This window comes from Rattus norvegicus, chromosome 8 (assembly GCF_021556685.1).
Source record: "Rattus norvegicus strain SHRSP/BbbUtx chromosome 8, alternate assembly SHRSP_T2T, whole genome shotgun sequence".
Lineage (NCBI taxonomy): Eukaryota > Metazoa > Chordata > Mammalia > Rodentia > Muridae > Rattus > Rattus norvegicus.
The window spans coordinates 123,959,985-124,032,073 of record NC_141541.1 but is presented as its reverse complement, the minus strand read 5'-3'; the positions used below and the strand labels follow the sequence as shown (position 1 = coordinate 124,032,073).

The 72,089-nt window shown below is 44.2% G+C and overlaps 1 protein-coding gene and 3 long non-coding RNA genes across 4 annotated transcripts in view; 2 read left to right on the top strand and 2 right to left on the bottom strand.

Annotated features, from left to right (window-relative positions):
* Positions 1 to 3,353, top strand: part of Rbms3 (RNA binding motif, single stranded interacting protein 3) — a 688,236-nt gene extending 684,883 nt beyond the window's left edge. The window contains 1 exon segment of the mRNA NM_001401889.1: positions 1 to 3,353. This exon segment is cut by the window's left edge and continues 2,701 nt beyond it. The gene's annotated coding sequence lies outside the window, so the exon portion shown is untranslated.
* A 2,143-nt stretch (positions 3,354 to 5,496) lies between these two features.
* LOC148004373 (uncharacterized) lies at positions 5,497 to 11,715 on the top strand. The gene is made up of 3 exons (XR_015628105.1): positions 5,497 to 5,872; positions 8,903 to 9,066; positions 9,812 to 11,715. It is a non-coding gene; the product is annotated as an uncharacterized LOC148004373 (long non-coding RNA).
* Positions 11,716 to 28,552: 16,837 nt separating this feature from the next.
* LOC148004371 (uncharacterized) lies at positions 28,553 to 48,142 on the bottom strand. Its single transcript, XR_015628104.1, has 2 exons — positions 47,662 to 48,142; positions 28,553 to 28,740 (listed from the first exon to the last, which is right to left on the bottom strand). It is a non-coding gene; the product is annotated as an uncharacterized LOC148004371 (long non-coding RNA).
* Positions 33,955 to 40,715, bottom strand: LOC148004372 (uncharacterized). The gene is made up of 2 exons (XR_015628106.1): positions 40,206 to 40,715; positions 33,955 to 34,355 (listed from the first exon to the last, which is right to left on the bottom strand). It is a non-coding gene; the product is annotated as an uncharacterized LOC148004372 (long non-coding RNA).
* Positions 48,143 to 72,089: the final 23,947 nt, after the last annotated feature.

The window sequence follows — 72,089 nt, the reverse complement described above, 5'->3', positions numbered from 1 at the left end:
CCTTCGGTCGCCCTGGTCAGCTCCTTGTGTGTTGGAAGGGTGGACTTGAATTTGTCTGTGGAAAGCAAACCCTCAAGTTCCAGGGGCTCTCCGAAAACTCACTGGTGACCCCACTTTCTCTTTCTCCCTCACCTCCTCTCGGTTCTCTGTGTATGTGAGGATTATCCTGGGCATCGTTCATTTGAATATGGAACCAACATACTTTCTTGTCCTTTCTGTAAAAGTACAAAAATACATGTATTCACGTGATACAAAGAGAGTCTCATTTGCATAACCAATAATGAGGCTTCAAGGTAGCTACCATGTGGCGGTTGAAGGTGCCTAGGGAACTTCATGCTCAAAACTCCTGTCTTACATATTCACTCTGAAACATTTCTTTCAACTTTGAAATTTTCCTCATCTCTTTTCTTTCAAGCCACCTCGGGCCAAAGGAAATCATTATGTCCTTTTATATGTTCCTGTGTGTTTTATGTTTGGGCTGTCTTGATAGTGCCATTCCATAAAATCTTTTGAGAAGAAAAAAAATGTGGGTATTCAAATCGGCTCCCTCTTATTCTGTCATTTTTTTTTTTACCTAAGAGCAGTTTTTCAATAGTCCGATGTAAAAGGGAAAGAAAAGACATCAATTACTAAGTTGTAATAAAAACAAGACACCACCACCACCCCCAAAAAGAAAATACACGCATGTGTGCAGTGCACATGCCTGAATCTCGACCACCACTACACATGCTGGTCCTCATGAGTTAGCACTATAGTCATTTTTAGATTTGAAGTAAAATTCTAGTTCTTGAGATTGTCAAAATATTTTGATTTTATTCCCTTTTATTACCCCATCCTGGATTTAGGAAACCAACTAGAGCCACAGTCCAAACAAGATAAATACCCTGTCATCTAAGTGCTACAAATTTCTGTCAGGACAGTGGATGTCTTCGAATAATGACAAAGGCATCAGGGGAGGCCAAGTGTGTGGTGACTGGTAGCTGTTTTCACTTAAGGACCCCAGGACAGAACCTGTGTGAGCTAGTGGTAATATCAGCAGGTGCTGAAGATTAAAAATAATTCCTTAGTTTTTATTTTTTTAAACCTTTTTTTAATGGTTGGAATATCTATTTAAAAAAAAAACAAAACCTACGTATCTTTTCTATTAATTTAAAAATCCCCTTCACTGAAGAGTGGGATTTGGTCTCAACAGGGTCCTTGCACTCTTCTTCATGATTGAGATGTTTGGATGGGACATCTGCATAGACTGTGATATTAATAGGCTAAAAAATACTTTTGACAATCCAGTCTCATCCGCCTGAGTGCAAAGAACTGCAGGTGATCTGAAGACTGAAGAGGAAGTCTTACGTGAGCCTCAGTGGAAAGCCGGTGATTTCAAACTAGTGAGACCATAGGATCAAAAGTCACCCGGAATGGCTTTCAGCATCATAAGCGATCACACATCAGAATATAATATAATATAATCATGTCACAGAACCTTGCTCTATTTTAGCTCGACCACAGTGTGGAGCAAAGAATACGGTTTTTTGTTTGTTTGTTTGTTTGTTTGCTTGTTTTTTGTTTTCGTTGTTTTGTCATTGAGACTGATATGCTGAACATTTATTTTGAGCCCACTGACCTTGACAGATTCTCTGGAACCCCAGAATTGGCAGGCACCTTGAGTCCATTTCCCTAACATGGGGTTTCTTTCATCCACGAATCAACTCATTTTACAGTTTCAGTGTTGTACGGTGGTTGGTCTGGTTTGAGATTAACATTTCTTACCCATACAAAAGTGGACCCTTCAACCACTCACCATCTGTCTCAGTCATCCTTTGTGATGACCTGGAGTTTAGCAAAGAAAAAAGCTGAGTAAGAAGTGGCTCCAAGTGGCTCCACGATTTAAGAAACTGGGTTCAGCGAAGATTTCTGATTTCTGATTTCTACTGTTTTTGAGGCAATACCCCAACTTGTAACATGCAGACATAGTCGCTGTCACAGAAAGGGCTGGATGTCTTCTAGGCAGTAAGAGCCATGAAGTTCTGGGCAGAAAATTAGCTAGCGTGCTGGGGGATTCATTTCAGAGCTGAACAGAGCTTGGGGTTTCAAAAAGAAAAGCAAAAAAGAAAGTAAGACCAGAGTCACCTGGGAGATTTTCTTAACACTGCTCCATTTCAAAGAAATATAATCACTGTCCATACCCAAAGGGCTAGCTAACTAGTTTGTGGGGGTGTTTTGTCTTTTCTTCTCAATGACTGGCCCTGTTAACCTTAGCATCTCACTGCGTGGGTGGACAGAAAAAAACCCTGAAAATAACAGCTCACACCAGTCTCTCTTGCTTCTCAAGTACTGATGTGTCTAGGGAGTTTTAATCATTACTGAAATCAGTCTCCACACAGAATACACTATGAATTTCAACAGTCCATAATGTCCTCTTCCTATCCACCACACACAATCTGGAGCTGGCTGCATGCTTGCAAAACACAAATGGAAAAATTATAAGAACAAACTTGGCTCCCCTTAAAAGAAAGCTACTTTGGCACCATTCTCTTGACTGAAACTCAAACCAGGAAAACAAAAAAAGATAAACACATTCTCTATCAGGAGAAAAATAAGGTCATTCTGGCTAAATACACAGTTTTAATCCCCTTCTTAAATCTTTTGACAACAAAAATATATCATTTTTATTTTTGTTGTTGTTGTTTCTATTTGAATCTGTTACTGTGTTAAGACTGAAAGTTACTCGTATCCTGAGGCATAATTTTATGGCCATTATGTACCTAAGTAAAAAGTGTAGCATTAGTGTTACTCTTTGGACTTTAAAACCTTTGGTCCAACATTGTTAATAAAGATGCTCTCTCCTCCTCTCCAAATGTGTTAGGTCCTCACAGGTAAAAAGAAGTGAGCTGTTCCATCCCTGTTAGGAATAGTAAAATTGTTTCAAAGAGTCATTGGGTATCCAAAATCACACTGTTCTCCACTCTGGAAACAATCTGTCCCCATTAACTTAAGAAAATCATTGGAATCTTAATTTTTAAGCTCTGGGTGAAAGTACTTCAGTTTCTAGGAAAGTGTGACAGGGCTTTCTCTTTAAAAGCCTTGGTTTATGTCGTCATCCTCAGCTTCGTGGACCTCCCAAAACACCCTTTCGAGATTTTATTTAAGGGCATCTTTGTATTGCTGTCTCTGATTGTCATGGAGAGTTCTGTAATCCTGTGGCGTTTGGTTTTATTTCTAAGTTCTTTCATGTGTATCATGGTCACGTTAGATACCATTTCCCCTGTTTCCTGGGCTCTCTGTAGATCAGTGGATATTAGGTTTCAATTTCTGTTTTCTTTGATGAAGCTTTCAATAAAAAATGGAAATAAAATCAACAAAGCAGGGCCATGGTGTTTGTTTGCACTTTTCTAGAAACTTGGTGTGGGAAACAGAGGAGCCGTGTCTGGGTTTAATTCTGTTTTTTAAATTGTTGTTATTTTCTGGACTCAATGGAAGAAAAGATCACTCAGGGCTGGAGAGATGGCACAATGGTTGGATCCTGTAGAGGGACTCAGGTTTGTTTGCTCTCATCTACCCCTGTTGGCTTACAACCACCTGTGACTCCAGCTCCAGGGAACACACACACACACACAAAACACACACACACAAAACACACACACACACAAAACACACACACACAAAACACACACACGGAGTTAGAGATAAAAATAGAAATATTATAATAAATAAAAAGTTAAAAAGTGGTTGGGGATTTAGCTCTGTGGTAGAGCACTTGCCTAGCAAGCGCAAGGCCCTGGGTTCGGTCCCCAGCTCAAAAAAAAAAAAAAAAAGTTAAAAAGTTATTCCAAGCAAGAAGAGCAGAGGGAATGACCATTCATGCCTGAGAGCCTGAGAAAGCTGCCCTGGGCGTCTTTAGAGAAGGCACAGCCTTCTGACGAGGTCTTTCCTTTACATCCCAACAACCCTTACATACTCAAAGGGGTTCAGCAGCTACCCATCCCCCATTTCCTTATATGCTCACTTGGCACTGTGAAGGCCAGAGTTTCTTTCTTCAGTACTGGTTTGTGTCCCTGCAAGAGTTAGGTGAACCAAGATCAGAAGTCTGCCTTCCTTCAGCTGTGGATGGTTATGGTAAGGAAATAAATTAAGGGTATTTCCCTGGTCCAGAATTGCTCAGCTCTCTTGGATCTTACATTCAAGAACAAAGAAATGATCCATCCTGCGTGTATTTGCTGTACAGTTCAAAAATACCATGACGTGAACGGTGAGAAAAATACCGGAAAAAAGCTCCTGCAGAAAACTTGGTGATATTTGAGACAGATAATCTAAGGAGAGAGAGAAAGTGAAAACACACATGTACATGCATGAACAAAGTTTATGTAGATAGAAAGCCCCTGTGAACCCTGTCTACGCATGATGTGCTAAGCACACATGGAAAAATTGGAGGTATTGGATATTCACAATTCCTGACTGGTTCCCCCAGTGCTGACATTAATTCTATCCCCTTCCCCTTCCACTGCCCACATGAAGAAGCATCTTTTGCTGATTTTCTGGGGCTGTTCTTGTTCAAATCTGAATTCTGTGACACTCAGCATCGGTGGGCACAGGGATGCAGCCAAGAGAAAAGGAGGGTGTGTGGACATGGTTGAACCTCCATCCCTATGGTCCTCCTGCTCTTTTGGTATCTTACCTTCAGTACGTTGGCCTATTCCCTGCAGTTCTCCCTTGCCTCTTGCCTTGCATTAAGCCTTGTGGTTGGATCCTGAGAGTCCAGACTTATAGACCAAGTCTTGTTGGAGTCGAGATAATTCCACAGACATCATCTTCATGTGTTAAAACACAGGTAACCAAGAAAGGATGTAGAGACAGGTAAGTGGTGGCCATGCTCTCAGACCATGTTGTGTGTATTCCATTGAGGTGTTTGGGCAGGCATGACTGAAGAGAAAGCTGGAAGAAAAGATTTATAAGAGATTATGAAAAAATGAGAGAAGTGGACATAAATGAACCTCTTATCATCCACGATTTAGGCCCCGTGCCTCATATGAGGTAACTTACAAAGAATATATTGTTCACAGAGCTGCAGTAGAGAAGTCCAAAGTCCCTGTGTCCAGCAAGGGCTTGTCTCCACAAAGCATGTATGTATGTGCACATATCTATATGTGCATATGTGTATATATGTGTGAGTATGTATGCTGAGAATGACAATCAAACTTGTAGGCTTCTTTCTGAAGGGCACCCCGCCTACTCCTAACAACTCCAGACTGACAAATTCCTCTGCTCCTGAAGCCCCAACCACATTTAATAATAGTAATTTAATATAACAATAATAATAACACATGAAATGTTGCATTGGGAAGTACACAGAGTTTTAAATATTTTACTTTGAGTGCAACTTTACCCCACCGTTATTGTACCAGGTGGATTTTAATCTTGGACGGTATTCCCGAATTTAGGAGAGATGTTTACGAGTTAGTAAAATAAAGTTCACAAAACTGTGTGGTGTGTTACCCATGAGCTGAGAAGAGGAAGTGAGGTGTGTGTGTTTGTGTGTAGGGCTTTCCTCTCCCGTCTGTATGCGCACACCCACATCTGCCATCTGCTCAGACCTTCTCTGGGAATAGCCACAAGAAAGCCATCTAGAAAGCTAGACACGCCGTCCGGGACTGCTCACTTCAGAGGCATTTTCTGTGTATGTGTTGCCTCTTCGAAAACGAGACAGCCAAACAATGCAGAACAAAAAGAAAACGCCAAGGATGATTTCCAGGAAGAGCTGGGTGCTTATTTTTCATTTGGTGATTCCTCCAGGGACTGAGGTCTACATCAGTCCTAAGCTACAGTGAAGCAACTGCCAAGTGGGGACATCCTTCAAGATTCTAAATTTCCCGGTGTTCAGGTAATCTCTTCAGCATTGAGGAGATCCTTCTCCCGCAGGATTTGTAAAGACAATGAAATACACATACATGGGATCAAAATAAGGTATTTATATTGACCAAAAGATCCTCCAGGAGTTTAACGTTTTTGAGGTAGTAATGTTTCTTTTGGGGGGAGTGGGTGTCGATGCATGGTTTACTTTTTGATACCTGGTAACAGGACCGGAAGGAAGGATGACTTGTTTTGGCTCAGTGTGTGAGGATGTGGTCCCTGCCATGAAGGAAACCACAGCAGCAAAACCTGAGACAGTTTATCTTAGTTAAGGTTCCCGTTGCTGTGAACAGTTGTTAAGGCAACTCTTAAAGGGAAAACATTTCATTGGCTCACAGGTTCAGAGGTTCAGTCCATCATCATCACGGCAGGAAGCATGGCAGCATCCAGACAGACAAGGTACAGGAGAATGATCTGAAGGCAACCAGGAGAGGGTCTGAATCTGACTGGCCAGACTTAAGCATATATATGAGACCTCAAAGCCCTGCCTCCACAGTGACACACTTCCTCTAACAAGGCTCTATCTCCTCCTATAAGGTCACATCTCCTAACAGTGCCCCTTCCCATGGGCCAAGCATAGTTAATCTACCACAGAGCAGCACAAGCATATTTAAACTACCATGGCACCACAGTCAGGATGCAGACGGGTGAGTGTGGCGCTCAGCCCGTGGAATGGTTCCATGCACAGTCAGAGTGGGTCTTCCTACCTCGTTTATCCTAATCCAGGACACACCTGACTGCCACGCCTAGTGGTTTGTGTCTGTGACAATAACAGCCATCACAACTGTGTAGCCCAGGCAGACTTTGAACTCAGAATCCCCCTGCCTCAGTCTCCTGAGTTCTCCTTTAGAGGCTTATGTCACCAAGTGTGGCCTATAAGAACTTCTTCGATGATAAAGGTTTAATAAATTTTGGAATTTTAAGTTGAATGGCATATCCACAGTATGATATAAAATGGTTGTTTCTATTGATGAGGGAGACGCTATATCACGCTGTGGTTTATTTTTTATAATTGTAAATAAAGGAAATAATGCAACTCGGTTGGTTGTTGGTAAAATTAAAATACTTATTTTTTTCATTTTTCCTTTGTACATATTCAGAGACATGTACAAAAAGACATGGTTTGCATCTATAGTTTCTCTCCCTCCCCCTCCCCCTCTCTCTCCCCCTCCCCCTCCCCCTCCCTTTCCCTCCCCTCCCTCTCACCCCCTCTGCATGTTCTATGTATCCATGTGGTACATGTGTTTACACATGCATGCGGCACATTCGTCTGTGCATGCCTGTGTGAGGTGTTACCCTCTATCACACTCTGTCTGATCTTTTTTTTTTTTTTTTTTGGTTCTTTTTTTTTTCGGAGCTGGGGACGGAACCCAGGGCCTTGCGCTTCCTAGGTAAGCGCTCTACCACTGAGCTAAATCCCCAGCCCCCTGTATGATCTTTTGAGACAGGATCTGTCCTGGAACCTGGAACTCACCGTTGTGGCTAGACTGGCTCTCTAGCGTCTCTCTGAGATACTGCTGTCTCCACAACACTGAAGCTACTAGTCTGTGGTGCCACACCCAGCTTGAGATCCTTCTCAGGTCCCCATAACTGGGTAGCAAGGACTTTCCAAAGCCTTCTCTTCAGCCCTTCCTTTGGCTTTTCCTAAAGTGAATGAGTGGCCGAGGGGAATCTACAGAAACTAGCCTTGTTGGGGTTTCCATCGCCATCAGTCTGATACCATTCAAGTATAATCCTTTGACCTGATCTTGCTTCTCCTCAGCCATCAACTGAGTGTCTGGCCCATAAGCATTCAGGTAGCTACGAATGGGGCCAAACAGACTTGTAGGTATATCTGGCAATGTCAAGACTTCCTGAACAATTGATACCCCACATAATTTGCCATGTTCCCTCATCAGCCTCTCTTTTGTTTTGGGGGCATCAGCAAAATCTTTTGAGATGAGAGAGCAAAATCTAGTTCTTTCTTGTCCAAACAGGCTTTGGCAGTCCTTAAAGGATGCCTTGGGGACATGTGTTCATGGTGAGCTTGGCTTTAAAACTTCCACACCAGTTGGTCCCATGCAAATAAGTTTCCCAGAAGCCTTCCTTCAATCAATATCCTATGGATAACTATCTGGGGCAAAGTTACTAGACCACGACACAACAGAATTGTCAATTAAATCTGCACATTTGCTGTGTGGTTCGTCCACATCTGCAGCCCTTATTTCTTTTGACCAGAAATAATTGGTTGCAAACAGAAAAGAAGGGGGAGGGTTCTTAGGGTGTTTTCAGTGAGAGTTTTTTCTCTCTCATACTTTAGCAGCATATCTACAGAGTTGTAATGGCTGCCTTTATGGCGTCTCCCAAATTGGTTTGGTTTTTGTAGCGTGGCTACATCATAAAGAAAAGCTTGCTCTCTGACTCACGATCCTGTACACAAAGGTTTGCAGGACTATGTCTGTTGGTAGGCTTCTTGCTGGGCTTTTGTGAGTCCCATCTCACCAGGACCCAACCAGGGAGATTTTAGTGCACTAATCTAATCTAGTCTAGTCTAGTCTAATCTAATCTAATCTAATCATCTATCTAATCCAATCTAATCACACCAGAAGCCCAGCATCTTCTGATCACCTCACCATCATGAGGCCAGGTTTCTACCCTCTTAAATCCCACTGTAGGAACTCCATTCAGCATGTGATATTCTAGAAGAAAAACTTAAAATCTACCCAAGTCATAGTTAATCATTTTGGTGCTATTACTTTGGGTAACGAACAGAGAGATGAATTTTATGGTTAATGTATCCATGTTTTCTAGACATTTTCAAAATGCTAATCTCCACATGGTTTTCTACTTTAAGGTTATTGTCTGTTTGCTTTATTTGTTTTTGGTTTTAGAGACAGGGTCTCATCATGTAGCCCAGGCTGGCCCTGAAATCTCAGTAGCCATCCCAGGTCAGCCTTTCAAATGCTGGGGTTATTGGCATCATCGACCAGATCTGCTTTAATTCTTAGCTTTTCTATTTCAGAAATGTGATCCCAGTCTTGCTGAGGCATTAGCCCATGAGTTCACACACTCCAGACATGACAGTTCAAGACAAACCCAAGACAATAAGGACAAATACCTGCTCAGAGCTGGAGAAAGAAGCCATTACCCAGTCAGTAAGACACTCAAGACATCTAATAGTTGGAAGTAAGGCCTTATTCTTTTTTCCTCCTCTTTGGAAGATTTCTGTTGGGCCTGACACTGCATCCTCCTCCCCAGGATCCCTCTTGAATAAACTTAGTCTGTAGTAACACTGTACACCAGCAAGGGTGGGATGCTAAGACACAGTGGCACCCTGAAACAATACTCCATGAGATCTGAGGACCTCTCTGCTCAGCTGAACTTCTCTCTGTAGTTGGGTTTATGCATCTACAATCCAGCTGCCTTCTAAACACAGCGGTTATCCATGTAAGTCTAAGCAAGGAATTGACGGGGCATCTCTGGTAATGATTGTGCTTCCCAAGCTTGAAGGTGTGTGTCAGTCGCAAAGGGAGCTTGAAGGTGCCCACCAGGCACCTAAGCTAGAGTAGAAAGGCGTGTTATGGGTATAAAGACTGAGTAAGAGCCTGGGATTCTGTCTCCAATACTGCCAGCTTCGAGAGTGCACTTCTAGTTACAAGAATGACAGGAGAGCTTCAAAAATAATTCTAATTATAATAAGTTTACATAATTTTCTCTGTATACAAACGTGTTCAAATGATTATCAATTTACTCAAATGAAATGAGCTTATGTTCATGCATAAAACACTTCAGCCTTTAAAATATTTTTATTCTTTGAAATTTTCATACATTATACAATGTATTTTTTTTATCGTATTTACCTCCCAAATATCTCCCTCCAGCAGCCCGCAGGATACCCTTCCAACATGTCCTCTTTCCTTTTTTTTTAAAGATTCAATTATTTTATGAATGACTCATTTGCCTCATGCATGCCTGCTGTCAGTAGAGGCCAGAAGAGGGCATCTGATCCCTTGGAACTAGAGATACCAACGGATGTGAGCCACCATGTGCATGCTGGGAAAACAAACCTGCGTCATCTGCAAGAGCAGCAAGGTCTCTTCACAGCTGAACCATCTCTCCAGTGCACTGGCTTCTGTTTTGTTTTTTAAATTAATAATCCACTGAGACCAATTAGTAACTCCCACAAGCAGACTGATATGAGGCCAACCACTGGAGCATGGGCAACCTACCGGGGGTCACACAGAGCTTCCAGTAGGTCTTAGCTAGAGTTAGGGGCTAGGTGCTTTCCATCCACATCTGTGCTGGAGCGCTGACCGGCTTGAGCCCATGTAGCTTTGGACAGGTAATTTCATTTTTTGTTACGGTCTTGTCGTGTCCAGACAGACTCTTATAATGCTCTTTCCATCCTCTGACTCCTACATTCTTTATGCTGCCCCTCCTTCGGCTTTTTACCAGATCACAATGGGCTGGCTGGTTTTCTGTGTCGACCTGACACACGTTGGAGTCATCAGAGAGATAGGAGCCTCAGTTGAGAGAATGCCTCCATGAGAAACAGCTGTGAGGCATTTTCTCCATTAGTGATTGATGGGGGGATAGGTGGTGTCATCTCTGCTCTGGTCCTTCTGGGTTCCATAAGGGAGCAGGCTGAGCAAGTCATGGGAAGGAAGCAAGCCAGTAAGCAGCACCCCTCCATGGCCTCTGAATCAGCTCCTGCCTCCAGGTTCCCCGGCCCAGCTTGACTGTTCCTGTCCTGACTTCCTCCAATGATGGATTATGATGGGGAAGTGGAAGCCTCCCCAACTTGCTTTTTGGTCATCATGTTTCACTGCAGTCGTAGACCCAGACTAAGACACACAAAGATTTGTAATATGAGAACTATCCCATTAAGATATATGAGTCAATGAGAAATTGGCAAAATTCTTGTATGTTCACTGACTATTTGACTTGATCATTTGAATTTACAGTTTGCCTGGCGAAGGCTATTAGACACTGAATTTGTGTCAGTAATTTCAGAAGCAGACAAGTTGAACAGGCAGAATTCATGCATGTGCATCTGTATGCAGACACACACAAACACAGAAATAGAGAGACTGAGAGACAGGGACATAGAGACAGAGACGGAAGCTAAATTGTTCAGTCACAATAGTAACCCCAAATGTGTGTGAAGAGATCATGCTAGATCTCTCTATCAGTGTCCTAGCCCTTTGCTGGGACCCAACTCTGTGACAAGAAAAAAACAGCGGTGTGTAATTAGGGAGATTCATGATTTATACACTAACGAGCAATGAAACGCAGCCCACAGAGTGAAGAAAAGACTGTGGCCAGCTAATAAGCGTCTCTATTTATTAAGCTAAATAATCGACCTACAGAACAGATCTCAACCCTTGGCAAACAGAGCCAGGCAGTTACAACTGGCATCAGTTCCATGGGGGAATAGGCAGGGAAGCATAAAGCACTGAGCCATGAGAAGAGGAGAGCCCAGGAAAGACAACAGTGAAACATTTCTCTGATTCATCCTGACTCGGGGGTAAGATAATGGTGAAGAGAAAGGAGATGCATGCGCCACGGGGAAAGGGGGAAAAGCGAAATGGTGCCTTTTCAACTCAGCCTTCATGTGGGAAGATGATGGGGAAATTTAAATTTCAAAGCCATGCATGAAAACTTGGTGAACAACCTTGATAGAAAGTCCCTAGCAAGAGGACAGGGACTTTAATGCCCCAAATCAGAAGAAACAGGCCAGCAGCCCCTGGAAGAATCCATCCTCTCCTGGTGGCAACTTCGTCAAATGCCAGTTCCTTTGCTAGAAGTGATGAAATAAATACTAGGTCTGCCTTTGAGGAGTTTCAGTGACGAAGTAAACCACACCCGTGTGCGTGCACAAACACACACACACACACACACACACACACACACACACAAAGAGACTTCATCTCTTTGAATTTCTGATGACTTACGCTTAATATCTAAACAATAGTTGGCAATGTAAGGCTGTTGGGGGTTTTAGTAGGAAGGTGCTTAGCTACTAAATAGGTTCCACTGGATTTTCTTTGCTTCTTATCTGAAGGAAAGCGTGCAGAACAGGTAGAGACTGAAGCTCACACAGACATCAGCCTGGGTAGTCACAGAGCTCTTCTTAGTCCCCAGGCTCCTTTGTTTTCATCCTCTCTACCCGCCCTCTCCTTGCTTTCAACTTTACGGAGAAAAAAAAAAATCACAATGGCGAATAGAGTCCTTGTGTGTAGAGAGCTTGTATTCAGGTAGACTTGTGCTCCGCTTCCTGGCGGGTGAGTCAGGTGATGGGGAAACGCAGGGACAATCCTCGTGCCTTCGGAAGCTAGGGAGAGCAGGACCAGTGAGTGACTAAGGCTTCATAGAGTAACAACATTCAAGTCAATTGTAGGGCCTCTATGAGGACTTCGTTCTCATTATCTTAACCCTGCTTTCTGTCTGGGACAGGCTAGCAGATCTATAGCGCTGGAAAGGGCAGGAGGCAAATATGTTCCAAGCAACATGACTGTCAGTTGTGGTCGAACACTGGAGCAGCCTGACGAGTTCCCAATGCCCTTCACTTAGATGATTCTTTTTAAAGTGCTACAAAGCCTTTCCTGTTCCCATGTAAGTCACTTCAATGGAGAATTGGGTCTCATGACCCCAATACACAGACCGCATGTCACAGACAGATCACTAAGAGCTTAGGTCATGGGAGGATGGCTCAGTGGGTACATATGCTTGTTGTACAAGCATGGCGACCTGCATTCAGATCCTAGCACCCATGTGAACATCCAAGTGTAGCTTACATTACCAGCAACAACACCACTGGGGGAAGATGGGACACACAAAGATGAGAGGGACTCGCCAGCTGCCAGCACAGCTCCAGATTCAGAGAGAGACCCTGTCTTAAGGGATTAGGGCAGAGGGTGATAGAGCAAGACACATGCCTTCCTTTGGTCCCTGTGTGCAAAGGTACAGATACTACACACATACACACCAGAGTGGAGTATAGCAGTGAGAAGAAATGAGAATGGGAAGGAGGGAAAGAATGTGGTTAAAAAAAAAACAAACAAACAAAAAATGTAACCTATGCACTTTGGGAAGGGCTAACCTCAGAACAACACAAAGTAAGTTCTTTTCTCTTGCTTTGAGGAAAAATAGGACTGCAGGACTTTGGGCTAGATGTCTGACCTGCTCTGACTCTGCTAAATCTATTGGGCAAATTCTTTAGCAAAGCAAGCCCACATTACAGCAGGTAGACCTAGGGGTGGATTTCCTCACTCTGAGCAGCGAGAGGACACCGTGAGCACCAGGGGCAGCACAAGTCCCCCCACAGTGGCTTTACTGAAGCCTTCAAACCAAGTCATCTTCCAGGAGTCATTGAATGTTTTATTCATAATTGATTCCTAGGAGTGTGGCTCGGAAGAGAAGATGCACAAAAGGAAGAGGCTGCTCCAACCACAAGCAGCTCTCTGTCCTGACCTTCTAAGGAGTGTGTGAGCAACTGAAATTGCTACCCCTCTCCATCCAAGGATCTCCGGAGAGAAATATGCATCGTCTCCGGGATGCCCTTTGAAGATTGCCCTGGGGTGTGTTCACTCTTCTGAACTGCACTTCTAGGCATGCAGCAGAAGGGAAGTCTGGGCAGCATCTGGGAGGCGCAATGTGTGTGGTTGGGGTGAATTGCTAGCAGAGCTGGGTGAGTTACCATTTAAATGGAAATGTGCTGGTGCAAGAAGAGAAACCACAGAGAGGCTGTGAGGGTGAGGTGGGGAGGGAGAGGCAGGTGTACAAGAGCATCTGACTCACCTGCCATCGACGTCTCTCCTACTGAGCTAGCACGACTCATTTCTGCTTATTGCAGCACACGCTAAGAACTGCGTTCTGCTCTCAGTAGATGAGACCCACAGTACAGCCGAGGGTCAGGGACCACAGTGGAAGAGAGTATGCAAAGAATGTGAAAGCTGGAGGGTGGCGAGGAGAGCTGTGACACACTGTCCTCTGGCCATAGCATGGCTGTTGCACTTATGAACTCAACTGTGTGTCTCCCTTCTCCCCTGTGTCATTGGCCACTGACCCACAAGGGGGAAGGGACCAGTTGACGAACAGAATTTTGGACTGCCCATGAGTACGAATGGAATTGGTGACAATCAGGGATCATTGGGGAGATAGATCAACTTTACTTGGGGTGAATCAAGGGTTATATAGTTTGGGGGAAGGGGGTAGGAGTATTCAGGGTGGGCAAAGATTATTGGCTGAAGGCTAAGCTGTTGAGAGCCCTCATTAGCAAGGGGAGGCATTCCAGGAATCTCTGCTGCTTCCTGAATGGGCTCTTACCAGGGGAAAGGCAGCTGAACCTGTAATCTAACCACGGCTACATGACATTTTGCAGGCAGAGGATAGAGGGGTTTAAGGCTCCCCAGACAAGGTTAGAGAAGGAAAAGCCATGCTGACAAAGGGAGCCTTCCATTTTGTACTGAGCTCAGGGCTTTTTGATAATGACAGATTTCAACCTTAGTTAGTAGAACAACACTCAATAGCTCTGGTTACTTTCACACACCCTGCACAAGACCAAGCTCCTTAAAATTGTCAGCACAAATAAGAGTGGCCTAACTAGGCTTCTGCTGCTAGCTGAACAGCTATTGGCAGTTGATGGTTGCAGGGGAAGAGAGAGTCACTTTGAGGTGTGGCCACTGGTCATCCAGGCCCCAGTGGATAATCAAACACCCACGCAAACATGCGCAGAACTGTTGGATTTTGTAAGTTAAAATAGCAAATAAATTGGGAGAGAGTTGTGTGACCCTCTTGGGAGGAATCTGAGGTGGATATGATCGTGACACATCATTATATCACAAATGTATGAAATTTTCAAAGAATAAAAACAAAATTTAAAAAATAATTGCCTTTCCTAAGCCAGATGCAGTTACTTCTTAATTTCTGGACACACGCCCAGAACTTGACAAGTAAAGGCAAGAAGATCTGCAGTTAAAGGGCAGCCAATCTGATTGGACTACATTAGATCTTGTCTCAAAAACAACAACAAACAGCACCCCCCCATAAAAGCAAAAAGATCTACCCTGTCCCATCAAAGTCCACCACTCACTGCTGTGTATAACCATGCTTTAGACTCTGTCGTGATCCAACTGTGTCTCAATCTGAGTTCAAGTAGCCAGTAGCATACAGAGCCAGGTACCATTGTCTAGTCTACAGTAGACAGTTTCCCCATAACAGCCTTGTAAAGATTTACTCATCGGGATTTTGGTGCATACTTTGGATGCCACACTGTAAAGTTGTTGCCCTTTCAGGCCTCTCGATAAGTAATGCAACGACCTCATGCTTTTTATAAGTCAAGACTATATGTCCCAGGACACCATGACCCAGTGACACTTAGGTGTCAGTACGCCTGTGGAAATCCACATGATGGGACACGCCACCTCCAAAGGCTGAGTCTTGCTCCATTTGAGCTCTTCCTTTACAACCCAGATAAACAGCTGTTGAAATTCAGTGTTTGAGTCCTGACTCAACCTTTGTCAGAATCAGGACTGTTGGATACAGACAAATGATTGAGCTTTACACAGATTAAAATCTCTCAGTGATTTGTCCAGCATCAGAGAAAGGCAACCTGGGCTCCAACCAGAGGTCTTCAGGGACTAGGAAGGCCATGTAAGTGTGTGAGATAGGAACCAGCATCTAACTACTGGGAACTGAGTATCAGTTCCTACTCAGGGACATTTAATATTTATTATTTCTAAACACTCTCTGACTGAACAAAACAACCTAAAATATAAGCTATTTACTGGAAATATATACTAGATTATAGAAATGAATACATCATCATTATTATTATTATTATTACTATTATTATTGTATGTCCTGCCATTGGACAACCATCAACACAAATTTATTTCTTTTCTTTTCTTTTTAGTTATGTCTTTGTTTTATCAGCTAACAGGACATTGATTTACTTTGCCTCTCTGCCCCATGTTTGTTGTTGACATGTGTAAATACATATGTGTACACACACACACACACACACACACACACACACACACACATATTTCAGTCACTTCTTGGTGCTTGTTGGGTGGTTTATTCAGGAAGGACTCATCATTTTGGTATTCCTCAGGCTCTTGAAATTTTGAATCTATCTTAAATACCTCTGATACTTCAAAAACAGTTTAGTTGGGTATAAAACCATGAGTCACACTTATAAGAAATGGGTTGTAGCCACAAGACAATGACCACAAAGTTGAAAGCACTTCAACAAGTCAAATGTTTTTATTTCTGAAGAAAGGTTCCTTTCTGGGCCAAATCACTGAGAAAGTGGGCAATCAAGAGAAAAGAGTGCCCAAAGAGGTCCTTCATTCATGCTTGAAATACATTATCTCCCTGGTTCTATTTAAGTAGATACTTTATTGGTAGTGTTGTTGTTGCTATTGTTGTTGTTTTTAAAACATTAACCAGTCCTAAAATTAAGCTGCAAACTTTACCTCTATAACTGTGGAACTTGGAGCTATAAGAATTTTCTTTATTGAGATTTTTCAAAAGTGGAATCTAAAGCCTCCATCTGCAGGAGTCTCAACTTCTGAACAATAGACACAGGGGTAAAAAAATAGAGCATTCCAAGTAAAGGGAGGTGCTCATCATTTGAAAACAAAATGACAGGTATGGCTACTGGTTTACACTCCTTGGTAATCTTCCAATCTCCAACTTGGTAATCTTTCCCAGGGCTGCCGGCCTTGAATATCAACTGCCCACCTTTGTAAATCAATATTTGGTTTTAAGAATTAGGAGACATAAACCGATGATTGGCTCCTGCAATTCTAGCACTCAGAAGGCTGAGGCAAGAGGATCAGCATATGTTTGAGACTAGCCTAGACTACACAGCGAATTATAGGCTAGCCTGGGCTAAGAAGGAGGGCCTATCTCAAAAAAAGACATATAATTAAAAGGCATAATCACTCCTAGCCACCAGAGGGCACCACAGACTCTAATCTCCTAGCCTTCATGGGTATGGACACATAAATAATGAGCTGAAGTTATAGCTTTTACATTTTTCCTATTTTTGCATCAATAAGAGGATCTTTTCAACACCCATAAGTGCGTGTTCTTGATTGCCTGGCAAGGTAAAATTTGTTTTAAAGACTTCAACACACCCCTCACTGGTCTGATACTTTTATTTTCCGGGTAGAGGGCAGAGATGAAAACAACTGTTGGTTCCCCATGCGTTTCTATATTTCCACCAAGTTATTTATTTAGAAGCCGGTTGGTGGAACACTACGTAGACACATAACCCAGTAGGGAAGTAGCCTACACTTGTGCCAGGTGGGATCCATCTGGGAACAAATATTAGAACTGTGGTTTCTGTCGACACATTAGGTTCTTATTTCCAAGGAAGCCACAGGAAGTAAAGCCTGTCCTTCCAGACGGGTCTCCAAGACTGGAAGCGGACTTTGGCCAGCTGTTTCCAGTCATGCATTCAGAAGCTTCTTCCTGCTTCACTCTCTGTCCACAATTGAGTCTTTGTCCTGAGTTTCTGGCGATCAAGTCCTCATGATCACTGTGCCTGCCACAAACACTGGGCCTCTAAACACAGATTTTCTTTCACTCCTTTGTGTTCTAAGAGCATGTTTTATGAACTGCAAACTCTTTGCCGTCCTCAGTGAATAATTAGTTAGGTACCTTGTTGGTGAAGTATGGCTCCGATGGCTGCTTCCAACTGGCTGATTAGGGATGAAAAAGTGCATTTGAAAATGGAATTGAAGTTCATGGCTGGGGGAGGACCACAGCTGACCATAATTCCTTCTGCAAAGAAAAATGATTCCCAAGGCTTCGGATACAGCCTGGTCTGCAAAGTGTTTGATTTGAATACATGACGACCTCATTTGGGGGCACCCAATGTCCAATTTTAAAAACTGGATGTTGTAGCATGCACTTGTCATCCCAGAACTGGGGAAGTGTAGACACTGGATCCCTAGGTTCATGGGCCAGCTAGTCTATCCAAAATGGGGAGGCCCAGATCCCAGAGAAAGATCCTATCTCAAAAAATAAGGCTGACAGCAATAGAAGAAGGGTACACAGGCTGACTTCTGACTTCCACATGCACTTACCTACACATGAACCATCCAGGAGGAAAGGAGAAAGCAAGGAAGCAAGAAGGGAAGGAAGGAAGCAAGAAAGCAAAGAACACACACACACACACACACACACACACACACACACACACACACCAGTTTCTTGTGGAAATGCTAGGGCCTATCGAATTTCTGTAGCCAGCCCATCCTACAAGTTGCCTTTTAGGAAGCAACAGAAGTAAAAGCAACAAAAGCATCAAGTTTTAGACTCTCTCGTAGGTTTGCTGATGAGGGCTTTCAAGTTCTCTAACTGATGAGTCCCACGTGTCGTTGATTAATGTTTCTGGACTTAAAGTTGAATCCCAGTTTGCTGCAGTATCCATACCCATCATCTCTCACTTGGGTAAGTAGCTTGAGTCAGTATCTGCCAAGTGTCTCTCGGAGGGGAAAAGCCAATGGCCACAGGGCAGGGGTGCAGCACCGTGCACTCTCTCCTGCAGCAGCCTGGGAGTTTTCTTAATTTTTTGTGGTTCTGCAATGAAAGCAACCCAGATTCTTGACCTACGTTCTCACTACGGAGAAGGATTCGGAAATGAGCCAGTGTGTAGAAGGGTTAATATAGACCTTTAAACCTGAGAGATACTACAAAGAGAGGCACTCAGAAGGAAGGGGAGGCATGCTTGAGGGAGTGTGGGGCTGGGCCTCTCAAGGAAGAGCAGTGCTTAAGTGTCCCAATGATGACCCTGTATAAGAGGTTTAGAAGTTTCCAGAATTTCATTGTCCAAGATATTTCTAGGGAGCCTGGCCTCCTCTCCATCTGTTTTCTTTTAGATAACAGAGATGATGGTGGGGCTCAGCGGTCCTTTGAATGTGGCCACAATCAAACGAGATAAACCAAGGGCCACTGAGGTTGAACACAGTACATTGCTGTTAAGAGGGGATGTGGTGCAATTCTTAGAAAATTTCAGCTTTATATCTGGAAAGAGAGGAAGGCCTTAAGCAGCTGCTGTCAACTGTGTTGGAACTCTTGATTCTCAGATGGTAAGAGGCTCCAGCAAGACTCTAGGAGGGTGGACCCTTTCCCACTACGTGTCCTCCAATTTCCCTGCATTTCTATCCTCTCTCCTTATGATAGCATTGATAAGGAGAGCACATTCAGGGTCTGAACCAACCTGCAAAATCTCTGTGACGCAAGACATTGCTTCTCTTGACACACATTGATCAGGACAATCGCCTACATTCTTATACCACACACATACATACACACACACACACACACACACACACACACACACACACACATACACACACGGGAAAAAAGAAAACACAGAAACCAATAAAGGCAACGGCTGTAAGAAAAATATTTTATCATAAAAAAGTTATTGAGTCATCTAAGTATGGCGACACACTGCACCCTGTGTGCTCAACACTCTTGACTTCCCTCCAGGCAACTCTACACATACCTCGTGATGTTTTCCTTATTCTCATCCCACCCAAAGCTAGACGGTTTTATGTCCCATCAGAGCCGAAGCCTTTCTAAAAAATTTAACTGTGAGGAATTGATCACCACCAGATGTGTGACTAATTTAATGGGAAATAGATTCTCAAGCCAGGATCCCCCTAGAGACATCATTCATTAAGATTGACAAGTTGTCACCAACAATTCAAGATTCTTGATACAGACTTCAGACCAAGGTAAGGCAGTGTGCCCTTCAGTGGGGAGGAAGCAGTATGTGCTGATACAGGAAGTGGAATGACTTCTTATGGGCACCTGTAACCAGGGAGATCTGGCCTGGAGCAGGATTGAGACATGCCCGAAACCCCCCAAATTTCACCCTGAGACTGGCAGGAGTTAGTATGGGTCTCTCCCTGCTCTGAACCTACAGGCTGTGGTGAATGACCTCTCCCTCCCCTACCCCTGAGGACAGGCACCTGCCCTGCAGGTTCTTGGAATGCCTCTTCATGTAAATGAAGCATTCCCTCAGCCCTAGCCAAAGATACACACCCACTCTCAAAACCCCTACCAACTCCCCCAGGTCTATATAGTCTTTGTTCAACTCAAATAAACTTGAGCTGCCTCACAGAAGCTGTACCTGGAAGTCACAATGTCCCACTCAGGGCTGTTCAAGCTCTGCCTCCAACTCCTTCTCCCTTACCCTCATGGGCCTGTGGCCGATGACCTCCAAGGAATGGGAGACTTACAACTGCTGTGCATGTCCATGTAGTGTAAGCACCTTCACGAGCTTGTCCCACACCTTATCTTCCCCTTCAAAGTACTTGAGTCATGACAGGGGTGGGGTTTTGTTTGGTCGTTGTCATTTTGTCTGGTTTTGCTCGATCTTCCCATTTCCCACTTCCTCCTCAGCACCCAATCATTTGCTAAAATTTACAGAGGTGAGGCTGCAGTGCCCTTCTAGTTTCAGAGGTCAGTGGAAGCCTGTTTGATACCATTCTCAATTTCTTTTTCAGTGTCTCAACGTTTTATCATGCAAGTTTCTCATGCGCTTGGTCAGTTACCCCAAGGCATTTTGTGGAGCGGTTTTTAAAGTCTTTGTTTCCTGCATTTCTCTCAGTTCGTTTGTCATTTGTGTATAGGAAAACCTTATATTTGTGGATTAAATTTGTCGCCCGCCACTTTGCTGAAGGTGTTTATCAGCTGTAGGAGTTTCCTGGTGAAATGTTTAGGGCCATTTAAGAATAGACCCCTATGCAAATGAGGATGCTGAGACTCCTCCCCTTCCTGTTTGTATCCTTCTGGTTTCCTCCGGTTGCCTCACTGCTCCAGCTAAAACGTCAATGAAGTACTATACTGCACAGATTTCCAGAGAGTAGACAGCCTTGTCTTGTTCCTGGTTTTAGTCGCAATGCTTTGAGTTTCTCTCCACTTAGGTTGATGTTAGCTGTGGGCTTCCTGTAAATCGCCTTTATTATGTGGAGGTTCGCCTTTTGTATCCCTGGTCTTTCCAGGACTTCTAAAGGTGTTAGATTTTGTCGAAGGATGTTTTCCCATCTGATGAAATGATCGTGCAGTTTTGGTCTTCCTGCGTGTTTATGAGGTGGATTACACGTGCGCGCACACACACAATGAACCATTCCTTCATTTGTAGGATGAAGTGTGGAGAATGACTTTTGGATGTGTTCTTAGATTCAGTTTGCAAATATTTTATTGAAAATATTTGTGGGGGTTGGGGATTTAGCTCAGTGGTAGAGCGGTTGTTGTTGTTGTTGTTGTTTGTTGTTTTTGCTGTTGTTGTTATCCAGGAATAACCCATGCTGGTCGGATGAGATGCAGGGTGTTATTTCCGTTTCCTTGGATCTGCTGAGACTTGCCTTATGTTGGAATATGTGTTCTATTTTGGAGAAAGTTCGGTGAGCTGCTGAGAAGAAGGATTCTTCTTCTGTGTCAGGGTACAGTGTTCTGTGAGTATCTGTTAGATCCATTTGGTTTGCAACATCTTTTAGCTTCAGCCACTTCTGTTTGGATGCTGTCTGGATGGCCCTGTCTATTGGTAAAGGGGAGGGGGGTATTGAATTTACCTACTTCCACTGTGTGAAGGTCAATGTGTGATTTAAGGTGAAGGGGTGTTTCTCTTGTGAACTTGGGTGACCTTGTATTGAGAGCACAGATGTTTAGAATTACACCATCTCCTTGGTGATTTTTCTCTTTTGATGAGTGTGTAGTGCCTTTCCCTCCCTCTTCAGATTAATTTTATTTTGAAGTCTATTTTGTCAGATATTCAAATGGCTACACTACCTTGTGTCTTGGGTTCATTTGCTTGGAATATCTTTTTCTACTCTTTTACCTTGAGGTGATACGTATCCTTCACGTTAGGGTGTCTTTCTTGGATGAGCAGAAAGGTGGATCTTGTTTTTTATTTTTTATTTTTTTTTTATCTAATCTGTTAAGTTAGTCTGCATCTTTTTATCGGGGAATTGAGATTTTTAACTATGTATATATGTTTGTGATGAATTTTTCCGTTTCAGAGAATATTGCACTGGTTACTACTTTAAGTGAGATTGTTTGATAGACATAAATGAAACGTGATCAATACACCAGAAGACTGTGCAGACTGCAAAGGCTATTGGTGCTGAGAAATGTTTGCATTTATCTACAACCAAGAGAAAGCCCTGCTGGTAAAAACAATGTCAGAGACTCAGTCCCTGAGCAAGATGTGTGCTCAGCCTCCTTCCCTTCAAACTGTGTAGGGAATAGTTTGAGTGCCTGTGTGTGTGTGTGTGTGTGTGTGTGTGTGTGTGTGTGTGTGTGTGTGTATGTGTGGTATTTTTGCATGCATGCTCTCTGAGGCTAGAGGTATGAGGTCCTGCTGGAGCTGGAGTTATAAGCCGGTGTGAGCCTTCTAACATGGTTGCCATGAGTGAACTTATGTCCTCTGCAAGAGCGGTGTACACTCTTAACTGCTGAGTCATCTCTCCAGCCCCCAACATTTGTTTTCCTCATAACAGCCATTCTGACTGCCTGAGATGGAATCTCGATGGAATTTAGATTTATGTTTCTTTGATGGGCAACACTATTTCATATGTTTATTGACTCTTCCTGCTTCCTCCTTTGAGAACTCTGTTGATTTCATTAGCACAGTCGTTGACTGATGGCTTGCCTTTCGGTAACACCTGCCTGGCATGTACACTTCCGACCCCCACTTTCATAAACTCCACCACCTCCATTTGACCTAACTCTCCTCTCTGTCTATTCCCCTTTGTCTCCTCCTCTTCCTCGATGCTTTCACATCCCTCTGGGACCCATTTTCCCCACTTTCTGTCACGCCTGTCTGACTCTCAGTGCCATTTAAACTTTACTTCAAAATGCTTTCTCCGGTCCATACTTCTAAAGTTCAGCCTCACCGATCTCTGTCCTCAGCCTCCTGGCAGCCAGGGTTACAGACACACACGTGTCTAAAGCAGAAGTTTGGGAAAGTTCTGGTAATGGCATTCATAGAAGACATGGGCATCTTCTGTTTCACCCCTTCCTGCTTTCAGCTATTCCCTAAGAAGAAACTGCTTAACGAGTTCACCAATTTATTATCTAGCTGTTTCCCTCATATTTCTAAGGATTCTCTGTTTATTTATCTCTGTTATTTATAGCTGTCTAGCGAGTTTCAGTTGTAGGAAATGAGGATTTAGCTTTGTTGGTGCCACACACCCACACAAATCTTCTAATCGGCAGTAAAATTATGCCGCTCTTTTTAGTTAAATCAACCTTTATATTTATATTTTATAGGCCTGTAAATATTATGCAAATATGAGCCTCGTTTGTACATTGACATTGTTCTCATTTATTTTTATTTTTATGCGCGTTTAATAATTGCATCCATTTGTCACCTTGGTTTTTTTTTTTATATATATCTATCACAAATTTATCTCTGTGTCTTCAAAAATAACACTGATGTTTCTCTGCTATTTGAAAACACATTAGCTATTCAGTGAAATTTATTTGGGGGTAATTTCCTTTCTAAAGCACTCTTCCTATCCACATTCTAATTGGGACTATATATTTTTAGTCTCTGAAATATATAAATAATTCTTAGAAAATAATAAAATGAAGACAAAAGTAGACAGATACATGGATGGGCTATTTATAAAAGCAGGTGCCTGTGGCCAATAAGTATATAAAGAGTTTTTCCTTTCCATTGGGGAGTGGCAAAATTGAAAACTTTAATGATGCTATGCTCATTAAAAGCTTAAGCTGGTCAATCTTTTGAATGAGAGCCTTGGGATCTAATAAGGGAGCAGTTATGCCTTAAGGAAACTTCCTCATGCATATGAGCAGACAGCTGAACGTAGGCATTTTGGTGTACTGCCTTTAGTAGATCCAGCTGGATCTAATCCACCCCCACCCCCATCGTGGCGTACTCACGCACTAAGGTACAACATTTGGTTGAAGTTATCAAGGAATTGCCACGCCGGAAGTTAGTCATCAACTCACAGCACACAGCCAAGGCTTGTGAAAAGGGAAAGCAGTATTCACCACAGCATAGACAGACAGACTCCTCATGAGGGCAGGATCCGGGATGTAACCTGTCCAGGCTCTGGGAAACCCTGAGCTTTTACATTCTATCAGGTAGGGCGTGGGGCAGGATTGGATTCCCTTTCTCTCTCTGATGTCACAGGGCAGGATCCATACTGCCCTTTGGTCTCTTAAGTGAAAGCAGGAACCTAGATGCTGTAAGGGTGAGAACTTCCTGGGGAAGTCTATCCACCGGCCTCCACAAAAGCTAGCTTTGAGCAAGAATTGGGAAATGGGCCATTTGGGATGGAAACAGAAGCCATTTACCCCCTGCAGCCTCCCCACCTTGATCTCCGTCCAATTCTGCTTAATTAGGATGAAGCGGTCATCCCCTAGTCTCCTTCAGAGTAAAAAACGGTGAGAGCTTTACAATGCACATGCCTTTCTCTGTGAACTGGCATGGTGTGTTACAAGATATTTGAACCCGTTTCTAGTTAGGGTATGCCTCAGCCCTTAGCACACTCCTTTATTCCCTTGGACTAGAATACAGACACGCTCCTTAGTATTCACCTTTAATCCAAAACAGTGAAGGCAAAGTTACTTTGTAGAAGGAAGCTACAAGCCCATGTTTGAAAGCGATGTCTAATTGAGTGGCAGAAAGAGTGATGAATCAGAGAAAGATTTGACAGAATAGTATGCCCAACTCTCATGAGAAGAGAGAGGAAAGGGAAGCTATTTAAGGGGGAGACAGACAGTACAGGAGGAAGAGAGTACAGCACAGGAATGCAGTAGAGTTCATGGAGAGAGCAGTGCAGTAAAGTGGACAGGGAGAGTGGAGCGGCCCAGAGAGGGAGAAGGAGGCAGTGTTACCGGGAGAGTTTTACAGAGACAGATCGAAGAGAGAACAAGCTAGACAAGTAAAACTCTGACCCACAGAATGAGTCTGAGAATGAGAAGGAGCTAGAAGATTAGAAAAGATTGCCAGAGTTAGTCTGAGGCCAAGCAGAGCAATTCAGAGGCCAAGAGAAAAGCTAGATTGAATAAGTCATCTGGGAAAAGAGTTTGAACCAGAACAGGTGAGTTGATCCAGCCAGAGAGAAGTCATAGAGAACTAGGAAGGGGCGAGCTTATTCAACGGTAAAATTCAGAGGTTGAAAACATTCTAGTCCTAGATAAAATTATATGGAGGCTCGAAGCTTCCAGGACTAAGACTAAGTTAGAAAATGGAGGAAGCGAGCCTCGGAGACAGTTACAACAGGAGAATATGTTACTTTTACAGCAATGAGCATGGTAGATTATTCCTTTCTCTATTAAATATTCCATTATGCAAGAAAAAGCTCATCATAGCTTTCCCATTACTGTGATCAAAAAAGCCCGACTTGAGGGGTGATATTCATTTTACCTCATAATGTCACAGCATTTCAGTGCATCTGGGCAGGGAAGGCTTGGCAGAAAGGCTCAACTCAGGGCAGAGAGAGTGTAGCAGAGTCTGGTCTGCTTACTACACAACGGGCCGCCCAGCAGAAAGCAAGTCTGGAACCAGGGGCTGGGCTACAACCTTTGGAAGCATGGCTCCTGTGACTAGGTCCTGCCAGCCAGCCCCTCACCATCAAGGTTCCACAGTGTCCCAGTAGGGCGACTACAGGGGACAAACAATGCCAAACACTAGCTCTGGGCAGTTGTTGCAAATTCAAACCTTACCAAAGCTGAGCTAAGTCAAAATATTGCAAGAAAACGTCACATATGTGGACTTAGGAGTGGACTGACAGCAGTGTTGGTAAGATAGCCTTTGGATGAGTCCCCAGAAACTTCCTCATAAACATTACATGGTTTGGCAGATGAGAAAGACAAAGGCTAGCTACTTTATTTTATTGTTTTATTTTATTTTCCTTCTCGCTAAACTGCTTTTTTAGAGGAGAAGGCTGCCTTTCTATGGGAATTGGGAAATAAGCTTCCAGGATGGGTCTGGGGCTACCGAGCAAATTCGGTTTTATTTAATGGGTCTTATATTTGAAAGTATGTTAAGAAAGCAATTAAATAAATATTAACTGGAAAAGTGAACATTAAATATGCCATAATTAGAAAGCACCTTCAAAATTTTTCAGGCTTCTGTAGCCTAAAATCTTGTAGACCTGTGTGGAGGTGTTGAAGATTTTCCAGAGTGCTTAATGTCACAGGAGTCTGCCAAGTCATTGAGAAAATGCATTGGCCAATGATGGCTGTGAACAGAAATGCAGTGGCCAATGATGGCTGTGAACAGACCTTTGAGTGCTGTCCTAATGCTCCTCCCTGTGCTTCAGCTCAGAATGAGCCCCTCTGCACTGGGTTGCCCAAAGTCTCTCTTAAATAACAAAAGAAACAAAAGAGATACACAGTGAATGACATCATACCAGGGCACAAAACGGCTTTCTGCTACTTTGTCTCCCTTTTAAGGCACTTCCAGGGGCTGGGCGGTGGCTCAGTGCAAAATCCTTGCTACACAAGCAGGAGGACCTGAGTTCAGATGCCAGCTTCCATGCAAAAAGCTCACATGGTGTCACACGCCTGTGACCTCAGCCGGGAGTGGAGACAGGCAGAGAATATGAGGTCTCTGGCACGAAACAGCCATTTCTGGCTTTCATTAGAGACTCTTCCTCAAACACTCGTGGGGACTTGATTTAGGAAAATATCTCAGTGCTGGCATCTGGCTTCCACACACACCCACAGGGCAAGCACACCTGTACACCCAAAGAAATGGGCCAATGCAATGGGTGGATTTTAATGAATGAATGAGGAATTCCACTGAGTTCTGTTATGAAAGCAATGGCTTTAAAATTAGTTATTACTCACTTCCTGCCTTACTGACCTGTTTTCTGGAGCTTATACGTGTCTTTACACAGATCAGCTTCCTGAAGTAAATTCCTGGCTTTACTGTGCTCACAAACGCACAGGAAATCTAGGTTGAGAAATTCCTAGTACTTAGCCTTTTCTCTTCCAATGGGTTCAAGCTCCTAAAGCCAGCTTTGTGCTATCTACTTGCTAAATGCTAGACCACACATCCTGTTGCTGAACCTTGAAACCCTGGGGAAGAGATCCTGAGCCACAATTACTGTTGGCTGTGGGCAGTGCAGATGTTGAAGAGCATGGAAAAAATTGACAACATGATTGGCTGTGTGATTTGCATCAGCCAATGGGACACCAGGAAGCAAGATTCCATGAAAGCTATAACAGGGCCTGACTCAGTTGCGTGTTCGTCATGGAAGGGGAATTCCTGTATATCAGCTGACCCTTAGTCTGGGCCTCCAGAGGAGGACATAGGGACCATCTTTCAAGTTCTATAACGAAGCTGTATCAAACATAAGGGAAGAATATTCCCCTGACGGAACGAGAGGCTGAGCACACAACCATCCTAAAGGACAAGCTAATTTTCATAAAGTTCATGGGTAATGACTGTGTGTGTGAGTGTGCGTGCACGTGTGTGTATGTGTGTGTGCGTGCACGTGTGTGTATGTGTGCGTGCGTGCATGTGCGTGCGTGCGTGTGCGTGCGTGTGTGTGTGTGTGTGTGTGTGTGTGTGTGTGTGCTTGTGCTATGGCATGCATGTGAAGGTCAGAGGACAATCTTTTGGGACCTAGTCCTCCGCTGGTCTGTGTTTCCGCCTTGCCGTTGGGATACCGCAGTGAGTGTAGCAGGCCAGCCACCCAGGAAAGGCAGCGAACAGTCAGTGCATCATTGGGCTCCACACCTGCCTAGCCACAGGGATGTCGGAATGCAGCACATGGGCTGCTCGGCGGGCAGGATGCAATCCAAAGATCCCTAGCCTGACCAGAACTAAAGGCTCCTCGGGGCTCTGGCCTGGCCTGTAAGTGTCACAGTTCCTAGAGGGAAAGGCAGGGCAGGGCAAGTGGCAAGTAGCTGCAGGCAGCCAGGAGCCACAGCAGGAGCCACTAGGTGATAGGGGAAGTGTTTGCCATCAACTGCAATCGGCACCAGTAGCCAGCAAACTCCTCCCAGGAGTAGTGATCCAGGCGCATAAGACAGCCACCTCAGATGACTCTTGGGGAAATAACTCACACACTTTATTCCTTGTGGACAGGGACCTTAAAAACACTTCAGAGGTGGGGTGGGACTCAGAGGAAGATGCTCCCCCTTGGCTCAGGCTGAGATGTTAGGGATGCTTTATTTGCAAGGGGAAGGACTTCAGGTGTTGTCCTTACATGACCAATTGTCATGGTGCTCCTAGTGGGGTGTCATAGTCACATGTTCTAGGACAGGTAGAGTCTGGCAGGGAGCTGATTCTAATGCCTACCATTCTCAATTATGAGATTTACCAGGGTTTTGAACCTGCATCAACCTTACTAGTTCTTCTGTCTGGTGGCATGGTCCACTTGCCCCATCGTCCCACCTCCCCCACAATCCTCCCCTTCCACCTTGTTGAAGCAGAGCTTTTCCTGTTATTTCAGCTGCCAAGACTCATACTCCAAGGAATGCTGGGATTGCAGAGGTGAACCACTATGTCTAACTTTTTAGCATGAGCTCTAGGGATAACAGGATGGCAGACTTCTGTAGCAAACGCATTCACTTGCTGTGTAACCCCTGTATTAGGGTTACTTCTGTATTAGTCAGGTTTTCTATTGCTGTGAAAAACCGCCATAGGCAGGGCAGCTTAGAGAAGGCAGGGTTTATTCTGGCTTTGCAGTGCCAGAGAGTTGCTAGTGCATGATGGGGGAACGGAGGTAGCTGGTAGCAGGCAACTGGAACAGCAGCTCACATCTTTAGCCTCAAACGGGAGCTGAAGAAGAATTATCATAGTGATGGTATCCCAGGGAGCAAAGTGGCTCACCTCATAGCGGCCTGAAAATGGAACGAGGGAAATAGGAAAACAAAAAACAAAAAACAAAAACAAAAGACAGCATAAGCAAAGAGTAAGGGGAGAGCCAACAAGTCTAACATCTAATTGCTCCAACTGGGCTCCATTTCCTGGTAATCCACAGAAGTATGAATTTATCAAATTTGGTCTGCACCTTCCTGACCAGTTGCCTCTCAATAGTGCTAACAATTGGAGATCAGGACCTCTGTACATCGCCAGTCAGGGATAATCATATGCAACCACAGTTAAGAGAGGAGGTGGCTTCCTAAACCTGCCTCTCAACACTTACTGTTACTTAAATAACACTTCTTGTTACTTTGTAACACATCTTCATTCCTAGACCCTCCCAAGTAACTAACCCTATGTCTGCATTGCCAAGACACAGCAATCCTTGCTCCTTTCTGTACTTTTGTTGCTGTTCTTTGGTTGTTTGATTGATTGATTGATTGGTTGGTTGGTTGGTTGGTTGGTTGGTTGGTTGGTTGGTTGGTTTTCAAGACAGGATGTCACTGTGTAGCTCTGTCTGCCCTGGATCTGATTATTGTAGACCAGGCTAGACTCAACCTCAGAGATCCACCAGCCTCTGCCCGTCAAGTGCTAGGATTAAAGGCGTGAGCCAGTATGCCCAGCAATCTAATGTTTCTAGAGAGGAATTTCAACACGTACTAAAGAACCATTTTAGATTTCGAACTAGGATCATGTTAAGCATATCTGGCAACATTTAGGAACAATGGCCCTTTAAAAACTAATGCTAATACAGAAGGTGCAAGAACATAATGTACTCTCTGCCTTCTGACATTTGATGTGCATTTAGAAGGGTTTACACTTTTTTCACACAAATGTAACAAGTGTCATGATTTCCTATGTTACACCCGTTGAAGATTTGAAAAGAATAATTTTTTGTTACACCTTTTACCAGGCTGTTTGAGGAAACTTTTCATGAATCTTTTTTTTTCTACCTCCATTGACTAGGTTTTACACATACTCAATATTGTAATTCAGAAACGTGGCATTTTTACTCATCTCTCTAGTATTACGGTTTTCAGTTTAGCCTCCCCACTGTTTTCCCATGAGTCTCTGGGCACATGAAAGGTATTGATTTTTATTTCCCACCTTTCCTCTGATTGTGGTTTTAGTAGAATCATCTCTAGTCCCTCATCATGAAGTATAACACTGCCTGCTGCGTTGTCAATATCTTTCGAAGGTTAGTCAATTCCCTTCCTTTCTCAGTTTATTAATTATTTTATGTGTTATTGGCATTGCATTTAAGCCACTGTCTTTACTATTAGCTCCTAAGACAAGTGAGTTCTGAAAAATGTATCCGTTGTTATTGCACACTCTATTATTAGGTTTTAAAAGTGGGTTTATTAAAACTGTTGTAAAGAACTTACAAATAAAAGGCGTCACAGAGAAAAACTAACCGGACCCAAAGGCTGCCCGTCACCCTGAACGTCTGTCTATCAGGACAGGTAGTCAGGAGCTGGGGAGCGCGTCAAGATGGATCCATAGGTTCACTACCTAATATATTTTTAGGCACTTACTCACCACTGAAAAGTTCAAGACAGTTAAAACCAGAGAAACGAATTAGCTCTCGCTCGTGTCCATTCCACGCACAGTTATTAGTTTATCCAACAGTGCTGTATCCATGCATTTCTGAGTTGTGGGGATAACTGTTATGCTGTTAATTCCCAACCAGGCATGTGGTACACACCTTTAATCTCAGCAGAGGCAGGTGGATGTCTGAGTTTGAGGTAGACCTGGTCTACCTAAAGAGTTCCAGGCCAGCCAGGGCTAAGACCATGTCTCAAAAGTAAGACAAAACAAATAAGACAAAACCAAAAAGCCCCTTCAAGATAGTTGTATGCTTGTTCATAAATCTTGCTACTGTTTCTTTATTAGCTTTAGATTTGGGTCAAAGCTGGGTAGCTAGATGTGTGGTCTGTCTTTTTCTCTCTTTCTGAGGTAGCCTCATTGGCCATGGAGAAGGCAATGTTTAAACCAAGATTAGAGAGGAGTAGAGTGAGGCATGCAAATGCTTGGGGATGTGAGGCACAGAGACAGACACTGATTGTCGCAGTAAATTGATACACTTGCGTGTGCACGCTTCTCACCACCCACTGAAATGTTTTGGATCCACGAATGAAAGGCACAAACACACACACACACACACACACACACACACACACACACACACACACAGGCTTATTTCTTAATATACCTTAACCAACTCAATGGCTGGGCCATTCCTGGAACTCCGTGTGATTAACACACTCCCCTCCAATATTCCTGAGTTAATACTTGCCAAATCTATATTTCATCTCTTCTACCCCAGACACAATTGTGGAGAGTGATTCCTGGGGCTGCTTTCCTCTACTCTTACATGTCGGTGGGCTCTCTCTCCTGCACCCTTCCCTGTGTGGTCTCTGTCCCACTCCCTTTCATGGCCGGACTCTTCTTCTCTCTGTGCTTCTTGCCTGGGAATCCTAAAAGTCTGTCTTCTGCCCAGTCATTGGCTGTTGGCAACTTTATTTCCCAGTCAGAGCCAACTTGGGGCAGGCTTCTTTCAGCTTGCATGCAGGACATTGCAAACAGGTTTTTGGGTAACATAATTAGCATGAGAACTTAAGCCACTACAACTGCTGATACTGGTCTCTAAACCGGTGGCTTCATTAGTATACCAGGCTTAGCCCTGCAGCCAAGGGGTTAAAGATCTGGAAGAAATGGTCACTTTTCCCCTTGAGTCTAGGAAAAAGACGGTATTGATTAGTCTGCTAGAAAGAAAACTATGGGAGAAAACACCACAACGTATTCAGAGGTGGTAAGGAAATGTTCTGTCTTCGTGTAGAGGACACCTATGGAGTCCCTGTTAAAGACATTGCTTCAAATGGGCAGTGAGAGTAGGGTTTCCCCAGGTAAAGGAAGATCTCTCTCTCTCTCTCTCTCTCTCTCTCTCTCTCTCCATTCACACACACACACACACACACACACACTCAGAGAGAGAGAGAGAGAGAGAGAGAGAGAGAGAGAGAGAGAGAGAGATCTGGATCAGTGACTAGCATACCTGGTATTGAATACCATAGAAGGGATGCACAAGGGAGTATGCCCCAAAAAGCTTGAAGGAGTCACATCGTATTCTGCAAACCCAGGCTGTTATTTAAGGGCTCACATAAGACAGGTGAACAATTTGATCACATTTTGGCTTAGAAAAGCATCTAGTACCCTGTGCCAAGCATATTGAGATAGATACAGACCTGAAGCCAGGAGGAGGGATGGGGTGTTCACTTGAAAAAGAACAGAAAGGAAGATGGTGGAGAAGCAAGCACAGGAGAGGAGGAGGAGGAGGAGGATGATGAGGATGATGATGATGACGATGATGACAAAGATGAGGAGGAAGAGAAGGAGGAGGAGGAAGAGGAAGAGGAGGAGGAAGAGGAGGAGGAAGAGGAGGAGGAGGAAGAGGAGGAAGAGGAGGAGGAGGAAGAGGAGGAGGAGGAAGAGGAGGAGGAGGAAGAGGAGGAGGAGGAAGAGGAGGAGGAGGAGGAGGAAGAGGAGGAGGAGGAAGAGGAGGAGGAGGAAGAGGAGGAGGAGGAAGAGGAGGAGGAAGAGAAGGAGGAGGAAGAGGAGGAGGAAAAGGAGGAGGAGGAAGAAGAGGAGGAAAAGGAAGAGGAGGAGGAAGAGGAAGAGGAGGAGGAGGAGGGGGGAGGAGGGGAAGCTGTTGTGAGGCTCTTAACAATGGGTGGGCTCTGATAACTCCCTGGAAGGAGAGAGAAGGCTCCCTCAGCACAGGGTGATCCCGCCTTTCTGGGCTGCGTGACATCCTGTGGAGTGGACTTTCTCTCACCTAAGGAGTAATGGACAAGGAAGGAGTGACAGAAAGGTGCCCTCCATCAAGACATTCAATGTCAAATAAAAGGCACAGGAATCAAACTCCCAGACGTGTATGGTCTAACTCCCTTTCTTCAAAAGCACTACAGCTTTCCCTAATATGTCAAGTCTACGGTCCTGCTTTATTTGGGGCTCAATTCTCCCAATGTTTGCTTTCATGATTCTAAAAGACCAACTGAACGCAGAGGCTGTGTGTTCGTCAGATTTCCAGAGGCCTTTCCAATCCCCAGGAGATGCTGATAATCTGGACATTCCCATCTTAGCTGTTGGAAGCATCCGTGCAAGCAGCCCAGGGTTTCGAAGACTTCAGAGCTCTTGTTCGGTTTTGGCTTTGCCTAGAACCCCACGTCTGTTATTGTTCCCCACCCAGGCACACAAGCCTCCGACTGTAGGAAGCCTTCAGTAATGATGTTTGCGCGGCCGTCACTTAAAGGACAAAGGATTACGTCTAAGAGTGCCCTTGTAATTGCATTGTTCCCATAGAGTGGAAACTTGGCTCTGCCCTTTCCAGTTTGCTTCGCCATGCATGCGTGTGCTGATGTGTCCCCCGTGTTTGGGAAATGTCACTGAAGCTAGAAGGCACCTGTGTTCCGTCTCCTCCAGTTCTCTTCCACCTTGCCCCTCATTCGTCCTACTGAGTGTATGCTGACGAGTTTTGTGCCAACTCGACAGGAGCTCCAGTTATCTGAGAAGAGGGAACCTCAGCTGAGAAAATGTCTCTGTAAGATTCAGCGGCAGGGCGTTTTCTTAATTAGTGATTGGTGGGGGAGGGCCCAGCCCTTTGTGGGTGGTGCCACCCCTGGGCTGCTGGTGCTGGTTTAACAAGAGAGCAGACTGAGCAGCCAATAACACCCCTCTATGGTCTTTGCATCAGCTCCTGCCGCCAGGTTCCTGCTCTGAGTTCCAGGCCTGAGTTGCATAAGTTAGATAAATCCTTTTCTTCCCAACTGACACTGGATTGTGGTGCTTTATCACAGTGGTAATAACTCTAACTAGAACAGACGTTGATACCAGGATAGTGGGATGATGCTAAGACAGAACTGACCATGTTGTTTGGGGGAGGATTGTGGGAAGACTTCGGAACGTTGGGTGAGAAAAGCCACTGAGTATTGGGAGCCTGGTGATCTCTTCTGTTTGACCTGAGGTCTTGGAAGATAAGAAGGTTGAGGGAAAGGCTGACAGTGGAGGCCTGGCTTTGTCAAGTTCCAGAGGGAAGTTTGAGTTTCACTTAAAGATGCTGTTGTGAGTTGAGAATCTGTGGCTCTGGTTTGCTGGGACTGAAGAATCAGCTGTGGCTAACAAGAGACTAGAAACACTGATGTAAAGCCTTTATTTTGTTAACACAATGCACACTGGTTGGCTGGGGCTGAAGAATCAGCTGTGATTAAGAGATTAGTGTCACTGAGGTAAAGCCTTCTGAGAAGGGTTTGCACTCAGTCAGTCTATGCAAGATGTGCTCTGGAGATTTGGCCAAGGTCATATCTCCTGCTGGTAGCCGACCTCGGTAGTGTAAGAGTCGCCCAGGTGGTACTGGTTTTGAAGGCGTGGTTGTGGATTTAGCTCAGTGGTAGAGCGCTTGCCTAGCAAGCGCAAGGCCCTGGGTTCGGTCCCCAGCTCCGAGAAAAAAAAAAAAAAAGAATATGAAGGCCTGAAGAGAGCAGCTGAGGCTGGGCGCTGTTACAGGGCTGGCGTCCTGAAGAGAGCCTTGCAGAGGCTGTTGGCGAAAGGGCAGCACACTCTATAAACAAGCAACTTTTCTTTTATTATTCTTGGAAACATAATGAAAGTGTGTATCTGTATAATGAATACTACACAAGTTCAAAGAAGTTCAACCCTAATAACTCCAAGGAGAAAATTCCAGTGTCCGACATGCAAATGACTACATAGATTCTGGAGTGCCCATCCCACTATTACAATAGTGGACCACTATTACACGATAAAAACCCAAACATGTTTGAAGAAAAATAAATCACATTATGTTAAATCACAATCTTAAATAATCATGGTGGATCCCAGGTTGGACTCCCAGCCTCTAGAATGGTGCAGTGCTCAATTCGTGTGTTCAGCCATAAAGCTTGTATTGATTTCTTCTGGTGAACTTGGAAAACTGGTACAGGAGGTAGCTTTAGATTCTGCGATGCTTCCCATGTGTATAGACCAGAAGAGGTTTATTTGAAAGAGAAAATGAAAATTTGTTTTAATATTTAATCTCTAATATGTGTGTGTGTGTGTGTGTGTGTGTGTGTGTGTGTGTGTTGTATAATCTGTAAATTGAAACTGACTCACTAAACACTTTGTTAAATAGACCTCATGGTCATCTTTCCCTAGGTCAAAGGCTCTCCTCTCTCCTCCCTTTCTCTTGTGTCTCAGATCAGAGTTCCCATTGTACATTGTTCTGTGGTTTTATTTTACTTCAGTTCTTTGTTTGACAGAGGGTCTACATTGTTCTGTGGCTCTATTTTATTTCAGTTCTTTGCTTGACAGAGGTTCCTCTCATAATTAACCTAGACTTTGTATCAATCGCATAGCTTCTTTATTCCTTGGCCTTTTTTCTCCTATATAAAATTGGTTGGTATATTAATATCACTGTGCTGTGTTGAAAGGTGAGTTGTGAGCACTGGAATGCCAGTGTCACTGAAACCCCCCTGCACCTCAGCATCACCGTCATTTCAGAATGACTCTGTTGCCTCTCTCTCCAGTCCATTCTTGCTCTATTTAACCACTAAATGTGTTGGTTCCGCTGCCATCATGAGATTTTCCCCCCATTCTAATTTCCAATTATTTGTTACGATTTTTGTTTAAATATTTACACCATGTCAGATAAACTTACCCACCTCTCTTGGTAATTTTATTGTATTTAGTTTACTGAGGTAGTTCAAGGATTTTAGGCTTGTCTTCAACTGAGGCAACGTGCTGTTTTCTTCTCACAGTGTTAATGTTTAGCTAAAGTCAACTCATCTTTGGCTTTCCCACCCATTGTTTGATATTCATGCGTCTATAATATATTTATTCAGCTTTTGGTCTTGATTTAAGTAATCTGGGTAGTTTTGTATTGGCTTAAATAGTGTTTATAAAGTATAAATCATTTTCTTCCTTGCCGCCTTTCCTTTTTGTTCTTTTAAAGACTTGATTATGTTGAAAGTATTTCAACATGTATTTATTGTATCCTATGACTCCTCTTTTTTGCTTGTTGATTTCTGCACTTATGGTTATTAGTTACTCTTATTTTTTCTCTTTGTATGTGTGTGGTAAGGTTGTATTTGTATGTGTAGTGTGCAGTATGTGGTGTTGGAGAGGAATTTTAATCCAGCAATATGGCTGCTTTGGCAAAGGATCACATCCTTTTCTAAGTCGACATGATCTGGCTGCATTGCAGACACACCCTTGGGACACACCGTTAATCCCAGATGATGAAAGTAAGAAGGTTAGTATGTAGAAGGAAGCATCCAAGTTTGAAAGTGACATTTAGGGCAGACAAAGTGATGACTCAAGAGAAAGACTCGACAGGCTGAGTTAGAGATAGGACATGCTCAATACTCATGAGAACAGCACAGGAAAGGGAGGCTACTTTAGAGCAGCCCAGGGAAAGAGACAGAGAGGAGGCAGTTTTACCAGGGCAGTTTTATGGAAACAGGTTGTGGGTGAAGACAAAAATGAGCCAGAGAATGAGAAAGGACCCAGAAGATTAGAACAGATTGACAGACTTAGTTTGAGGCCAAGCAGAACAATTCAGTCAAAAACAGAGAAAAGCTAGTTTGAAACAGTCAGCTTGGAGAGGAGTTTTGAGCCAAAAAATCTGAGGTGAACCAGGGAACCAGAGTTCAGAAAGAACTGAAAGATAAAAGTTTTAAAGTTGCCCCCCTAGACACAAAGTTTAGAGCAGAAAAAAAAAAAAACAAAACAGGTTAGGCCCCAGAATTGTATGTTCCAAAAAGCCTCTCCTAGGGCTATAGAATAGATAATTACATTGGCCAGCTCAACAGCTTTCTCCCAGAAACTAGCTGACCATAAATCTTAGAGAACAATCTTGAGAAGCAGGAAACAACTTCTCCTAGGAACTAGCAGACCATGAAGTTAAACAATCTGAGAAGTAGGAGACAGCTTCTCCTAGGAAACAGTCTTGGGGGACAGAGTTCTTCCTTGTGATTTTCCACTATTATTCTACACACTTTCCAATGACGCCATCCCTGCCCCCTCGAGCTGTGGTTTCTCCCTTTAAATACCTCTTCTCCCAGCCTCTCGGGGTCGAACTCCACTGCCCCTGCGTGGGATACGAGTCTCGCCCCCAGTGCACTGGTTGCTATCGATAAACCTCATGTGATTACAACAAGGACGGTCTTGTGTGAGTTCTTGGGGGGTTGCATCATCCCGAGACTTGAGTGAGGGTCTCCTCACTCAGGGGGTCTTTCAGAATGAGAAAGGGTGAGTTCATCCAGCAGTAAGCACTCAAGATAACAGTTACATCTGTGAATAAAAGTTACCATCACATGTGTGCAGGTATGTGTGCAGTGCATACGAGTGCAAGGCTGTTCAAGCCTGTGCATGTGCATGCAGAGGCCAGAGGAGGATGATAGTGGCCTTTGTCTACTCTTTTCCTCTTGTTCTTATGAACCTGGGTATTGATGAATGGGAAGATGACAGTTCTGGTAGGATGGAGGCCCAAAAACTCACAGGACCCACCTATTCTGCTCCCCAAAGAGAAATTACAAGCATATGCTGCTATGCCTACCTGTCACATGGGTACTAGGGATTTGAACTTGGGTCCTTATGCTTTCAGGCCAAATACTTTACCCACTGAGCTATACCCCTAGCACCTGGGAATCATTGTTGCCCCACTGTGATGAAACACTTTATAAAGATGATGTAATGAAACAAGGATATTAGCAAAGATCACAGTTTAAGAGGCCATCACCACTGGCTCTATGTTTCTGGGTCCATAGTGAGGCAGAACATCATGGGTAGAGGAAGACACAACATAGGGTACTCGCTTTTGGCCACTAGGAAGTAGAAAGGGAGGCAGGAACAAGCTGTGGACAGGATACCTCTTCCAAATGCCCCCCAGTGAACTAATTCATTACTTCAGGGTGGCCTGGCCTCCTAAGGATTCCAGAATCTCCCTAAACAGCCATCAGCTCTGGACCAGGCCTCTTGGAGGAGACTTTTTATATTCATAAATAAAAGTTACCTTTACAGGTGTGTGTGCATAACAGCATACCTCCTAAAATCCCTACATAGACTGTACTTTACATTTTGTGTTTCTGGACTTTGTTTAATAGTAAGTTATTTTTAAAGTCATTTGTTACAGTCTGAAGAGCAGTTCAGAGGTTAGGAGTGTGCACTGCCCTTGCAGAGAGCTCGAGGTCTGTTGGGAGAAGAACCACAGTTGCCTATAACTCCAGGCTCTTCTGGCCTCCTCAGGAGCTGCACACAACTTTGAAAAATATATTTGGAAAGAAATCTTGTATCAATTGGTGGAGTTATGTGAAATTGGTGATGTTCCATATACCCAATATAGATACATGTGTGTGTATGTCTGTATCTTCACAGAAATACTTTCTCAATGATTCTTGTCTTTTGGATGAGTGGGACACTAAAACTGATTTGAATCCACACGTATCTCTTTGTACAGTCAATAATGTAAATAGTAGAGCAATTATTTTGCTCTATTTTATATCTTCCTGCAGTTTTTAATTAGCAATGCACAGTTTGGAGTAGTAAAAAAATATACAAAATATGAAACATAAATGAAACCTTTTCACCTGCAATCATACCCTTTACCAATTTGTGTTTTTTTTTCTCCCCAAGGGCAGTCACATGAGCATGCATGCAAGGGAAAATGTACCTGCTGGTTTGTGTTTTCATTGTTATCTAAGTAACAATACATCTTACATATAGAATAGGTTGGCTCCTGTTCCTGGCTGAATAACATTTCAATACACAGCTATGCCAAAATTGATTCATCTAATATTGCTGTAATTTTATACTAAACCGATACTTCTAAAATGTAGTGTTTTTGGCAGCCCCCATGGCATGTTGTATATGCAATCCCCATGGCATGTTGCATATGCAACAAAGAATATTTGATGAAGAAAGGTTGAGAAGAAGTACTGGTTTGCCCAGGTAGGTGAGGTATTTAAATGTTCGGTGGCTAGTATTAAAAGCTCTGTGATAGAAGTCAGATGCTAAGGTTCCTTTAAAGTACCATTTCAGGCTGGAAAACCATTGTTGCCTGATAAAATAAGACTTATTCTTGGTCCCAAATAAAGATACTGAGATAAGGTTCCTCTTCTGATAAAGTCCTTCCTCTTGGTGTATGGTCACTAGGGAAGGTAGTCAAATGAGGCCTTGGAAGCCATTGAGAATGGGCCTCCATGTTTCCTTGGGTTGTTCTCCCGTTTAGAATGCCATATAAAATGAGGTCTCAGGAATTTGTCGAAAGCCACTACGGAAAAAATTACTGCCTTCTTTTTTCAAAATTAGATTTGAATTCTAACCCTAGGTAAAGATGTGGCCTTCTGATCTGCCTCAGATATTAAAATATTATACATCACTATCTCTCCCCTTAAACATTAATGTGCCTTGGTCTGTCCGTCCTATGGTTTAAAAGACCACTCTCAGGAAAGCGGATTCATCTGAAGAGATGCTAAGGAGATGGGAGGAATAATTGTCCCCTCAATGAGATCATGAGAATCCTGCCCTTGAGGCGGTCACTAGGAGAGCTTCGTTTCTCTTTCCTCCTGGAATTCCCAACTCTTCTGCCCTGTTCCTTCTTCCTCAGACTCTAATGAAGTGCTCCTCATGTTTCCTGTTGAATTCGTTTTCACTTTCTATTAATGCGACAGAGACCCATAAGAGATGCCAATTCCCCCAGCTTTGGCCCTCCATGTGTGTCAGTGAAACGAGGGCAAGGGTGTCGGTGCACTGTGAGCAATGGGATAAGGCTGAGGCTGCGGAAGAGAGAGCAGAGATGTGGTGTCTTTGGCTGTCAGTGCTCAGTGTCTTTCAGAAGGGGTGGGCATTCTGAACAAATGAATGGTTTGTGTCTACCTACCAATGAGCTTCCCTGCTTTTATAACCATATTGACAAGAATCAGCTTAAGGGAGGAAGGATTCATAGTTCAGAGGCTATGAGCCACCATGGTAGGGAAATTATGGTTGTATGGGGCAGAGAAATACAATGCCGGAGCTCAGACATTACTCAGGATTACTCATTTTCTTTCTTCTGTGTGTTCAGTCTAAATCCCCAGCCCACGGGATGGTGCCACCGACATCCAGAGTGGGTTGTCCCCTCTTTTAATCTTCTCCCCTGAAGCACCTCATCAATACTCCAATTAACCAACACAGTGACAACAGTGGAAGTTTCTAGAACATTCCTAGCAGAGTGAATGGATCATAAGAGCTTGAACCCATGCTTGGGGCTATCCCAGAATGAGAACTGTATCACTGAGGCAAAAATAATCCCAACCGTTATTTGGTTGGCTGACTGGTTGACTCTTTTTTTCCTAAACAGGATCTCAGTATATGATCCAGTTGACCTCAGACTCAGTGTGTAGCCCAAGCCCACCTTGAGCGCTCAGTCTGTCTTGCTTGCCTGTGAGTCCAGAGTGCACAGGTGTGTGTACACAACCAGGTTCCGGTGTTCTTCATTCATTGATTCTCTTGAGACACTCCTGAGAGTTCAGGTCTAAATAAGAGTGCTTGGTCAAGGTCCTGTCACAGAGCCTCTGTTCGTCTGTGTGCTTTCCTTCAAGGATGTTTTCTTCCCTGCCTAACCCCAAGCACAGGCAATGAGGGCCGTTTGTTAATTCAGTCTGGGTCCCTTCCACTGTCCCAGTGCCCTCTGCCAACATCCAGGTAAAGTTCCCTCTAAGTGTGGCTCCCAAGGAGACGGAATTCCGAAAAGAGAGAAAGCTTGACTGGACCCGGGAGGGTGTGGATGGTCTCGTCTGATCACCCTAAAACTGCTTCTTCCTTTCACGCTCATTTCTGTATCCTGAGTTATCACATCAGGACCACTGAATGATGCTCCACCAAGTGGGAGCTCCTAGCCCATGGTGGGATCTGCAGTGACCTCATAAACCTGTGGCACTGTGACATCATCAGCCTGTGGTGAGTATGTAGCCTTGCGTCTCCAGCTGTTTCAGCTAGAAGGAACTGGAGAACTAACTCTATGGGGACTCTGAGCATTTTACACCTCTAAACCAAACCCCAAAATAACTGTGTTAATTGTGTGTGTGTGTGTGTGTGAGAGAGAGAGAGAGAGAGAGAGAGAGAGAGAGAGAGAGAGAGAGAAGACAGACAAGACAGACATACATATGGAGAAAAAGTCTGTGTGAGAGTGAGAGAGAGAGGCAGACAGACAGAGACAGATGCACACACACACACACACACACACACACACACATGCACAGAGGGGGAGAGAGAGAGAAAGAGAGAGAGAGAAAGAGAGAGAGAGAGAGAATACTTGTGTATGTGGAGGACAAAGGACAACCTCAGTGCCGTTACTCAGATTTCTGTTTCTACCTTTTTCTTTTGGAGACAGGATCTCTTACTGATCTGGAAATAAGCAAGGCTCTCTGCAAACCCCAGGGTTCAGCCTGGTTCCACCCCTTGGGCACTGGAGTTAAAGATGCCAGCCGCCAGAGCAGGTCTGTGGGTGCAGCTCCTTGGACAGTGCCAGGCTGAGTTTACTGACTGAGCTGTCAGACTGCTTGGTTTCCTTCTTCAGAACCTGGCCTTCTCTCAGAGGTTGAATGGCTCTGGCTTGGCCTGCCTATACTTTCCAAGTCCATTTCCCTAACCTTCTTCCTGTGACTAACTCTTCTGGGAGCTGATAACACTAAATTCAGTCTGAGGGTGGGTGAACTTGAACAGTAGACAGAGTTAGAAGGAGAATGTAAATCCAGCTGGCAGTTCAGCTAGTCCACAGTTCAGCCATCCTCACCAACCACTGGCTGCAAAATATTCTTTTGCACTATAAGGCACATGGCTGTCTCGGAGCCAACCATGAATGAGAGGTGACTTTGAGGAGAGATGAGCCATACTTCTGCGCGAGGGCCACATAAACAGAAGAGCCAGGTTTGGGTCTCCTAGGCAGACTGTCACTGTGCCCTCTGGGAAAGTTCAGTGTCTGTCGCCAGGGAGGAGGCCTCTAGCAGCCTCCAGCTTACAATTGTGGGAAAGCCTAAAAGTAGGCATTTCAAGCTTCCCCTGGGCTCTTGTTCTCCATCAGATACAAGTAGAAACAGAACCTAGTTAACATGGCTGGCCTGCAGGACCCGGTTTCAAGACTTTCAATTCTCTTTTTGGTCCTCAGGCACTAGGCTGACCACTCCCCTCCTTGCAATTAGGGACAGATATATCAAGGTGCATCCTAAAGTTAGGTAAGGAACATCCTTCATCAGATGGCTCTCCCAACAGAGGGAGACCTGCTTCTAGTGTGAGGACACAGACTTCCTTTCTGTGCTTGCAATGATCTTCCCTGGTTTGTTAAAGGTCAATCAAGTACAGCCCCATGCAGCCAGACTTAAAGCATTAGGTATGGGGACAGCCTGGGGTAGGGGGAACTGAGTGAGACTTTGCCTCAAGAAACAAAGAAACAAAAAGCAAAAAACACCACCAACAGCAAAACAAACACACTGACAAAAGACAAACAGAAAGGATCATAGGAATCTTTGAAAGAAATAAAGAAAATGAGAAAGAAAAGAGAAAGAAAAAGAGAGAGAAAGAAAAAGAAAGAGAAAGAAAGGAAGGAAGAAAAAGCAAGCAAGCAAAGAAGAGAAAGAAAGAAAAGAAAAGAAAAAAAGAAGGAAGAAAAGAAAGAAGAAAAAGAAGAAAAGAAGGAAGGCAGAAAGGTGAGACCCTTCCAGGTAAAAATCGCTGTGACTCCTCCTATTTCCAGATCATCAGGCACCAGCAGGACACTGGCTCTGCCACAGATCTTAGTATTTCACCAATAAAGAAGCAACCCCCTTCTGACAGAGAACTGAGTTTTGCCAGGTGATTCAGGTAATAACGATCTTCATGAATGCCAAGAACACATGTGCAGTGACATTTCGACCAGTTGCTTCACAACTTTTTCAAGTCCTGGGAATAAAAGAGTTTTGGATCAACTGTAGATTTTTTTTTTTTTTTGGTTCTTTTTTTTTTTCGGAGCTGGGGAACTGTAGATTTTTGAAAACTCAGAAAGTATCCAAGGCAATGCATTAGTATAGAAAATCTATTGTTATTTCCTGTCCCGCGCTATCGTCTTGCCAGCAAGAATGCACGCGGACACCAGGATCCTTCTGCAGCAAAGCGTTTTTGCATCTTGAAGAGGAGAGATGCCGCGGCCCCAGAGAGTGTTAGCTTTATATCCCCCAAAGCAACGTGTTCCTTCCTGATTGGCCGCATAGCCGTGATCTCATTGGCACGCCCCGGGGTGGGCAAAGACTTGGCGCGAACACACCCTTGCGCATGCGCACTGCGTCCTTCGGGGGTGGACAATAGCTGTGCCCTGTACTAACAGACAACAGCTGGTACGGGTGGCTACCAACATCTTCCCCCCCCCCCCAAAAAAAAACAACCAAAGTAACCAAGCAACCAAATGAATTCCAACAGAATTCCAAGAAGCTGAATTGGGTTTTCTCCACTACCATGGCTGTGTCTTTTGAGTGTATGTAGACTTAAAGGAACTGATTGTTTCTCCCTCTTTTGCCTCCGTGAGGGCTGTTGACATTCCTCATAGAATGGTAACTGGATCCAGGAGCAGACTTTTCCAGTGAATGAGAAATGTTCTCTAAGGGAAATTAGGGCAAGGCTCCAGAAAGGAACTGAAGCTGAGACCACAGAGGAGTGCTGCTCACTGGCTTGCTCACCCTGATTGCTAAAACTTACTGCCTAGAGGTGATATTACTCACAATGATCTGGGCTCTCCCACATTAGTCATTCATCAAAAAAAAAAATCCTACACACCAATGTCTACAAACCAATCTGATGGAGGGATTTTCTCAACTGAGGTTCCCTCTTTGCAGATGACTCTAACTTGTGTCAAGTGGACAAACAACCAGAAAACAACAGCCTAACCAGTGTAAGGGGAGCACATATTTTTGTGCTAACCCTAGAAATCACAGAATTTACTCTATTGATTAAGGTTATCACAAATTTCCCTTGAAGTTTATAAGGAGATAATTTTCCAACTCGATGTGAGAAGAATATGGAGTTATGTTCATTGTAAGTAAAGCATGGAGGGGCTGGCAAGATGGATTGGCAGGTGGAGGAGCTTGCCAGAAAGCCTGAGGATCTGAGTTCAACATCCATAACCCACATGCTAGAAGATAAACTGGCTCCTGTTGTCCTCTAACCTCCACACAAATTATGGCATACACACACACACACACACACACACACACACACACACACACACACACACATATATATATATATATATATATATATATGGAGCAGGGGGCAGGGGTAGAGGGAGAGAGTAAATGGTAACTTTTTTTTAAAAAGTAATTTTAAAGAAGGCATGTAGGCTAAAGTATCTTGGTGAACCATCCTTGGAAAATTCAATCTGCTACAAGGAGATGTTGATATCTGGTTTATGAATCTTTTCTCTAAAGTGTCTTTCCTTTTCCCTGTGGGAAAATATCAGCCACTTCACTGGTTGGATTTTCCCACTAAAATTTCATCAGTTAGTGGCTGTAGGATATAGCGTCTTTTATTTATTTAATAGTGCATGGTATTCCTTGTAAACACCTTTCTTCTTATCCTCTTTGCCATTCTGAACTTTGTGAAGCTCAATTTTCTCTTGTATGCAATAGGATAACATCCTATGTTAAGCACAGTAGGCAAAGAGAAGACCTACACATGCAGTTAGTCCCACACAGGTCGTTGGAACAGGCTTCCCTGGATTCTTACTAGACAAAGCCATGGGGACATTGACCATAATAGACTCTGTGCCCTACTCACCCATTGTGGGAACAAGGTGATGCCCAAGAGAAGAGAACTCCTATGTGTCCAGAGAACATGGAGCTCCTCGAGCAAGAAGACAGACCTGTTGAGAAGGACGTCTACTCCCTTAGGTGCTGACTGTCATGGGATTTGAGGATCCAAAGTTCTCCGAGTTAGTTTATCAGATTGCCCCAATAGTTAAAATGCTTGAAAGGGCATTTGACATTGGTCAATGTCCCTATCACATTATCTGTTGTTGCCTCACTCTTGGGTCTAATCCCCTGAGCACCCTTCTTTTCAAGCACACTGAACGTGCTAACAGGGAAATAGGCTGCATAAGCACAAGTGTATATAAGAGAGTATCATGGCCATAGTTAGCAGTGATTGTTAATGAATAACTGTAACTTGTCCCCATGGGTCTGTGAACTATGGTGGGATCAGCTAAGGGTGGACAGATACAGCCTGGATTGGCTTAGCTTTCTACCAGATGTTCCAAACCAATTTTCTAAAAAGAGCAATGGAGCTTTGACTATGCCTCACACTGATGGCTGGGAGAGCAGAACAAGCAGAAACGTGCAAGAACCCTTGAGACCTTGGCCCGCAACAGACACACTGTCCACGGACATATTCTCTTCATACAGGTATATATGAATCCCAGAGGAGAAAAAGTGTACTTCACCTGCTGTGCTGCCTAACTTAAACTGTCAACTTGATATAATATAGCAACATCCCCCGAAAGGTAAGCCTAGTGAGAAATTCCCCAAATGCATTAGTATAGAAAATCTATTCTTATTTTCTCCCAAATAACTAAAGCACTAGACACTAGAAGGTGGGAGTGTCTGTAGAGGGCTGTCTTAATTATTAATTGACCCAGTCCATCTTGACTGTCTTTATTTTTAATAAATCCAGCCCATCATGAGTGGCGCCATTCCCTAGGCAGGAGGTCCTGAACTGTGTAAGAGCAGAGAAAGCTGGCTGAGTACTAAGGATTGAACATCCAAGCTAGGGTTCGCATATTTATTCTCCTTGTTCTTGATCATGAATGTGATGCTTGAAGAACTTTCCTTGACTGACACACAGCAATGGACTCGAACCTGAATCTGTGAGCCTAGCAAATGCTTTCTTTTCTCAGTTGCTTTTTTATCTGGGTGATTTCTATCAAAAATGAAACCGTAGCACCTCTTGAGGTGGGAAGACTAGACACACACAGTGGTGTCCACCATCTTGTTTCCTTTTCACATATACTTATTGGTAAAGACACCATGTTTTTTCCTCCTGAATGACATTTAAACTACCCGCCACTTTTACTGTCTCACTCTAAACTCTGATTTCTAACCAGTGATATCTGTTGGTTCATTTCTTTCTGAGGGACAATTACTGATAATTTAGGTGTAACTATAGGATTCGTTTATAGAGGTGGGGGAGGGGGGTTTTGAGAAGTCCAACTTTAAAGGATGACAAGTGGGACCCTGTTGTTTGAATGTGAAATGTCTCCTACAGATTTTCGTGTCTATGGTCTCCAGCTCATGGTGATGTTCGGGGAGGTGGTGATTCCTATATGGGGTAGAGGTGGGGGAGGAAAGAGTCAATGCAGGTGGGCCTTGAGGTTTTATACCTGGCCCTACTTCCTGCCTGCCCTCTGCTTCCTGACTGACTCATGTTTCTATCCTGGTGACTTTCCTAACATAGTATACCTTATCCCTCTTTAAACCAAGAGTCGTCATGAACCTTTTCTTCTGAAATTTGCTTTTGTAAGCTATTTTGTCACAAGGAGAAGAAACTAAAACACCACACCTTTGGGGTTGGGTGCATGTGGACAGGATCAGCTGAACCGGGATGGCTCTGCTCTGTTCCTCTCTGAACACCCGAAAGGATGACATAAACCCCATCTGTCTCCATTTGAGGACCAGGCCTGATTTCAAAAAGAGGGTCATAAGGCTCTAGCTCCAGAGACAGGCCATAAGTCCCAGAAACTAGGTCATAAAACTTCCTCCCAAGGAACAGCCTGGGGATAACCACAGAAATGGAGAACTCTCTTATCTCAGGATGGGCCATCTGTGTTGGTAAGCCCCATCTCACCCTATGGTTAACCTGGTTAACCGTTCATGACATAGGAATGCAGACCACTGACCGCCTGTGACCCCTAATACCCACCAATGAAATTTTAGATTACCTAATCCTTCTAGAGAGTTCCCTCTGGTTCCCTATAAGAAGGCCTGTGTGCCTTTGTCTGGTGTCACCATTTTGGAGAATGGCTGACCTCTGAGTGCTGGTTGCTTCTGCAGAGTAAAGGTTCTTTGTCTTTGGACACTTGAGTCTGGGGTCTTCCTTCAGCGGCTTTTGGACCCTTACCCTTTGTTCTCCTCTCCAGCCTTAATCCCAAAATAAGACACCAAAATTTCTATAAGTATAAGTAATGAGAGGTCCTCAATAAGGTCAATGCATGATGCACATCTATTTTGAAAGACCACACCTTCAACAACCACAAAGCAGAGGAAGCTGGCTGAAATGGAGCAAGGCTATAGACCTCAAAGTTTCTCTCCAGTCACGTAGTTCCTCCAGAAAAGCTCCACCTCCTAACAGCTCTATGACCTTACCAAACTACACTATCAACTGGGGACCATGTGTTCAAATATGTGAGCCAGTCGGAGACATCTCTCATTCAAACAACCACACAAGTTTCTCATAGTTCTCCCTTGCTACCCTCCTAGGTTTGCTGTAGAACATCTAGTGAAGGCTGAGTTTCGGATGTTCAGTGAATATGTATACATTTCATTATAATTGGCTCCAAGATATTGTATAGGACATCTATTTACACACAAAAAAATGTTCTTTACTGTTTACCAGACATCCACATTTACACGGTATCTTTACATGGTATCTTACACCTTCATTTGTTCAGTGGGACAACCCTAAAACCTACCCAAAGATTGATTCAACTTAACTGGAAAGTTCTTGCTGTCCTTGACAAATAGACTAGATTTGCATACTTATGATTTAAGTCACCATCACCGTAGTGCTCGCTCTTTTCCTTAGACGCAATACGCTTGAGCCATCTTTGATCTCAAAGACACTCATCCTCATACCTGTCTCAAGGACCACTGAGTTCAGCATGGCTTCCCATCTGTAGTGAATTGTAACCTTTCTCTCAAAATGCTTCCAAATGGTTTGGCCCGTGGTGGTTCTGGTTCAGAGTTTTAAAGTTCTGCTAATGTCCCCACTGCCACGTTTTAATTACTTCCAGTCAGGTCTCTTCCTCCTCTGTGGAGTCTGATATTATCCAGAAGAGAAGCATCTGCTTGATGCAAGACTGAACCCCATCTGCCGTCTCCCAGGGTTTCTGGTCTCTCTCATATTCTCCTGCCGTCGGTTAAAGTCTGATTTCCTCTCAGCAGAAAAAAGGCAATTGCTTCATCATTATTGTTAGACCCTGAAACCCTCTTCTCAATGTACTTTTTAAAAACGGGAGCACATACGGATAACTGCCAACGTTGATCCAGGTCAGATTTCCCTTGACCAAAGGAAGGTAAGAGATTTCCAGAACATTCTGCTCCACTGACAGAACACAACTTTTGACTCCATTGTGACAAAATAGAACAGAGAACTGAGAGTCACCTAGGAGTTGGTAAAGTGCTGGCTTAGAAAACGTGAGAACTGGAGTTTGAGTGACAGGACAACATGAGAAGCCAGGCATAGTGACATGCGGAGTGATATTGGTTCACTTTAGGTAGGAGGTGTGCTTAGAGTCCACTGGGGTCACAGATGAGGAGGAGCTAGGGCCCTCTTCCCCAGCTGATGTTAGCCACCTGCTTGTCTCAGATCTCTTACGTTGTGGGTGGTCATCTGGGATCAGAAATGAAAGCAGGCCAAACCCTACAACATTCACTGAGTATGGTTTTCTGTATTGAACTAATAGGAAGGGGGCTAAGCTAGAAGAATATGAAGACTGTTTCTAAAGCACCAGCCTATGGCAGGGATTGGAGGCAAGAATTTCTCACACTCAGGGACTTTACAAACCATTGTCTAGAGTCAAGTCAGCCATTTTTTAATTTTTCTCCACATTGAGTCCCTTTCTGCAGAACAGTATATTAAAAACTATCTTGTTTCACCTCTTCCCTTCATGTATTACAGAGTGAGGGTCTTGTAAGGAACAGTAACTCCAGATCCAGGAAGGCAGACACAGGAAGACCTGGGGACTCATCAACCAGGCAGCCTATTCAAATTGGTAAACTCCTGATGTCTGTCATATGGATATATACTCACTTGAATGTACACACACACACACACACACCACAAAGAATCACAAACATTAAACTGAAAAAACCTCTTGTAGCATTCACCATGGTATACAGCTGAGAGAAAATGTTAAATAATTCTAAGCAGGCAAGTAGAAAACAAGGTACGACCCAATCTGTAAGTGATGTTAAAATTGTTGTTGCTGAAAGGAAACTAGAGGAAGAAAGGTGGGCATGGGATGATGTCACTGAGCCCCACTGGAGCTCAGAGGGCTAAGATCTCAGAGCGCCAGAAGACAAGGATTAAGCCTCCCTATTAAGGTCCTCCCTACAAGGATAAGTGATGTAAACCCAGCTCTTTAGCAACCTTACACACCAAGGATGCTATCCTGGTCATTGCAATTGTTTTCGAAGACTAAGATGGCTTCCTAAATATCCCAGCACACAGCAGATCTGAGGACAGGCCACCCCTTCACTTGGGATTACTTTCACCTTGGTTGGAGGCTTTCTCCTGTTGCTTGACTTCCTTCATGCGAAAACCAGGGCACTTGGAAGCAATGCCTGTCTGAATAGGTGCAGAGTACTTGCTGGTGGACCAGCCCTTGGCTGAGAGATGCTCAAAAGTCAGTGTCTGCAGGTCTCTGCTCACAGCCCTCTTCTTCTATTTCTCTCCTCAAGTCTTTCTATCTCCATCACACCCTTTTCACCCCTGTGGACCCCACGTGTTCACCCCCACAGATGCACATGTGTAACAATTAGAAGAGGACCAGCATAAGAAAGAACAGGTGGTAATTATTTTCCTGAGTCTGGGTTAATAGAATAATCCCAAGATCCATCCATTTCCTTGAGGGTCTTGTTTCATTTTTAAGAGGTAAAATTTCATTCCCTTCCCCTCGAATAGGGCCTGGTGGATTGACAGGTTTCTGACAAACATGGAGAAACTGACTTACAGATTTTAGAGGTACAGCTCCCTCTCTCTTTGAGACACGCTCTTTAGGAGCGCAGGGCCATCCTGTAAAAATGTCAAAACAGCTGGAAGCCACCGTGATCCTAAGGAGAGACCTCTTAGAGATAGAAAGAGATGCCAAGCTCAGTCATTCTGGTATCCGTCTGTTGACATCTTCCCGGCTCAGTTGGGAGAAAAAAAGACTCCAAGGTGATGTTAGTGACGGCTACACTGTGGTGACAAACAGAGGAGACCCTCCTGAGTGACAGCATCCTGTCTGGGTCCAGTCAGCTCCTGGAACCGTGAGCAATGACACCCACCAGTCACCCCCCGCTGCTGTCTATCACTAAGCTCCTTTGGGGGATGGTCACAGGGACACAGTGTCAAACCACATCCTCTACTTGTAAATAATGGGGCTCTCAGTGGTGTCTCCCTCTGTTAATTTTGCAATCTTGGAGGACACAATCACAGTTTTCTTCTTTGAAAAATGTGGAAGATACCCCAGGAGCAGAGCTTCTGTGTGAAACAAGAAAACACAAGGGGAATGTCTAAAAGCTGTAAACCTCTACATTAACTTGGATGTTGTTATCAAACACTGCCATGAGAAGCACTTCCCAGTACCCAGGGCACTGGGTCATTTTCAAACCCTTGCTTATCGTCATGCATGTTTACTGGGTCCATTTTACAGGAAGGGAGGTTAAGTCTATAACCAAATTACTCTCTTCATGTTTAATTCTGTTTAGTAATTTAGAAAAAATATATCTATATACATGAGCCAGCATGCATTTCTGCGCACAGTATGTGAGCAGGAGCCAGTGGACACAGAAAGAGGGTGCTGGATCATTCAAACCTGAGCTTACAGGCAGCTGCGAGCCACCGCGTGGGTGCTGGGAACTGATCCCGGGTCGTCTGAAAGAGCTGCAAATGCTCTTAGCTGTTGAGCCATCTCTCCAGACCTGTAGTTAGCATTGCTAGTAATTACATTTGTGGGTGCAGTTGCTAGTGACCGGAATTGCATCTTTCTTATCGGTGTAGTGTAGGAGAAATGTATATCTGTCTGTCTATCCACCTGCCTATCTGTCTGTACATGTCAGTGCACCCACAGATGTCAGAAAACACACTTGGGTGCTGGACCTGTTTGAGACTTCGCTTTCTCTGCTGTGTACCTCAGGCTAGCTGGCCCTTCAGCTTTCATGGATTCTCCTGTCTCCCCCCAGCTTGCTGTAGGAGCACTGGCGTTACAAGCAGGCATTGCTGCTTTGCGTGAGTTCTTGGCAATCAGAACTCACGCCTTGTCCAACTACTTTGCCCGCTGAGCCATCCCCCCAGGCCTGTACCCTTTATCCATAGTACGACATCACTTGTATCTCAGAGTGGGATGGCAAGGGCGCTGTGCTTGTATGCCAACTTGAGACCGATACAGGTTAATAGTTGAGTTTGGATGCGTTTTCCAAGAAATGCCAAGGTTCCTATTACCATTCACCAAGCATTCCGTACTCCGAGCCTTGTCAGTCACCACCGGGTTTATATATTGTTTTATTTTTATTTTGTTGTTTTTATTTACTCTGTGTGTATGTCACACACACACACACACATACACACACACACACACATACACACACACACACACACACACACACACGGATGCACACACAGACATACACACCCCTAGAGTACCTGCAGAGGTCAGAACAGAAGAGGGCATCAGATCCCCAGGAGCTGGAGTTACAGGCTGCTATGAACCCCCCAATTTGCATGCTGGGAACCAGTCTCGAGTCCTGTATAAAGGCAGGTTCGTGCCCGAGAAGCAACAAGTGATGTGAGATTCTTTCATTTCATTTCGTTTTTATTTTGAGCTAGGTTTCACACACACACATCCTTCCCTCCTTGTCCCTCCTATCTCTCTCTCTCTCTTAGTAGCAGAGTATCTTTCTGACACTCCCCTCCCCCCGCATTCCCATCTTCCTTCCTGGTAAGGTCACCAGTGGACTCTGTTAACTTCACACTGGGCTGTGAACAGTTGTAAAATGGCAGTTCCTCCAGGTTCTCCCTTCTGGATGCAACTGAAGCAAAGGACATGACATAGAAACTTGACGATGCGACTGGCAGAGCCTCCGTAGAAGTACATGTTTCAACTTACACACTGATCAGATGCAGACTCGATAAACATAAATACTCATGTACACCCAGAAACGCAATACAGTTGTTCATATGCAAAACACTCACAGTCACATCTCCACACACCCATAAATCCACTCACACTTACACACTCAAAATTTCACAATATGCATACTCATGTGCACACCCATATTCATGCACACTTACACTCCTGTAGACATCGTATGCCTACACTCACACACATGTTCACACTCCCACATGCTTGTACACACCAATACTGAGAGTATTGGTGTATAACATATATTCACAATGGTACACACACTAATACACACCCACGTACACCTGTCCACATAATCACATTGTATATTCACAGACTCAGAGTTCCTTACACTCAAAATCTGAAAATCTCACACTCCCACACAAATGCAACCTCCACATACTCACATGCAAATCCACACACTCTAAACCACATAAGACACTCTCATACATTCTTACACTCATGTAGACTCACAGACTCACACACAGTCCCATTCATACACATTTTCACCTCAAACTGACTTCCATACTAAAACATGTATGAAACCGCACACATTCACATGCTGATCTGCATACCCACGTTAGGATCATCACTCGTGAACTCATACATTCTCACACCTATGCATGCCCTTTCCCTACGCACTCTCAGATACCCAGACACACAAACATGCAACTTCATACAAGGATATAATACTCAATAAATCACACTCATATGCATATATTCACACTCACAGTTTTACACTCATATCAAGAAGCTCACACTGGGGGTTGGGGATTTAGCTCAGTGGTAGAGCGCTTGCCTAGCAAGCACAAGGCCCTGGGTTCGGTCCCCAGCTCCGGAAAAAAAAAAAAAGAAAAAGAAAAAGAAAGAAGCTCACACTGAAACATCTGGACATATTCAACCACACACTCAAACTTATTGTTGTGCACACACACAGAGACACACACACACACACACACACACAGAGAGAGAGAGAGAGAGAGAGAGAGAGAGAGAGAGAGAGAGAGAGAGAGAAGTTAGTCTTTCCTACCGCTCAATCCCAGATCCTCTTATTTTGGTCCTATCTCTAAACTGAGGGACTGATATTTGTCATGACTTTACTTCAAGATAATCACAGAATCCCTGCCGTCCTGAGTTCTGGAAGCAAGTGCAATAGAGGAGACTGCCTGTTGTGCCCGTGTGAACTTGGGCAAGTCACTTGAATCCTCCTGCTTCAGTAGGGTCAGGAAGCATTCCCACTGTCTGAGGAGTGGGGACTGATGGCGGAGGTGAAGGGTCTGGTACAGAGTCAGCAGGAGCAGGAGCAGTCAGCTAATCCCAGAAGCATCCCACTGTGGCTCCTCTGCTTGGTTACCTTTTACTTCCCTCTCCTCTCACTGGGTTCATTCTTGGCCACTAGGTGGAGAAAGCAAGCCTCTTACAGTGATTGAATTAAAAGCAAGACCCAACTGGCCTGACACACATACCACAGACACGAGGAAGACAAGGGAAACATTTCCCTTCCTCCGAACTTTAGAGAAGGTGGGAGCAAGCTTCCCAAAGGGGTGTTTGGGGAATTCTTCAGCAGTTCACAATGAAAGTGTTAGGGTTTAAGTGTGGTCATGCCTGGAGGCCCAAGATCTCACTGAGGGATGGTGCCAGGCAAATTATACACTTCAAAAACTCAGCTTCTGGCACCTTCTCCCCTTCTGAGCACCAATCTCTTCTCACTTGCATTTCAAGCAGACAACTGCCCCATGTTATTTCTTCCAGAGGAACGCACTTCCCTAATTCCTCGGGACATTTGAAAGATGAAGCCTTTGATAAGTTGCCTTCCTTAAACCTGAGAGGTGAAAGCAAAGGGAATTCATTAAGACTCACTTCACAGAGCAGCAGAGAACACGCTGGCTAAAGCGTGCGCAGCCCCTTTGTGAACTCTCAAGCGCTCCTCAAACAAAAAGTCCATATCTGTGGAAGAGCCTAAATCTTAAGGAAACTTGCATTGATAGCAAAGAAAGAGACCTTGGTGGCAGTGATGTCTTGGTCTTGTCACCTCACATACCAGTGTCACCAAAGGCAGTGACTGTGCTACCCTCATGCCACACTTTCCAAAGGCTGTGATTTTAAAAACATGTTACTGGGCTAGAGAGATGGCTCAGTGGTTAGGAGCGATTGCTTCTCCTCCAGAGGAACTAAGTTCAGTTGCAAATACCCACAGGGGTGACTCACAACCTGTAGCCAACTTCAGAAGATCCAATGTCTTCTTCTGGCCTTTGTGGGCTCCCAGACTCATGTACTACAAACACACACACATATACACATCCACACGTCCACAAATGCGTACATGTACATACATGTGCCAGACCACACACACACATACATGTCTACATATGCATGCACATACATATATGTGCCAGCACACACACATGTGTAGACACCTGTGCCGATAAAAGAATTGTAATGGTATTAAGAAATTTCATATTCAAGTTGTCAATATCTGTTTGCGTATGGCTATGTGTATGATGTGCTTCTCTATGATGTGTGTGCATTTTTTCACCAGCGTGGGCACATGTGAGTGTGTGTAAGTACACCAGAAGTCTTCTTCAATCACTCTCCAAAGTATTCATCAAGGCAGGTTCTCTCAGTTGAGCATTCCTAATACTGCTAGTTTAGCTACCCCCAGGGATATTTTGACTCTGCTTCTGCATCTGAAACTACAGGCCACCCCAGTGCTGGGGACCTAAGCTCTTGTTCTTACATTGCACAGCAAGTCCTTCATCCACTGGGCTGTCTCTGTAGCCCCGTATTCCAACCTTTTCCCCACTACACTACAAAATCCCTTTGTATTTATTTTTAATCTTTTCGAAAATGTCATACTTGAGGACTGTGTTTTTATCATCCCCCCCTCTACTCCAGTGCCTGCCAACAACTGTCACCTTTAGAATCTTTTCCTTTAGTTACTGTATGTGTATTTACGCAAACACACAGGCACGTGTATACATGAATCCAATCTGCTGGTTCTGGTTGGTGGCTCTCCTACATGTATTTGTTCAGATATGACTGCTTGGGATTAGGTAATCCATCTGGGGATCGTTCCTGGAGAAGACCGATTCCTCATCTCCCAACAGTGAGTTCTCCATCGAAGGGTGGTCCCTGTGAGATTTCTCCCGTCCACACCAGCACTGTGAAGTAGCACTGTTGTTTAGGCCACAATATTTTTTGAGAGAGACCTGGTGGGTGCAGCTACGTTCCAGGCTTTAAAAATGGGCAAGAATCCCTTTCTGGCATTTTCTATACATTTTCTACCATTAAAGAAACAGGGAATACAAAAAGAGTGTAGAGAGCAGACGTGATCGTGAGAGGCCTGGTCAGGGTCATGGCAGCACAAGGCTGTGGTCCTGGCTGCTTTGGAAGCTGAAACAGGGGATCCTCACAATCAAGGCCAGCCTGAGCAGCTTAGTAAGATCCTGCCTCCAAACTAAAAGAAATTGAAAGGAAAGGAGAGAGGGGAGGGGGTAACAAGGGAAAGGGGAGAGGGGAAGGGGGAGAGAGGGGGAAGAGTGGAGGAGGGAAGGGGAGGGGGAGAAGGGGGAGAGAGGGGGGAAAGAGGAGGGGGAAAGGGGAGGGGAAGAGGGGAGAGAGGAGAGGGGGAAAAGGGGAGGGAGAAAAGGGAGGAGAGAGGGGAGAGGGGGAGGGGGAAGAGTGGGGGAGAGAAGGAAAGAGAAGGGGGAGAAAGGAGATGGGGGAGAGGAGAGAGAGGGGAGAGGGAGGATGAGGAAGGGGGAGAGGAAAGGAGAGGAGAGAGGGGAGAGAGGAGAGAGGAGAGGGGGGAGAGAGAGGGGAGAGGGGGGGAAGGGAGAAGAGGGGAAAAAGGAAAAAGAGGCCCAGAGTGTAGCCCAGCAATAGAGTACTTGCTTAGCAGGTTCCACGGCCCAGCTTTGCCTGCCATGTTCGCTGTAGCTGGTACTTGGGTGTTAGACAGCTGCAGAGCTCAACATGGCAACGGATTCTGCTTCCTGTCACTGCAAATGCCTCTGAGCAGAGCCAGGAACTGAGTCTTTAAGCTGTTTTTCCTTCAGAGAACCAGGGATCAGAGCAGGCAAGGTCGAAAGGCCTTTCATCTCTAGACCCCAACTTTTTAAGGGACACAGAGACACAAAGGCAGCAGCCAATCATTACGGAGCTCAGACTGCCCCTGTGGTCAGGTGCTTAGGCACAGTTTCCAGACTTGTGATGTCTGTGCCTCCGTGTTCCGTCCTTCATACTCTGAGTCTCTGGGTGTCTAGGCTCAGGCACTTCTCTGAAGGCTGAGACTAGTTAGTGCCTGCTGGCCTCAACCCCAGACTCCTCCAAACACCAACTGGGCTGGAAATCAAGCTCAGAATGGACAAGCCATCGACAGAGCATGTGCTTAAGTCACTAAAACACATGTGTGCAAGTTCCTCTCTTCAAAATGGAGTGCAAAACTCTCCATCCATGAGGCTTGAGAGATGGCTCCATGACGTGATTAAAAACACTGGCTGATCTTGGAGGGACCCAGATTTGGTTCCTAACATCTATACAGTGGGTCACAGCCATCTGTAACTCCCGTTCCAGGGTCCCAGAAGCACTCCCTTCTGGCTTCCACAGGCACTGATTGCACAAAGTGCCCATATACATGCAGACAAACACGTGTAGCACAAAATAAAATAAATATTAGACAAATTAGAAGTTCCCCTATCCATCTCCCTATCCACTGTTAGATCCAAGTAGTAAGAGGAAGAGAGCCTGTATTCTTACCACTTTACACGGACATCAAAGACAATGTTCCGGAAGTCACCTGTAGTCACTACTACTCTATCAACACCCAGGGCTTGATGTGTGGACATTGTGAGCAAAGCCAGCTGCGCTCCTACTCTAGGCACCATCTTTCCTTGCTTTTCTCCCTCCTCTTTCCTCTCAACAGTGCGCCAATGATGTCACTCATCTGCGCATGCGCATGCCCATGCTTACCCGCTCAGCATGACTTCTGCAGTTGTGCGGCTATTGGAATGAATGTTAGCCTGCTCCATTAATTAGCCTGTCCCTAACATGATCCATAAACTTAAATGTCACAGCATCCACTCTCCTGATACAAGTACATAATCTCAGACTATTTCAGGACTGTTTCACACAACCCCTCATCAACGAAATGCTCAAACTGAAACAAACCCAGTATTTTTCTAAATGTGTTTTAAAATATTGTCTGTTTAAATTAGTGTTGCACATGCATGTGTGCATGCCTCTGCATGAGTACACGAGTACTCCATGTATGTGTGCGTGCGTGCCCATGGATGGGTGCACGGGTACTGCATGGGAGCATGTGTACTTCAGTCCCAATGAGTTACCTTTCAATTTGACTCACAAAACAATTTTTAATGAAGAAATGTTCAAATTATCACAGGAAATATTTGCTTTGAGCTTGATAGAATTTAACTGCAAAAATTGTAACTACTATTTCCTACTTTTAAATTTGAAGTTCTGCTTTCCTCTCCCTCATAGCTATCCCAGGAACGTTTTCTTTGTTTTGGTTTTCTTACGTTATGCCATGAGAGAAAAGGCTAAGGAGAAGTTTTGGTTCATGTCCAGTGTGTTTCCACTCTAAGACTTGGACAGATTCCCATAGGCAGCCAAAGCAACGTGCTGGGAGACTTGTAAGGTAGTTCTATGTAAACGTGTTTTGGAGCATACCACATTTCTTCCCATTAAACCTGCTTGGAATGTGTCCCACACTGTGATCATGTGTGCGCATGCGTACAAGAAGCGCCTGGGGTCTAATGGAAGAGCGGCGTGTAGAAGCCGTTTTTTTTCTCTGTACAGTGTTTTCTGAATCCTAATGCACAGTGCACAGTTTTAAACATTGTTCCATACACACAAAGCATTCATATATGATATTAAATGTCTGATATGACTTCTCGGGACACACACTCTGAAACAATACTTCGTTGCAAGTAGATGAGTGGGGAATACCAAACGTGTGTGGAAATGAAAAATAGAAAGACAGACGGGAAAGAAACCAGCAACACGGAACTAGAAAGAGGATTCCTATGAAGGGTATCGGGAGTCTATCCACATGCATACGTGTGTTTGTACACACGCATGCATGTATGTACCAGTTCTCTCTCTCTCTCTCTCTCTCTCTCTCTCTCTCTCTCTCTCTCTCTCTCTCTCTCTCTCTCTCTCTCTCTCTCCTTTTAAAACAGGGTCTACCACTGAACTTGTAGCTCATCGATTCAGCCTGATTCCCAGAAGTCCTTGGGTCCTACTGTCAGCTTCCTTAGCACTGTGATTGCAAGGCTCTCATTTCCTGCTCAGCTTTCTTTTCATACATGAGTGCTGGGAGTTCAAATTTGGGTCCTCGTGCTCAAGTTGCCTACTGAGCGTCTTAACCAGTCCAGAAGCTTCTTTCTTTCTTTCCTCAGGACATGACTGGAAATGAACTCCCTGGCGTTGCCAGGGCCAAGGACAGGGGAACTGATGTTGATATGTAATGTTCCTCAGGTATTTTCTGCATTCCTTCCTTTAGTATCTGTAACTTGCAGCCAACCACAGTCTGTAAAGAGTAAGTAGAAAATTCCAGGAATGAGAAATTTATACATTTTAAAGAAATAGTATCATGCTATATAGTCCTTCTATATTTATTGCCAGCTGCTCTTGCTCTCCTACTGTGAGCTATGGTTCAAATATGAAATGCTGCCCATAAGCTCATGCTTTGAGCACTTGGTTCTCAACTTGGGAGGCTATTTCAGTGACTGGAGTCCCATGCAGAGCTGGGGCTTGGCTTGGCTTGGCTGGCGGACTCAGGTTACTAGAGTTGAGCCTGTGAAAGCCATGCCCACCCCTGCAGATTGCAGTCCATCCTCCTGTTCTCTTAACAGAGATGCTCATGTTCTACAGGTGGAAACTTTAGGTCCCAGCATGCCTTCCTGCCACTAAGGACCGGGACCTCCTGAACACAAGAACCGAAACAAACCTTACGTTGTCTCTGTCCCATATTTTGTCCACAGTGACAAGAGCTATAACTAATACACTATGCCTTATTCATAAATGTTGTCACTGCCCATGGGAAACAATATGAATTGGGCTTGCATCTTGTCTGATATAAGGTATCAGCCGTGTGTCCTAGAAGACATCTTTAGGGATAAGGACAAACATCAGCGTCTGAGTCTCTGTAGTTGTCAGTGTGGTAAGGGCTTCCAGGAGAGGGGGAATTAATGTTCAGTCCTTACTATGAGCTCTACATATAAGAGTAGTGGACATGGAGAGCCCACAGGCAGCCTCCCAACCATGGTGCAGGTACTGGGCAGTAGAAGGCACAATGCTACATAAATTTATTTTTCAAAAGAAAAGATCCAAAGGAAAGAAGTGGGCCACCAGCCCATTTGCTCCCCAGTAGAAGTGTTACTGAAAAGGACAGGAGAGAGGGCTCAGGGGTTAAGAATGCTTACTGTCCTTCCAGAGAGCGCGAATTTGGTACCCAATGCTCAAGTCAGGCAGTTCAGCACTGCCTGTAACTCTAGCTCTAAAGGATTCAATGTCCTCTTCTGGCTTGCATTCACGTGTGCATACTCATGTGCATGCACACACACTAGAAACAAATCCTAAAATTGCTACTCACAGATTCATAACTAGACCTAGATTTAAGTCAATGAAGAATGCTACAGAACTTTTAAAATAATAATTAGCAATACATTTATGTACTGCTCTACACATAGAAAAATAGTGTTCACACAATGCAAAACTGGACAAAATGGTGGAAAGGAAAAAAAAACAACCTATGCCTCTCCAGAACCTAATTTAAAATTTAAAAAAAAACAACAGAAGAAAGAAAGTTTCCAGGACCAAGGGCAGGGGAGCTGATATTGGGCTGATATTGATATCTAATATTGAGCTGATATTGATATCTAATATTCCTCATTTACTTTCAGCTTTTTCTCCTTTAGTATCTGTAGTTCACATTCAACCAAAGTCTGCAAAATGTAAATAGAAAATTCCAGGAATAAGAAATGTATAAGTTTAAAAGACATTTTATTAAGAAAGAGAAAAGAAATGCAAACTGTCCTAGGCGACTCAATGCCCTAATGAATGGAACAAGCTACTCCCCATCTCCGGGTGAACCTTATTCCAGATGTGCAGAGCTGTCTCCCCACTTGAAATTAATCAGTGTGATCAATCATGTCAATTAGCTAAGCAGAAAATCATATAACCACATCAACTGATGCAGAAAACGCATTTGGCAAAATGCAAGTTCCCTCCATGATAGCATTCTCGGGAAATGTAGAATCGAAGATAATTACTTCACTTGATACAGAACAGCTATTAACCAGCCCCCCCCCAGCAAGCTGCATAGTTAGTAGTGAAAAGTTACTTTCTCCTGATGCCAGGAGCAAGACATCCTGGTCTTACCACATACTTAAAATAGCCCTGTAGTTATAACCCTGAAGTGAGGAAGGACATTTCAAAGTCACGAGGAATATAAGGAAATAAAGACAAAAATCTGCTCCTACTTTCACAGAACACAGTTGTCCATATAGAAAACTAGAAGATTCCTGGCAAATGAACCCAGTAATTGGCCAAATAGAAGGCCAACAAGAAACAAGACACCTTCCATTACATGAATCAGGAGTGTGTAGAAACTGAAATTGAAGAGCACCAAGCCATTTAGTTGGAGAGAGGATTCAACAATTAAGAGTAGAGTTGCTCTTACAGAGGACCCAGGTTCAATTCCCAGCACCCACATGGCAACTAACTGTGTGTAACGCCAGTCTAATGTGAGCCCACACCCTCTACTGCCCTCCATGAGGTCTACAAACACAAGATGCACAGCTATGTGTGCAGGCAAAACAAGCATAACATAAAATAAACAACCTTTATAAATGTTAAAAAAGATGTCCCACACTGCCCCCCACAAAAAGTCATAAAACACTGAAGTAAAGACTCTTACTAATGCCAGGGTTCTTTCCAAAGAGCATAGGAACAGCTGGAAACCAGAAAAACAGTAATCACAAAAGCCATGAATTTCAACACAAAACTAAGCCTACCCGGAGTTGAAAAATAAAAATGTTACTGTGTTCAGGGTGATCACTTTCCATGTCTCCTCCTATCATTTTCCTTTTAGTTCATTCTCTTAAGAGCTAACATAGAGCCCAGTGAGATGGCTCAGTAGGTTGAGGAGCTTGCCGCCAAGCTTGATGATCTGAGTTCAATCCCTGGAACCCACACAGTAGGAGAAGAGAGCCGAATCCTGACAGTTGTGCTCTAGACTCCTCCACAAGCATGCTTGCCCACCCATAACATTAAAAAGTAATCTTAGAAATAATTTTAGGAAAAGGCAATGTAACAGCCATGAGGGATGTGAGGGCTGGCAGTGGTACTGAATGCTTCAACGTGCATCTGATGGTTGGGCCTGACTCCAGAACCCAGGAACCATGGCTTTCCCACAACAAGCCCTGACGTTGAGCAGGAGTCCTGCATCTCAAACGTCCTAATCTGTGAAGGAGAAACATCAACAGATTGTGTCTCAGAGGTAGCTTAGCTGGGTTAACTAGTCAACTCGGAAGTTGGTGAAACAGTCAAAATGTAGCAAAAACTTCAACTGGCAAGTTGTTTTCCAACATTTAAGGGTGACCGTTTTCTCAGTTTTCCTGAGAGGGACCTTCCCATCACCTGTCTGTTGAAGACGAGCTTGCACAAAGTAGCAAGAACTGGAAGATCTGAGCTCTTGCACTTCCAAGCAGATACTTTCAAGTTGGATGTGGGGGGTTTGTCCTTGTTTTGTTTCCCCAAGTAAAACTATTTTTTCTGTGAAAGAACATATCAGGCTGTTAGAAGATCATGTCTACACATCTGAGATCTCAGCCTGGCCTAGAGTGCACTTTTGTAATAGAAGTGAAGTGGACAAAAGAGTGAGTAAAAATCCTATAAGTGGACATAACTACAAATGGGATATTTTAAATACTGTGTTAGGGCTGTGTCAGCAGTTAAGAGTGTGAGCTCCTCTTCCAGAACACTTTTGTACAGTTCCTAAAATCCACATTCATGGTAGCCTCTGACTACAGCTGCAGGGAGATGCCCTTAGAGTGTCTGCATGCGTGTGTGCGTGCGCGCGCGCGCGCACACACACACACACACACACACACACACACACACACACACCCCTACAGATATAATCAGGAAAAAGCTAAGAGAACATATAATTTATTCTGAACCCATGCATCTATTGCAAATGACTCTTCACCCAATGCATTCGAAGGTTTTATTTTACAATTTCTTGACACCTGTCTTGCCCCAAATATTCCTCACCTTTATGTGCTTCTGTAAGTGAAAGTGAATCTGTTCCTTGCATTTTGCCTATGCAACAAACTCCTCTCTGGTCCTCAGTTATCTTCGGGGCACTTGACTATATTCTTCCCAACTAGAGTCTTGGTTTCTAAATGAGCTGTGTTTTAGGCGGTTCTCATTCTTCACTGTCCAGCCTCAGATGTCATGATTGTTAGTTAAGAACAAGACAGTTTTGTTCTTTCTTTGTTCCAGGTTGCTCTGTGTGTGTGTGGACCACCTTTGTTCCCTCCGACATTGTGAGGCTGGCATCGATTCTTGGTAACTTAGTACCATGTTGAGTCTCCCACCTTCTGTGAGCTGCAATCTGGTGACCTAATGCTTGCCACCTTTCTGTGCAAGGTAGTGAACTGCATTCCCATAATCTCTACTTCTATGCGGGTTTCCAAGGGGATGTTTGCCATCCACGGAGCTCTGGTCTCATTTGAAAACGATAAACTGAGCAGGAGCAGAAGCCACTCTCTGTAGGCTGCCCTGAGCCAGGTGTGTGTGTGTGTGTGTGTGTGTGTGTGTGTGTGTGTGTGTGTGTGTGTGTACGGGGGCAGGGAGTGGGGCTAGGAGCTGGGGGAGGTTGGGGGGAGACAAGAGTGGCCCAGCAGCTTCCTGGAACCAGAACTCCACCCTACTTTGCAGCTGCTTTGGATGCCAAAAGATTCTTGCAATCATGGAGTTATAGCAGAGTCTAGGCAAGTGCAGTCTCAGATTTGGGACATCAAATCTAGCTTTAGTGGTGGCTCCTTTGTCTTCTATATTGGTGCCGTTGACTGTCACTCAAATCCTTTGATCCATGTAAAATATGCTATACCCGGAATACATCGGGGTTGGGGTTGATTCTGCATCCCTAGCCAAACCCCAGTGGACAAAAAGATCTTTAACTACATGAAAGATATCATTCACGTGCTCATAAAGGACTCTGTTGTAGGTCATTCCCTTGCTATGATAAATATCATGGCCAAAATAATTTGGGGGAGGAAAGGTGTTTTGTTTGTTTGCTTGCTTGCTTTTGGTTTGGGGGGTTCTTTTGTTTGTTTGTTTGTTTGTTTGTTTCGCTTTTAGCTTACAGAACACAGTGAAGTCAGGACAGGCACTCAAAGCAAGAACCATGGAGAAACGTTACTTGGTCCCTTGCTTCAGAGTCCTTATTCTGCTATTTCCCTTCACATCCCAGGCTCACCTGTCTAGGGATGGTCACTCGCACAGTGGGCTGAGCCTTCACGCAAATTAACCATCAAGAAAATGCCCCAAATTAACATACCTAATTTGACAGAAGCAGTTCTTGGCAACCAAGATCAGCCGTTACACATGCCAACTGTGCGCCTTATCTTCGCCGTGGCCCCTGCTGTACCACCTCACTGGCTAGGACACTGACGATCTCTCAGTATTGAAAATACCTCCTGAGATGTGTGTGGACGCCAATGATAGCCATGTAAAATCCTCCCTCTCCAGAGAGTCCCGGGCTGTGGAGGATGGCATATTGGGAGCCTGTAAGGTACTGAGGCTAAAGAATCCTACTGTCTCCTGTATGTGTCTAGTTTTAACAGTTCAGCATCAAACAGTCCTCTCCACTAACCAGTGTTTCTCACAGCGACTCAGGAACTCATAACCTCCCAGATGGACTCACCACTGTCTTTATCTGTATCATATCGTACTTCCTTTCTCCCCAACAAGTCCAACTCTCTTACCCAGGAAATAAATCACATACAAAATTTTTTTAAAAGATTTATTATTTCTAAGTATGTATATGCATTTGTGTTTGTCAGTGGTGGTGGGGGTTGAGTGTGTGTGTGTGTGTGTGTGTGTGTGTGTGTGTGTGTGTTGCATGCCGAGGCCAGAAGTAGACATCAGATTGCCTGAAGTCAGACTTACAGGAAGTTGTGAGCTGAAGTCTGGTGCTCCCTAAGGGTATACGGTGCTTTTAACCACAGAGTTTTCTCCAGCCATGAAGAGGCTTTAGATTTTCAGTTGAAAACTTCCCATTGTAGCTGGATGTGTGTATATGTAGCATCGGACATACCTTAAGCTAAAATGTTGGCTTCTCATGGAAGGAAGAGATTATGAAATATTTTGACCTCCATGTTTAGGCAATTGAGTGGTGAGAGTAGGAAAACCTGAAGCTTGTCTTTTGATTGCCACATCCCAGCTAAAGGCATCGCCAGGCTGCAAATTCTAAATGTTGCCACAGCTACATACTCTCTGTATGACTCAAATAAATTATTTTGTCTTTGTTTATCTCTTGTTAGGGTTGGTCTGGGGCTGCTATGTATGCAAATGCTAAATCTGGACCCCAAGATATGATTTCCCCAACACCAGTGAAGTCTTAAATACACCAACTTTGGTTGTACAAACTTTGAATTGGTCAATAAAACGCTAAGGCCTATGATTGGGCAGTACAGAGAGGGAGGCGGGACTTCCTGGAGGGAGAAAGGACCTCTGGGAGGAAGAACATGGAAGGCCTTTTTGCCAGGAGACATAAGAGAAGACAGATGTAGCAATGGGCCTGAAAGGTATAGCCATGTGGCTGGGTGGGGCGAGGTGGTCAGCTTGACTTAACTGAACTAATTGAGAGTCTGGCTATCTAAGGCCTACGCTTTGGAATATTAAAGGGTCTCTGTATGGTTATTTGGGGAACTAGCTGGTTAAGGATCAACTGCTGCCATATTATTTTCAAGCATTAAATATACACTATATTACTTTCTTTCATTTTACAATCTCTGATATGGATTAAGTAATAAATAATATTCATGGAGAATAGCTGTTCTGAAGATGGCATTCACACTAAGTGATTTTAGTAACATCCCTGGTGTGCCTATGTTTCAGAATCTCCACACGGACAGCTCTTTTACTATGTGTGCGTGCATGCGTGTGTGTATACAAGCGTGCGTGTGTGTACATACTCATGTGTACATGTGTGTTGGTGTACGTGAAGGCCAGAAGAGAGCTGGAGTTACAAGTGGTTGTAACACCTTACATGGGTGCTGGGAACCAAGATTTCTAATATTTCCTGCTGTACACATCTTTGGATCTTTGGTCCTGGTATTTTCATCATTAATTATGTCCCCAAACAAACTGGCAAGCATAACAATGACAAAGCTGAGTAATTTATCTGGGTCCTAGGAACTATGCATTGAACGTACTCAGCTCTTTCCTGAAATGTATGCTGGGCAGTAAAATCTGAGAGTAAATCTTAAACACTGGAAACATAAAAAAGGCAATCTCTTAGTTGTTAATGTTCTCTGCAGTTAAGTTATGTGTAAAACCAAGTGTGATAAATCTCTCTCAGTTCTCACTACAACACTGGAATACAGGCCTCGTCAGCTCCTGAGAGATGGAGACACTCCTGGATTGTGAACTACCACTTGAATTGCAGTGTCCTGGGCGGTGTGCTTGGACTCCCAGTGGTTAAAGAGCGAGCCATTAAACACAGCCCTAAGTGTAAAGACATGGGGCATTGCTCTCTCGTGGTTGGATGGTCACAGACAAGAGTCACATTATTATCGGTGTGGACAGAAGTGGAAGAAATGATTGGCAGACTGACGCATACCTATAATCCAAGACCTGGCGAGAATGACGCAGGAGGATGGCTGTGAGTTCAAGGCCAGCAGGAGTTACACAGTGAGTCCCAACCCAGTCTAGGATACATAGTAGGACTCTGTCAAGAGACAGAGGTGGTGACGCATAAATAATCTTTATAGAATTTATAGAAAATTTATAGATGATAGAAATCATCCAAATAGAGTTTAAAAGAATGGGGGGAATTTGGTGGTGTGAAAAAAGAGTAACTTGCGGGGGAGGAAGTCCGGCATCAGGCTCTGAATGAAGCCCAGCGTTGTCTTCCTCGTATCCTTGGCCCTGGATTGGCAGAGTGGAATATGCCCGTATTTAAGAAAGCACGGATAACTCATTAGTGTTGAGTTTTGTTTTTTTTTAAAGAAAAAGATGCCAGAGATAAGATTGGTAGAGGCTCAATATTTGGTGGGAGAAGGGGGTGCCTTGGAGGGCCCATGCTGAGACATCCCCCCCGAGGGACCAGTCACATATAGAATATATACTATATTCTAGTATAGAGTAGAGTTTATTTAGGGCATAGGGAAGGGAGTTGATGGGTTAGAGACAGAGAAAGGCAGAGAGAGATGGAGGGAGGGATCGGGAGAGAAAGGACAGAGGGGGAAGAAAGGAAGAGAGCAAGAGGAGAGAGTGAGGAGGGGGCAAGCTGCCCCTTTTATAGTGAGTCAGGCACGGCTGGTAACTGGAGGAAGAGTCTAGAAGGAATGCCAGCCAGCTAGCACACTGGCCATCACTAATACGTTTTTATGGCTATGTTTCACATTTATGAAGTGACGAACCTCTTTCTTTTTCTATGTAAGGGTTTAACTTTTATCACTCGAATTTAGCTGTAATTTTAAACATATGTTACTGACAATTTCGAATGTCAAGTAGAATCCTTGTCCTGTCTTGTGACTTTCATGTAAAACCACTAATAAGACATAAGGAACCAGGACCAAGGCAAGCATTTTCCGGACACCCCACCCCCCTTCCCTGCTCTCCCATCCCTTGCTGGGGGCTGTTACTTTGTTTCTCTATAAAACCGACTTGGTTACCTTTAAGAAAAAAAGAGCCAGAGCCATTAAAACAATGTGCACGGTTATACTGCCCATGGAGCTACACGTGCACCGTGTGTGTGTCTGGCCCCTACAGAGGGCAGAAGAGAGCACTGGATCTCCTGAAGCTGGAGTTACAGATGGTTGGGAGCTGCCTTCTGGGTGCTGGAACCGAATCCAACCGAATCCTCAGCGAAAGCAGCATGTGCTGTTAATTACAGAGCCATCTCGCTAGCTCTCTCACTCTCAAAACTCATTGAAAGGCTATTGACCGTGTTTTAGACAAGCAGCCATCTTGAATGTCTCCCTGTCTCCTCTGTGTTCCAATGACATGTAGGTCTTCTAAGACTGTACTATGGCAATGGCAGCGTGTTGAAAGGCTAGCTTGTATTTCTTTTCTAGGAACGCTACCCACTAAATACGTAATCAACCTGGTAGGAAATTTCAACACTACAGAGTCTGGGACCTCAGCCCGCGGGGTGGTGCCACCGACATTTCGGACGTTTAGGATGTGTCTTCCTATCTCAATTCACTGACCCTAGAGACTCCCTCACAAACATACCTCAGAGATTTGTCCCCCTTGGTGAGACCACATCCTGCCAAGTTAACAATCAATAATTAGTTAATCAGTCTAATTATTTATAAATTAATTCTTCACGAAGAGTACACAGTACATTTCTAATTGTGCCTTAGATCTGTCCCTCATGTTTCACTATCCTGCCCTAGCCCCACAGATGCTCAGGTGAACGTATTCAGGCCGCCTTGACTTCTGCCTCCTAGTGGGGTGTTGAAGGCCAGCTGCAGATGGTAGAACTTTAGAGGATGCACACTGCTGGCTCCCTCCCTGCAGTGTGGCACTGGAGTGCATGGAACTCTGTGCTAAAGATCAAAGAAAGCACCCCTGATCCATGATCTGCCCTCCGGAGTGTATTAAAGGCTGCACAAGCTGTTTCAGCCTCTGCCTTCCTTTTGCTCCTGGGGATTTGAGCATCTTGGAATGGTAACAGTGTAGGGGGAAATCCCATCCTCGGTGGATGTGGTGCCTCTGTAGACTGGCATTCTCACAAGTGGGGAACAAGCGTGGCCCTTTTATAGAGGTGCAGGTTCAATAGCTGCATATCTGTCTGTCAGTCGATGCATAGACAGACTGGTCTCAGTATGTACGTCTGTGAGCATAGAAAGAGAATTGAGAACTGGTGGGAATATTTAGATCCTTCCAAGGCTCATGAGATTTGGAGCCATTTAAGTGTCCGTGATGGCAAACTGAACCTGTGGAATCGCATGTGGGATGATGATGCAGAATGGGACCGGTAGAGACTGCCTAAGCAGGCTCACTAAGCTACCAATAGGACAGGAGCGGTCCATCAGTTAAACATCATGCTCCTGTTGTCAGTGCTGCTCAGTGAGGCCCACCACATGCAGGGACCCCTGAGGCAGACAGACTGAGGCATGGGGAGGGGGATTCCATCCCAGCGCTGTGAGCTGATAGAAGCCCTTCTACAGACCTTGGTCCAGTGTGGACAACAGGGTTCTTGCATTATTTAGAGATGTGAGAGGGAGACAGAAAGAGAGAGCTCAAAATAATTGTTCTATTAACTAGAACATCAGTTGGACTTGCAACTCTTGCAGAACTCCTCTTCTAAAGCTAAGAGCTAATCACGGGCCTTGTGTTAAATGCCCCAGGTGGGAGGGAGATCCACTGCCCTCTCTAGCTCCCCTCCAGCCACTCATGTCTCTCTTCGTTAAGTTGGACTTTCTCCTTACATTCACCCCTTTTAGCTAAAGACTGTTGCTTTCTTCTGTTTGGGGTGATTTGACTGATAAGATTTTTCTAGCATGCAAATATACTTTCTTCCCTTTGCCTTCAGTAATGTGGTTTTTGTTTGTTTTTGTTTTGATTTGATTTGATTTTTACCTCTAACACATTTCACATATCATGGAGGGAAGTCATCCGTGATGTTTCTCAGTGCTGTACCATCATCCCTCCCTTTTCTTCTGACACATCTCTCTCTGTCTCTCTGTCTCTCTCTGTCTCTCTCTGTCTCTCTCTGTCTCTTTCTCTGTCTCTTTCTCTGTCTCTGTCTCTCTCTGTCTCTCTGTCTCTGTCTCTCTGTGTCTCTGTCTCTGTCTCTGTCTCTCTGTGTCTCTCTCTCCCTCTGTCTCCTCTATTTGTCTGTCTTTGAGGCAGGGTCTCACTATGTAGCTCTGGCTGTCCTGGAACTCACTCTGTCGACCAGGCTAACCTCAGACTCACAGAGGTCTGCCTTCCTCTGGGATTAAAGGTGTATGACACAATGCCTGCCTCCTTCCCACCTTATCAGGGAAAGAATGCTTTTTCAATACTCCTCAATGGCATACCATCATCCCAGGCGAGCGATGATTCATGGGACCACTCGTTCATTCATTTCTTCAAAGGTTACTCTGTTCTGGTCTTCCTACTGTTGAAAAATTGGAAATGCAGAGAGAAGCAGACTCCATAAAAGCCAGTGAGTAGTAACTCCTTTAGAGATAATTAGGTCATGAGAACGAAGCTCTAGGTAGTGATGTTGACTTAGGGGTGATTTGGAAAACGCTGCCAAAGTAGAGGTTGAGCTGATACTCCAGTGAGGACATGGAGCCTCCACTGCAGAGATTAAGAGGACAAAGTTTGCAAACTGACCAGAAACATATACACAAAGACATGTACGCCCATGTCAGCACATGCGGGCACATACACAAATATGTGTGCATGCACACATACAAACACACGCAGCCACATACATGTGCACACACGCCCTTGCACACCCATGCAGACATGCACACACAGGTACGTATACACTCTCCCATGTGATACACACTAATATATATAGCCTTTCACTTTAACCTTATTCTTCCATATATCCTGTTGAAAGACTTCCTTTTTTGCCCTTCTTGTCCTTTTACTATGTTTCCATGGTAACTTAAGACAAGGATTAATCTGGTTTACAACATCTTGAAACTTGTCTTATTTTATATTGCCCGGGGGATGCATATGGGAGCAGGGTGATGTATGTTTCTGGCTGGACTTCAAGTGGACATTCTAGACAATGCATTATACGAACTGCAAAACCCTTCTTAATTCCAAAATTGATAATCTCCTGCCAACTCTATTCTCCCCCACTCTGCACAAAATGAAAATTTATGTTACCAGAAAGAAAAAAGTAGAGCCTTTAAGGGGAAAACAATCAGTCTAAACTCGATCTTCACACTATTAACCCTGTACGACACCCACCCATTATCCCCTTTAACGCTCTGATATCTTATATTAGTCTACGAAAACTGCAAGGACCAAGTTATGTCCAGGTTACTTAACTATCTTGGGAACCATGACACTCCCTGCCTTCTACCCTTCCAGATTTAGTAGATTAAATATATACTTAAAGCACATTGATTTTATTTTTCTACCCAGAGGCAGGGAAGTCAATGAATTCAAGACAAAGAACTAGTACTGGAAAATGCAAGTATCCAGTGTTTCTACTCAAAAAAAAAAAAAAAAAGATCTGGGCTATCCTTGACCCTTGAGTTCAGCCTGCTGGTTAAGGTGGTGCCTCAGATAGACCCTCACGATACTCTGTAACCTTGCAAATAATCTCTTAGCTTGTTACTTGAACCATAAAACTTAGATTTGCTCTATGAGGGTTTCCAATGACCAGCTACCTTTGAATCAGGATGTCTGATGGTCATCCAACAATCCTAACACTGGTCAGAGGGAGGGGCCATTGTCATTTAACTGTCAGTCATGCGACAGTCTCACCAGCCACTTATCAGCATTTGATGTTCTGCTTTGAATGTCAGTCATGCGACAACAGCATTTAATGCTCAGACTCCCCGTTGCCCCTCAGTGAGTTAGTAGTGTCACCCCCCATTGTCTTTTCCTCTCTTCAGGCCTTTCTTCACCACTTCTGTTGTCAATTTTATACTCCATTGACACGAGGCCACACTTTCTCCTCTCTCTGTCTCACCATCAGGGGTACCAACTGCCACTTCCATAAGTCCTGGGTGACCTTGCCACTTTTTAAATACCAAACTTACACTTTAAGCGCAACGCTGATGACCGTGTTGGCATTTCATCCGGACACCTCAACTGGCACCTTGTCCACTCGTGGTCGAACTTTGTAAGGACCCATCCTGGTCCACGGAAACAGCATCCACATGAAATAATGCCTTGACCTAATGCCGCTCTTCCTCCATGTTGCTTCACGATGGCTCCTTCCGCTCAACGTGACTCACTTCATTTGATCTTTCTCTGTGATGAAGCAGAGATTTGAGTTGGATGCACAGACATGTGGCCCCCTCACCTCCTGTCTTCTCTTACATCGCTGCCATTGACTCCCGCCTCTTCAGGTAGATAATCCCAACATCAGCTTCCTGATAGCCGTTTCCTGAGAACGCTTCCAGAAGGTACAATTCTTTCTCCTCTCCTTGTGGAAACATCTATAAAGTTTGACAGACACTCCCTTTGAATCATGTGATTAAATCTGAGCTCACATCTCCACCTCAGGATCACTGGAGTGCCTACAGGTCCAGTTGTCTTTATGTCACCAAGAGTCTCCTAGTTTCTCAGAAGCTTCCAGTTCCTTCTTAACTCCACCCTTTACTCTACCTGAAGAGCTAATTAATTAGGTAAACTTTGTGAGTCATTTTTCTCTCTAAGAATTACTCTTCCCCATCCTGCCTTGTTGGTCTTATATCCTAATGGAACTAGTCTGCTCTCCTTGAGAACAGTGGCCAGAATTATTTGTTGTTTTTCCTAATCACGAATACACATGGCCTCTCACATTTTTAGCTCCTTACACTTCTCAGTGGCTCAGAGAAGTGAAAAATAAGACCTTTCTCTTGTTTTTCCTGTGCCCCTCACTTGTGAAGTATCACCCAGTAAGGAGCTATAGCTTGGTTATTTAAAGGGGTGATCAATAGTTTTAAGCACATCGGGCCTTGTTTGCACAGACCCTAGCTATACTATGTTGAAAATATAGAGCATTAGATCGAGTTTAAAAATGGCTCAAGGGTCCTAGCCTTGATGTTCCCACAAGAAACATTGTTTACCAAAAAACATTGTTAGATTAGTACTTGGTAGGTGGGAGACTATCAGGGAACCACTGGTGGAAGCATGAGCCCCAAAGGCAAACCACTTGGTGTAGGACCCCATGGATCAGAATTCCCTGGCTCTATATATCTCTGTCATGTCTAGTAGATATTCTCTGGGGAAAATTGATATCTTAGATAA